This window comes from Emys orbicularis, chromosome 20 (genome assembly GCF_028017835.1).
Source record: "Emys orbicularis isolate rEmyOrb1 chromosome 20, rEmyOrb1.hap1, whole genome shotgun sequence".
NCBI classification, from domain to species: Eukaryota; Metazoa; Chordata; order Testudines; family Emydidae; genus Emys; species Emys orbicularis.
Window position 1 is genome coordinate 14,094,103 of NC_088702.1, and position 67,719 is coordinate 14,161,821.

Genomic DNA, 67,719 nt, shown 5'->3' on the forward strand with positions numbered 1-67,719 from the left:
GCCCCACCCCTGCTCTAACTCACTAGACCCCACTCCCCCTCCTGGAGCCAGTGCCAGACTCCCAACCCGCTCTGTCAGTGGGACCCCTGCCCCTTTGTGCAGTTTGGGATGCTGGCTGGGGCAGTGTGAGGGAAGTGCTCAGTATCAGACCCCGGAGCCCTGGTTTTCATAGAATCAGTGTGACGGGTTGGATCAAACCCCACCCCCCCTTGGGAGCTGCCACCTGATGTTCCAAGACTACTTCTGCCCCTGCCCTGCCTTTTTTTGAGCCAGACTTGCCAGCCTGCTGCAAACCCAGACCCAGGTCTGAATCTCATCCCCTAACAGCTTGACTGAAAGCAGCTAACAGAGGTGTTCTTGTCTTTAACACTCAGATGCCCAACTCCCAATGGGGTTTAACCCCAAATAAATCTGTTTTTTTTTTTTTTTTTTTTTTTTTATATACAGGGTAAACTCATAAATTGTTCGCCCTCTATAACACTGATAGAGAGATATACACAGCTGTTTGCCTACCCAGGTATTAACACATACTCTGGGTTAATAAGTAAAAAGTGATTTTATTAAATACAGAAAGTAGGATTTAAGTGGTTCCAAGTAGTGACAGACAGAAGAAAGTGAATTACTAAGTAAAATAAAATAAAACATGCAAATCTGTCTAATACAGTAAGAAACTGAATACAGCTAAGATCCTCACCAGTTCCAGAATACTTTATTTTACAGAAAGAACAGGACTAACAAATTTATTAGAGCATAAGCTTTCGTGGGCTACAGCATATGCATATGCATCCGAAGAAGTGGGCTGTAGCCCACGAAAGCTTATGCTCTAATAAATTTGTTAGTCTTTAAGGTGCCACAAGTACTCCTGTTCTTTTTGCGGATACAGACTAACACGGCTGCTACTCTGAATCCTTTTACAGACTAATCTCCTTTTAGTTTGGGTCCAGCAATCACTCACGCCCCTTGCAGTCACTGTCCTTTGTTCCAGTTGTTTTTAGGTATCTTTGGGGGTGGGGAGGCTCTCTCTTTAGCCAGCTGAAGACAAAATGGAGGGGTCTCCCCTGGGCTTAAATAGACTTTCTCTTGTGGGTGGACACCCCCTCCTCTCTTTTATGCAAAGTCCAGCTACAAAATGGAGTTTTGGAGTCACCTGGGCAAGTCACATGTCCATGCATGACTGAGTTCCTTACCAGCCAAGCCACAAGTTCATTGTTGGCTTAAATGTTTCTTGATGGGGCACTTACTGAAAATAGTTTTTTCTCAGGAAACTGACCAACTGCTTCACTACAGCCTACTTAGAATCAAACAAGTATGCAGCCAATATTCATAACTTCAAATACAAAAATGATAAATGCATACAAATAGGATTAATAGATGTAGTAGATTATGACCTTTACAGAGATATGTTACCTGGTATATGGAGCATATAGTTTTATTTTTATATATATATATATATACACACACACATATACACACAAGCATATTTCCATAAAGCCTTATGCGTGGCACCATCACACATAGAATATCAGGGTTAGAAGGGACCTCAGGAGGTCATCTAGTCCAACCCCCTGCTCAAAGCAGGACCAATTCCCAACTAAATCATCCCAGCCAGGGCTTTGTCAAGCCTGACCTTAAAAACCTCTAAGGAAGGAGATTCCACCACCTCCCTAGGTAACCCATTCCAGTGCTTCACCACCCTCCTGGTGAAAAAGTTTTTCCTAATATCCAACCTAAACCGCCCCCACTGCAACTTGAGACCATTACTCCTTGTTCTGTCATCTGCTACCACTGAGAACAGTCTAGATCCATCCTCTTTGGAACCCCCTTTCAGGTAGTTGAAAGCAGCTATCAAATCCCCCCTCATTCTTCTCTTTTGCAGACTAAACAATCCCAGTTCCCTCAGCCGCTCCTCATAATTCATGTGCTCCAGCCCCCTAATCATTTTTGTTGCCCTCCGCTGGACTCTTTCCAATTTTTCCACATCCTTCTTGTAGTGTGGGGCCCAAAACTGGACACAGTGCTCCAGATGAGGCCACACCAATGTTGTAAAGAGGGGAATGTTCACATCCCTCGAGGGAGGCGGTGGTGGCTGGGGAGTATGGGCCAGCCCCCCACCCCGTGCAGCGGGTGTGTGTGTGCAGGCCTCCTGCCTCAGCAGCGGGAGTGGCATGACATCCAGCCCCAAAGCTCCAAACCCCAGACAAGGCAGGGTTCTGCCTGGTACCCTACTTGTCAAACAGGAGTCACAGCTCTCACCCGCCTGACTCCAGCCCAGCCTTGGCAGGGAGTGGGGTCTAGTGGTTAGAGCACAGGGGTGTGTGCTGGGAACCAGGACTCCTGGGTTCTGTCTTGGCTGAGAGGGGAGTGGAATCTGGTGGATTAGAGCAGGGAGGGGATGGGAGCCAGGACTCCTGGGTTGTGTCTCTGGCTCAGGGAGGGGAGTGGAGTGGAGTCTGGTGGTTAGAGCAGGGGGTGGGGAGGTAGGAAGCCAGGACTCTTGGGCTCTGTAAAGAATGTCTCCTGACAGTGGGTGTCTGACCTGGCCAGGTTCCCCTCTGGCCTCGCTCGCAATAAAAGACCCAGCACCTGGGTGTGGAGCAGGGGGCCCCTCCCTGCCCTGGGACCCACGGAGCCGCCCATCCAGACAAGCTGGTCCAACCGGCTTCACTCCCTGCCCTGCCAGAGCCAGCTGCAGCCAGGGCCCCCGCCCCAGGGCCCCTGCAATGGAGATGGGGGCAGTACTGGGGGGGGGGGGGGGGGGGGGGGCGGAGCTGGGTCTCACAGCTGCTCTTATCACGCTGCCCTCTAGTGGTGAGAGCTGTTCCTTCCCCCCCCCCCCCAGCCCACTGAGGGGATTGTGTGGCCCTGCAGCCTCGGCCCCACCAAGGGCGCTGGGCTCATACCCGGCATTTGCTGCATCCTCGCCCTCTCCCAGCGATGGATGCAGGCTCGCTGCAGCCCCAGGCAACCTTGGGCCCAACTGCTATGGCTAGGAGCTTTTGCAGCCTGTGAATGCTGAGGCTCTGCGGGATGTGGTGGCCCCAATGGAGCCCTGTGGCCCTGACTGCCCCCGTGCCTCAGTTTCCCAAGTTGCAGCATGGGGGTCACACATCCATCACAGGAGGGGGCTAGCACAGCCATGGCCAAGGGGGCCATGTGTACAAGGGCTCCAGGACAGTCACTAGCTAAGCTCCCTGTAAAATTAATGTAAAATGAACGTTTCCAGGCCTCAGGGCGACAGTGCCACAAACAGCTGCTTGGGATCAGTCTCAGCAACGCTGCCGGAGTCTGTCGAGAGCCTGCGCCCAGTGCTGGGCGAGGGCGAGTGTGACGTTGCACCCTACAAGGCTTGATGGAAATATGCTTATGAATGTAAATATGACATAACTGGAATATGTTTATGCTACATATGCCATGTAACATATCTCTGCAAAGGTTATGATCTACTGAATCTATTCCTCCTATTTGTAGGCATGTATCATTTTTGTGTTCGAAGTTATGAATATTGGCTGGGTACTTGCTTGATTTCTAAGTAGCCTTAGTAAAGCATTTGGTCAGCTTCTTGAGAAAGGAGTATGCAAATGAAGTGCCCAATCAAGAAACACTTAACGAACAATGGATCTTGGAAGGCTCCAATCCGCATAAGTCTAGTTGAGGACGTTCAAAGTAGCATGTGAACCAGGGCTCCCACCTTGTTCCACCACCTAGCTAGCAATGCAGCATGTGGGGAAACTGATGCACGCACGGGCTTCATACCAAATATTAGAGCAAATGCCCCTGCTCTCAGAGCAGCCTCTTTGAGCCCGACCTGAGCAAAGGTCACTTCAGCCAGTGGCAGGGGGACGATCAGCTGTGCCCCCTCCCGCCCCCCCGTGACAAGGCAGCTGCTATAACTGTCCCATGCCCATTAAGGTGACTCCGTTTTGTATCCTGGAGGGCTGGGCTGGCAGCGCAGGAACCTGGCATCAGCCCCGTTCAGCTGCTGCAGCTGCGGCAGAGGAGAGTGGCTGGCAGCACCATCCCCGGTCTGCTGCAGCTCTCAGAGCCCCCGGCAGCACGGCTCTGCTCCTGGGGAAGCCGGTTCTTGCTCTGGTTCACACTCTGGAGTCTGCACCACGCCCAGCCCCGAGGCGGCTGTGAACACCAGGACGGGCGTAGCAGAGTCAGGGGGTGTCAGAACGGGGCCTGGCTTGAGCCCCTGGCACTGCTCGGGCCAGAGCGCCCTGTCCTGCTCCCATGGGCACACACCTCCAGGAGCGCCCCGCCAGCCCAAGAGAGGCCAGGCTCTGATAATCTCCACCTTGGCTGGCTCTGCTGCCCATCTTGTGATCCAGGTCTGACACCTTGGCCATCCCACGTTACACATCTCTGCCCAGCCCCCTCTTCAGCCAGGACAGTTCCTCCCAGGCTGGCTAAGGTACAGCTAGGGTCAGTGTATGCCCAGGCCAAGTCCTCCCTCCCCCTCAGTGACCAGCCCGCCTGGCACTGGCAGGTGCCCCCAGAAGGCCAAAAGGGAGAGCCAGGAACTCACTGAGCCCAACTGGGGTGGTGAAGGCAGATTTCAGCCAGGTGGCTGGAGCCAAGGGCACCGGCCAGTGGCCCGTGGTGAGGTCCAGGTTGGTAAGGAAACAGGGCCCCCAGCTTGTCTGGAATCTCGTCCGTCCCAGGCATGGGGCAGGTGTCGGACACGGTGATGGCCCTGAGCTGCCGCTAGTCCACACCGGATCTGACTGACCCTTCTTTGGGGACCAGCACCACGGGAGAGGCCCAGGGGCTAGTAGACGCTGGATCACCCCTAGGACCAGCATGTCCCTGACCTCTCTCTCCAGGGCCTGGGCTGTGTTCCCAGTGACTCTGAATGGGGAACACCTGATGGGAGGGTTGGCTCCTGTGTCCACCCTCTGGACAGCCAGGTTAGTGAGCCCAGGCCAGCTGGAGAACAGCGGCTGGTAGGAACGCAGCACCTCTCTGATCTCTGCCAGCCAGGCAGGGGTTAGCTGGGCAGAGAGGGGAATTGATTCCAGCGGGCAGCTGGCTCCTGGCGCAGCCCTGAGACCCACCAGGGTGTCTTCCCCCTTCTCCCACTGCCCACACACAACCAGCACCAACCTCTCCCTGTCCCAGTACAGCTTCATCATGTGGACATGGCACACTCGGAGGCTGTAGGCCCGTTTGGACAGCGCCACCAGGTAGTTCACCTCATTCAGTTCTGTGATGACCTTAAAGGGCCCATCTCAGGCAGCTTGTAGCTTATTCTGCCGCACTGGGCTGAGAACCATCCCCTGGTCCCTGGTGCCATAGGAGCGAACACACGCTGTGTGGTCATACCAGATGGGCTGCCTCCCTTGGGCCCGGGCTAGGTTCTCCCTGGCCCAGCCCATGACCTCAGTGAGCCTTTCCTGAAAGGTCAGTACATACTCCACCACTGATTCTCCACCCTCCCATTCGTCCCTCACCAAGCCCAGGGGTCCCCTCACTCTCCCCCAGTAGAGCAACTCAACAGGAACTCTGTGGATTCCTCAGGAACTTCCTGGTGTGCAAACAGCAGGTGGGGCAGGTATCTGTCCCAGTCCTGCAGATGCTGGGCCATAAAAGTCCTCAGGATCAGCTTCAGGGTCTCATTAAACCTCTCCACCAGCCCGTTGGCCTGAGGGGGATGTGCCAGACCCCACATTTCCCCCACAGCCCCAGAGCAGGGTTGGCAGGAAATTGGACCCCTAGTCTGTAAGGACCTCCCGGGGGAAACCCACTCTGCTGAAGATGGTCAGCAGCGCATCTGTCACGTGTCTGCTTCGCTGGAGGACAGAGCCACCGCCGATGGGTGGTGAAATCTACTGCCACCAGAATGTATTTCTTCCTGGCCCGAGTCGGCATGCTGAGGGGCCCCACTATGTCCACAGCCACCTTCTGAACAGGTCCCTCTGTGATGGGCAGGGGTCTCCAGGCTGCTTTACCTTATCCTGGCCCTTCCCCACCCTTTGGCAGGGGTCATAGGCCCTGCAGTGCTGCCTGGCTGTGTCACGTTCTGCAGCAGCCTCTGCCGGGTGTGCTGGATTCCGGATGTCCTGTCAAAGGCCCTGTACAATAGCCAGTGGTGGCACTTCTGGGGGACTCCCAGCTGCCTCCTGATCCCCCCCAGTTCAGTTTTTCCCAGGGAACCTGCTCCAGGAATCCCTTCTCCCCCAGGAATCCGGCCCTGCTGGCCTCCTTCAGGGGTCCTGCCGCACTGCAGCCAGCCAGGGCCCTCAGCTCCTCCAAGCGGGGATCCTGCTGCAGCTCCGGCTGAAATTCGGCTGCTGGGGTAGCGTGTGGGAGTCCCTCCTCGCTGGGCTGGGGTCAGGGCCCTCACTGGCTGTGTCTTGGTTTCCCCACCTTAGGACAAAGCCTTGAGCTCAGCCTTGTTAAGCCCGGTAGATCCCTTCCTCTGGCCCCAAGGCGGGGTGGCCGTCTCTGGCTCTAGCTCCAGGAAGGACCAGGGTGCTCTGGACATCACCCGGCCAGGCCATCAGATCAGTCCCCATCAGCCCCGCCTGCACCCCAACCTCTTTGGGCCCCTCCTTGGCCCCACCATCTCAGACCCTCACTACAGGCACCATAACCAGGGGCCACACACCCCCCCCCCGCCCCCAGAGTGAGGTATCATTGGGTACTAACTGGGCCAAGTCCACCACCTGGGGCCAGGCCAGCATCCCCTCAGCGCCCGTGGCCTGGTACCCCAGGACCGTCCTCCCTTCCAACTCAAGGGGGGGGGGTGTAGTGATTGCTCCCTGTGCCCACCCTGTAAATTGAGTGCTCCCGGCCGCCCCCAGTGCGCAGCCAGCTGCACCCGCCTGGGAAACTGGTGCCCCCACTCTGGCTGGGCTCCCCCCCAGTTAACCCTTCTGCTTGGCCACTAGTTCTTTACCCTTTGGGCACCGTGCCCACTTGGGCCCTGTTTGCCCGTAGTAATTACGGCTCAGGTCTTGGCGGTCTGCCCCCAGTGGCCATCACCCCTGATTTGGATTTGCCTGACTCCCACTTCTGGGGTGCCCCTGGGTGAGCCCCCCCGCCCTAGGCCAGTCCCCTTCAGGTGTCTTTTCATACCCAGCCCTACTGTCCGCAAACGCAGCTGCCCGCCTGCCTGCCCTATGCAGATCCTTGGGCTTCAGGCTCCCTAACCCCATTGTCAGGGCCCGAGGCCAGATCTCACCCAGCTGCACCAACCCAGCCAGGTGCACACCTCCTCCGGCCTAGCAAGACCTGCACCCTTGCCCCATTTGCAGCCTGGGTCATATCACAGGCCTGCCCCACAGCAAAGAGCTAGGTGTCTATAGTCCTCCCCCCCCGGTATCTAGGTTCCCTACGGAAGTGGCCTTTCCCAACTTTCCCCTCGGTGGGTCCCCCTGCCTCTCCGCGTCTCCATTTCCAGTTTATGCTTCCAGATTCTCCCGCGCCTCCAGCTCCGCTCTCAACTCCAGTGCAGGACAGCCAGGGCGTGAAGCACTGAACGGGGTCAGGGGATGTCCAACTGCTGCCTCTGCTGTTCCTGGAGCCTTGTGACCCCCCACTTGGGCCTGGAATCTGCTTCTCGGAGCGATCACCCTTCTCGTGCAATCGGCTGCACTTTGCTGAGCCTCCCCCTTACTCCAGCCAGCTGGGGGCGCTGGCTACAGGCCATTTCCTGCTGCCAGTCCCTTCAGCATCCATCCAGCCACTGCTGCCTGCGACCGCCTGTCACAGCTCCGCAGGCCTGGTGCCCTGGGGGTGGGCATCCGCACGCCAGCCCCCCTTATGGTCTCACTCTGCCACCAGGGGAAGCCACTTGGCGTCTCCGTCCCCTGGGACTGAACCTTGGGGCCTCCAGCTGCCTGCTCCCCACCAGGGGCTCCTTCCAGCGAGTCCGTCTGTGGGACCCCAAGGGAGATGTGTACCCAGCCGAGTGTCCATCACACTGGGGCTGTGCAGCGAGGCACCCACCTTGTCCCACCACCTAGTTAGCAATGCAGCATATGGGGAAACTGAATGCCCACTCCATCACACTCAGCCCCACTCTAACCCTGTAGACCCCACTCCTCTCCCGGAGCTGGGGATAGAACTCAGGAGTCCTGGCTTACAGCCCCCACCCCCAAATTGAAGAACATAAGAACGGCCAGACTGAAGGTCCATCCAGCCCAGTAGCCTGTCTTCCGACAGTGGCCAATGCCAGGTGCCCCAGAGGGAATGACCAGAACAGGTAATCAAGTGATCCATTCCCTGTCGCCCATTCCCAGCTTCTGGCAAACAGAGGCTAGGGACACCATCCCTGCCCATCCTAATAGCCATTGATGGACCTAGCCTCCATGGACTTATCTAGTTCTTTTCTGAACCCTGTTGTGGTCTTGGCCTTCACACCATCCTCTGGCAAGGAGTGCCACAGGTTGACTAGGTGTTGTGTGAAGACGTCCTTCCTTTGGTTTGCTTTAAACCTGCTGCCTATTAATTGCATTGGGTGACTCCTAGTTCTTGTGTTCTGAGAAGGAAGAACTACATGGGCAACTTGGGTTTTTTTTGTCTTTATTAGTTAATGGGGTTGGTTTAAACCATTTAGTACAGAATGGGGGGAGGGCAGGATCTTCAACAAATACACTCACCAGGGGAACAGTCACAGCAGCACCCCAGGGCCCTGCAGTGGGGATGGGGCTGAATTAGGTGAACCAGGATTAGCCCTTCCCCCCCCCCCAATCTGTGGGTCTTTGGCTGGGGATGGGTTATAGGATTAGGGTATTGGGGGAGGTCAGCACTCCCAGGGCAACCCCACCCACACTAGGCCCAGCTGGTCACAGCACCACCCCTTTATCACGGGGGTGGGGGTACAGGGTATGGGGGGGTCAAAGGTCATAACTCCCAGGGGACCCCCAAAGTCACAATGGGAGTTAGTGCAATCAAGTCAGTCAGATGCTGCCCACCACCAGCAATTGCCGCTCTCAGCCACTGGGTCAGCAGGGGGTGCCCCCGACACCTTCAGCTACCCCATAACATACCCCACACACACTGCGGTACTGCCACAACCAGACTACTACAGCCACAGCCACACAACACAACCAAGCACCCACCATCACACCCCCCCAAGCAGGGCTCAGCTCCTCCAGCAGGGGGCAGCAGGCACACCCCCACACCCCTAGTCTAGCCAGATATGTACACGCCCCCCCAGCTCATGCTGACCAGGGAGGCCAGACAGGCAGGCTGGGGAGGGATTTTTTTCCTTAAGCCTCCCTCCACTACCCTTGGTGCCCCCCCCCCCCCTCGCTGGGGGATCCCATCTCAGGGTGGGGGTGTTTTAATTGGGTTAATGAAGGGTTAAAACGTTAGAAATCTTTCTCAGCTTTAAAAGCTTTATAGAACAGCCCCCCTGCCCCCCCACAGGGGGGCAGGGAGGGTCCCCCATTACCAGGGCTGGCAGTGGGGCAAGACCCCAATAGTTTTATGCCCCACACTGGCCCCCTGGGGGGGGTGGAGTCAGTTAGTGATGCCATTCATGGTTCTGCTGACATCACCCGTGCCCCCTCCCTATGTCACACTGAGGCGGTCGCTGAGCATCAGCAGGTGGAGGCCTAGCCAAGGTGGGCAATGATGTCATACTGGGTGTGATGGTGATTGCAGCCCAGTGATAGCATATGGGATGTGATGTCTCTGAGGGGCCCCGAGGTCATTGGAGAGCAGCTGTTACATCATTGGGGAGCAGCAATGCAATTGGGCTGCCGTCACATCGGGTGTTCATCCCACCATTGATGGCCCTGTAGCGATGTCACTGTACCAGTCCTGTTGCCATTGGTGGCCTCATTGTGATGTCACTGTGCCCATCCTCCTGCCATTCATGATCCCACTGTGATATCACTCCAGCCCTGCAGCAGCTCAGGCGTGTCATACAGACCTTGGATGACGTTATTGGGGCCTCACATGATGTCACAGCCCGACTGTCTCAGCAATGGTCCCCAGCCAATGCTCAGATCCTGCACCCAGGGGTGTGTGTCAGCACTTGGGGAGCTCAACACAGGTCCTCCAGCCCCCCACCCAGGGTCCCTCGTGGTCCAGCCCGGGCCCCCCCTCAGCAGTAGCTCCGGGTCTGCCCCTCAGAGTGCACCGTCCAGTTGGGAGCCAGGCACGCAGGCGGTGGGGGCGGCCCCTCCTTCCTCTCCACGTTGCCATACTGGGGGGGCAGGCGCTTGGCATAGGGGGAGTAGGGCCCCAGCCGGTAACCGTCCAGCAGGCCAGGGCTGAGGAGGGCAGGAGGCCGGGGCTTGGGCTCAGCGTAGGTGGTGAAGGGGGGAGTGCAGCCGGTGGCTGGCTCCCAGCCAGGTGGCGCTGGGCGGTAGAACCGCAGCATGGTGCCGCCACAGGGCAGCACGTCTAGTAGCTGGCGGTAAAGTCCGGGCACTGATGGCGGTCCGTAGGCCCAGCCTGGTGCTGCCTGCAGGCCCTGCCTCTGTTTCTGCGGCAGGGCCGGCACCGGGGGGCGGCGCAGGGCGGCGCAGGTAGCGCCAGGGTCAGAGCGGCTGCGCAGGTGCCCGCCCTCCGGCGGAGGGGAGGCCGAGGCGGAGGACGAGGATGAGGGGGGGGTGGCCCTGCCGCGGCGGTGCCCCCCGGCCTCTGGCCCTGCGGCAGGGCCAGCAAAGGGGACGTTGACATAGATGGGCTCCGGTGGCTCGTAGCGGACGCGCCCGTCCTCGAAGATGGCCCAGAGGGGTGGTGTTGGGGCCGAGGGGTTGGGCCTGGGCTGCTGGAAGACGCCGTAGGAGGCATTGAGGGCGGCCATGTACTCGCGGGGTGCCGGGAGGCGCGGGGGGCCCAGGGGCCAGGGCCGGTAGACGGGCGGCTCTGGGACGATCTCGTAGTACAGGTTCTCGGCTGCGGGCTCCAGCAGCGGGCGCTGGGGGGGTGTGGCAGCGCCGGGGGGGCGGGGAGCTAGGAAGTGGTGGCGCTGGTGCAGCTGTGACTCCGGAGGATATGGAGGGGCAGCGCAGGGGGGGCCCAGCCACTGGGGGGTGGCGTTGAGACAGGCTGCAGGTGGGGGGTGGAAGTGCAGGGGGGTTGGGGGCTTGGGTGGGGCCTGCGGGTGGCGGGGGGCAGGGTCCAGTGCTCGGGGGAAGGGCAGCGGCTGGGTCTGGCAGGGCGGGTGGGGTTCGGGGCCCCAGTGGTGGGTGTCAGGGAGGGCTTTGCTGTAGTGGGAAGGGGCTGCCAAGCTGGCCCTGCCCCCCTCCCTACCTGGGGCAGGAGCCTTGGCCAATGTGACCTGTAGGAGAGAGAAGGGGGGTCAGTGAGGGGGAGGTTCACACACACACACACACACAGTCCCCCCTCTAGTTGACCCCCAGCCTTCCATCACAGCCCCAACCTCAGCAGCCCACTGTACCCCCAAACCCCACACTGCACCCCAATCCCCCAGTTCCTCCCACTGAACCCCCAATCCCACCCAGTCCACCCACCCGACCACAACCCTTCAAACTGCCCCTGCTGCAGCCCCCCGCAATCTCCCCATCCATCAACAATCGTCTAAATTCCCTCACTGTAACCCCCTATTCCCCCATCCAGCCGCAACCCCATTGAATCCCCCCAGCCACCAAACCTCACCCCAACCTGACTGCCTATCGCCCCCCAACCCCCCTTACTGCCCCCAGTCCAACCCACTGCTCCCCACTGTCTCCACAACCCCCCAAACTCTCCTTTCTTGCCCCACTGCCCCCCAAACCCCATCACCTACCTGCCCTCCTCCCAGGCCCCCCAAATCCCCCTTGTTCAAACTGGGAAACCCCCCTGCCCCAACCCAGCCACCAATTCCCCCCCCCCCACCCTAAGGGTCCAATGCCCCTAACTCCCTCCCACCCAACCCCTGTCAGCGATCCCTCCCCCTCCACCCCCACACACCTGGGGGCCCCCTGCACGCTCCTGACGCTGGCCCCGGGGTTCCCCCTCACTCTGCTGGCGCTGCAGAGAGGGGTCAGGGAGCTGGGCAGCAGGGCCAGGGCGCACCACAGAGTACAGGGTGCCCGGCCCCATTGCTGCACCCTCCCCCCCACCTTCCAGGGACAGGGAGCGCCGGAACTGGGCACGCTGCTCCCTGCGTGGCGCCCCTTGCTGCTGCCGGGCGGCCCGGTGTGCGCTCTCTGCCAGTGCCAGCGCCATCAGCCGGGCTGGGTTCTTTGGGGGCGGCGGGGGCGGCACGTGCCGAAACAGGCACAGCGCCCCGGGCAGTGGGGGGGAAGCCTCCGACTCAGGACCTGAAGGGGGAGAGGAGAAAAGAGGGTAGTCAGTGCCAGCAGCACCCAGCAGGGGGCGCTGTAGGGGGGTGCGGCTGGGTGCTGGCTGTGCGGGGAGCTCCCGGCTACTCCAGCCCTGGCCTTACCCAGCAGGAGGTGCTGTAGGAGGCTGGGGCGTTGTTGCGTGCTCCCCAACTCCCCCAGCAGGGGACACGGGGGGGGGTGTCTGTTTGTGGGGGGGGGGGTTGGCTGGGGGAGGGGATGGTTCTGGCTGGGCAGTTCTGACTGAGGGTTCTGGCAAGGTGGTTCCAGCTGTGGGGGTTCCGGCTGGGCAATTCCGGCTGGAGGGGTTCTGGCTGGGGGTGGGGTCTGGCCATGGGGTTCTGGCTGGGGCCTTCAGGCCTGGGTGAGTTCTGGCTGGTGGGGGATTCTGGCTGGGGCTGGGAGGTTCCGGCCAGGGGGGTGTTTCAGCTGGATGGTTCTGCCCTGGGGGTTCCAGCGGGGAGGTGGGGGGGGAAGGGGGGAGGGGAGCTTCTGGCTGGCGGGGAGTTCTGGGGGGGGCTGGGAGGTTCTGGCTGGGGGGGGGGCTTCCAGCTGGTGGGGAGTTCTGGAGGGGGCTGGGAGGTTTTGGCGGGGGGCGGGTTCTGGCTGGCGGGGAGTTCTGGAGGGGGCTGGGAGGTTCGGGGGGGGGTTCTGCCTGGCAGGGAGTTCTGGAGGGGGCTGGGAGGTTTTGGCGGGGGGGGGGGGAGGATTCTGGCTGACGGGGAGTTCTGGAGGGGGCTGTGAGGCTCCGGCGGTGGGGGGGGGGGGGGTTCTGGCTGACGGGGAGTTCTGGAGGGAGCTGGGAGGTTTGGGGCGGGTTCTGGCTGGCTGGGAGTTCTGGAGGGGGCTGGGAGGTTTTGGCGGGGGGGTTCTGGCTGGCGGGGAGTTCTGGAGGGGGCTGGGAGGTTCGGGGGGGTTCTGGCTGGTGGGCAGTTCTGGAGGGGGCTGGGAGGTTTTGGCGGGGGGCGGTTCTGGCTGGCGGGGAGTTCTGGAGGGGGCTGGGAGGTTCGGGGGGATTCTGGCTGGCGGGGAGTTCTGGAGGGGGCTGGGAGCTTTTGGCGCACTCACTCTGGGCCAGGCTTCCGCTCTCGGCTTGGGTCAGTTTGTGCTGCACCTCACGCTGGCAGCTGTCAGTCAGCATCCCGTCGCCGGCCTGCAGCAGCCGGGAGATCATGTGGGGGGGGCTGCACGTTCCCCAGCGCCGTCCGGGCCTCAGCACACCCCCAGCCTCACCCCCCCCAAGCATCTCCAGCACCTTGGCAGGCAGTGAGATGGCCACGGGCTCCGAGATCTCCAGGGCAGCTGTGGGAGGCTCCGGGCCGCGGGGTGAAAGCGCCCGGGTCACCTTGCAGGCGAAGGGAAGGCGGGCGGGGCTGGGGGCCGAGTCAGAGGCCTCAGAGAGCGAGGGGCGCCAGGGGGGGCTGTGCCGGAAGGGGAGCAGGTCCAAGTCCAGGAAGCCGGGGGGGCTGAGCTCTGGGTCCGAGTCCAGCTCGCCCTCATCGTCCAGCCAGAGGGAGGTGCGGCGATGGGGTGCCAGGCTCTCGCTGTAGCCGCCGGAGGCCGAGGAGCTCAGCGACTCGCAGGAGCGGCAGGGCTTGAGGGGGGCTGGCGGGGACCCGGGGAGGGCTCCAGGCAGGGCCGGGAAGGCGTCGCTGCTGGAGCGCGGGCGCCGCAGGCGGTTCAGTTTGTGCAGGCCTTGGGGACAGATGGACAAACAGCAGCGTAAACAACCCTGAGACGGCAGGCAGCTGGGGAACAGCCACACATAATGCCGCATGGGAACAGCTCACTTGGCACTGAGATGCAGCCATCTCTGGGGCGGGGCAGCTGGGGAACAGCCACACATAATGCCGCATGGGAACAGCTCACCTGGCACTGAGATGCAGCCATCTCTGGGGCGGGGCAGCTGGGGAACAGCCACACACAACATCATACAGGGACTGCTCACCCAGCACTGGGACACAGTCACCTCTGGGGTGGGGCAGCTGGGGAACAGCTGTACATAACGCTGCATGGGGACAGCTCGCCCGGCACCGAGACACAGCCACCTCTGAGGTTGGCTTCCCCCTGAACGTCCCCTCCCCGCCCCTCGTGCTGCCCCTCATACCCGCGGTGCTGGACTGAGACGTGAGTGACTCCTCACTCTTGGCGGATCGCAGCGTGACAGTGTCGGCCCGGAGCCCTGCAGGGAGAGGGGAGGGGTGAGAATATCAGCCCCCCTAGTCCTCCCGCAGCCCCCCACCCCCGTATCCATCCCCTGCCTGGACCCCACTGACATCCTCTACTCCCACCTCTCCTGCCCCCAGCACTGCCCTGTCCCCACCTCCGCTCCCGGGAACACCCCAGACAGGCCCCCCAACACTCCTTCCTTCTCCCAGAAAAAACGGTTCCCTACCTTCTCTAACTGTTGCTCCTTGAGATGTGTTGCTCGTGTCCATTCCCTGCTATGTGTGCGCGCGCCCACGGGCCCGGCTGCCGGAGATTTTTCCCTTAGCAGTATCTGTAGGGCCGGCTCTGGCGCCCCCTGGAGTCCTGCGCCCATGCGCCGGTATATGGGGCGCCACCGGTCCCTTCTTGCTAACAACTCCGGCAGCGGGGCAGGAGGGCAGGTCGTGGGATGGGCATGAGCAATGCATCCTGAAGAACAGCAGCTACGAGAGGGAGGTACTGTTTTTCCTTCTTTGAGTGCTTGCTTGTGTCGATTCCAAATTAGGTGACTCCCTGGACGTGGTTCATGGACGTGCTGCTTGCAACACTGCTCTGCCAAGCTGGCCTCGTCCTGGGCCTGCTGGCTGATGGCATATGGACCGAGGACCAGGTGGCGGCTCTGCAGATACCCCGGATACCTGTGCGAGGAAGGCCGCTGACAAAGCGTGCGCTCTGGTGGAATGGGCAGGCAGGATGGCCGGCAGTGACACCTCTGCTTGCTCATAGCAGAGCCTGATGCAGGCGGTTATCCACAAGGAGCTTCTCTGAGCGGACACAGGCAAACCTTTCATCCTGTCCGCCCTGCGACGAGGAGCTGCGCTGATTTACGGAAGGGTTTGGTCCCCTCAATGCAGAAGGCTAAGGCCTGCCTAACATCCATAGAGTGTAACCGATGCTCCTTGTTCGCCTTGTGAGGCTTCAGGAAGAAACCCGGTAGGAAGAGGTCCTGATTATTGCGAACTGTGACACCACCTTAGGTAAGAAGGCTGGGTGGGGGCTCAGCTGGACCTCATCCTTGTAAAACACCATGTAAGGGAGTGCTGACGTCAACGCTCTAATCTCGGAGACCCTGTGGGCCGACGTGATCACCGCCAGGAAGGAGACCTCCCATAAGAGGAGCAGCAGAGAACACGAAGTCAGCAGCTCGAAAGGGGGACCTGTGAGCCTCGCTAGCACCAGGTTTAGGTCACAAGGAGGGATGGGATCCCAAACCTGTGGATATAGCTTCTCCAGACCCTTCAGGAACCTGATCGTCACGTCATGAACAAAGATTGACCTGCCCTGGAGGAGCGGGTGAAAGGCTGAGATGGGCGACAAGTGAACCCTGATTGCCAGGCCCTGGTGCTTGAGGGGGAGCAGGTAGTCCAAGATGGATTGTAGCAATGACCGGGAGGAAGAAAGACCTCGATCCGCGGCCCTTAATAGATGAAGCGTTTCCACTTGACCAGGTAGGTCGCCCTGATGGAGGGCTTCCTTCTACTCAACAGGATGTGTTAGACTTGCTCCGAGCAGGCCTGTTCCTCCACGTTCAGCCATGCAAAGCCATGCCATAAGATGCAGCGACGCTAGGTTCGGATGGAGCAGACAGCCTTGGTGCTGTGAGAGCAAGTCTGGGCGAAGCGGGACCGCTAGTGAGGTTGCCATCGAGAGATCCAAAAACCTGCCGAACCACGCCGGAGCTACCAGGATGCCCTTCGCTTTGTCTCTAGGACCTTGTGAACTGGGGGTATCAGTGGGAAGGCGTAAAGCGGCCCCCATCCAAGGGCGCAGGAAAACCGGGAAGGCGTACAGCGGCCCCCATCCAAGGGCGCAGGAAAGCCGGGAAGGCATACAGCGGCCCCCATCCAAGGGCGCAGGAAAGCCGGGAAGGCGTACAGCGGCCCCCATCCAAGGGCGCAGGAAAGCCGGGAAGGCGTACAGCGGCCCCCATCCAAGGGCGCAGGAAAGGCGGGAAGGCGTACAGCAGGCCCCATCCAAGGGCGCAGGAAAGCCGGGAAGGCGTACAGCGGCCCCCATCCAAGGGCGCAGGAAAGCCGGGAAGGCGTACAGCGGCCCCCATCCAAGGGCACAGGAAAGCCGGGAAGGCGTACAAAGGGCCCCATCCAAGGACGCAGGAAAGCCGGGAGGCATACAAAGGGCCCCATCCAAGGGCGCAGGAAAGCCGGGAAGGCGTACAGCGGGCCCCATCCAAGGGCGCAGGAAAGCCGGGAAGGCATACAGCAGGGCCCATCCAAGGGCACAGGAAAGCCGGGAAGGCGTACAGCGGCTCCCATCCAAGGGCGCAGGAAAGCCGGGAAGGCGTACAGCGGCCCCCATCCAAGGGCGCAGGAAAGCCGGGAAGGTGTACAGCAGGGCCCATCCAAGGGCACAGGAAAGCCGGGAAGGCGTACAGCGGCTCCCATCCAAGGGCGCAGGAAAGCCGGGAAGGCGTACAGCGGCCCCCATCCAAGGGCGCAGGAAAGCCGGGAAGGCGTACAGCAGGGCCCATCCAAGGGTGCAGGAAAGCCGGGAGGCGTACAGCAGGGCCCATCCAAGGGCGCAGGAAAGCCGGGAAGGCGTACAGCGGCCCCCATCCAAGGGCGCAGGAAAACCGGGAAGGCGTACAGCGGCCCCCATCCAAGGGCGCAGGAAAGCCGGGAAGGCGTACAGCGGCCCCCATCCAAGGGCGCAGGAAAGCCGGGAAGGCGTACAGCGGCCCCCATCCAAGGGCGCAGGAAAGCCGGGAGGCGTACAGCAGGGCCCCCATCCAAGGGTGCAGGAAAACGTCGGACAGGGAGTTACTGGCTAGCCCGTAAAATGAGCACAACTGCTGACACGTCCTGTTCTGAGTGGCCACGAATAGGTGCACCTGGGGAGTCCCCCACCTGGGGGAGATCGTGCTGACAACCTTTGGGTGGAGTGACCACTCTTGGCGAGAGGAGAAGTAGCTGCTGAGGAGATCTGCCCGCGCGTTCTGGGCGCCCGGGAGGTGCGAAGCCTTGAGATGACCAGCCTGCTGCACACAGAAGTCCCACAGGCGAAGAGCCTCTCGACACAGGGCAGACGAGTGGGCCCCGTCTTGCTTGTTGAAGAACATTGCTGCTGTATTGTCCGTCAAGATCTGCACCACTCTGCCCCTTAGATAGGGAGGAATGTATGGCAAGCCGAGCGTATCGCCCTGAGCTCTCTGGCCTTTCTGTGAAGAGAACCAGAGACCTTGGGTACTGCAGCTGCCAAGCTGGGCTCCCCACCCCCGATCCGACCAATGTTACCGATGAGAGTGAAGCTATGAAGGGGCTGGGCACCGAGCCAGAGATGACAGGACATTCGACAGAACTGTAACCATTAGCTCCAGGTCGTGAGAAGACCAACTCCAGCCACATCTGGAGACTGAGCTGCAGCCATACATGTTGCACCACGTCGGTACACGCCGCCATGTGACCCAGCTGCTGGTGGCATACCTGGGTGGCTGTGAGCGACTGGGCTCTGACATGCCCGGAACCGGGACTCCGGCAGGTAGGCTCTGGCATGGGTGGAGTCAAACACTGCTCGTATAAACTCTATTCTCTGAACGGGGGACAGAGTCAACTTCTGGTCTTTGAGATGCAGGCCTAGATCCCGACATGTGCTGCACGTGAGCCTGGGACCTGCCTCTGACCAGCCAGTCCTCAGGGATGGGTAGATTTGAATGCCGCGACACCTCAGGGAAGCGGCCAGCACCACCATGCACTTCATGAAGCCCCTTGGAGCAGAGGAGAGGCTGAAGGGCAGTGCCGTGAACTAGTAGAGGCACTGCCCCACCACCAAACGGGGGAATCTCCTGTGGCCATGGAAGACAGAAATATGGAAGTAGGCGCACGTTAAGTCGAGAGCAGCGTACCAGCCTCCCGGATCCAGAGAGACCAGGCAGAACTTTGACATCTTCAGATACCTGTTGAGGCGACACAGGCCTAGGATGGGTCTGAGGCCCCCCTTGGCCTTTGGGATTAGGAAATACCGGGAGTAAAACCCTTTCCCCCTAATGTCTAGGGGAACCTCCTCCCCGGCCCCCAGACGTAGGAGGGAATTCCCCTCCTGGATGAGGAGCTGCTTGTGAGAAGGGTCCCTGAAGAGGGCCAGGGAAATGGGGTGTGAGGGGGAGATGGAGGAAAACTCCAGGGTATAGCCAACTGTTGTGGTGTTGAGCACCCAGCGGCCTGAGGTGACCTTGGCCCATGCAGGAGAAAGGGAGACAGGCGGTCCCGAAACAAACGGGGGGATAGATCCTGGGATGAGACTGTAACTCCGGCCTCAGGCACGCCCTCAGAATGCCTGCCGACGGCCGCCTGAGCAATGCGCAGGGCCTCGCTGGGCAGCCGAGGGGGCTGGGGAGGGGCAGCAGCATTTAAAGCCCCTGGCTCTGCCGCTGAGGGCCGGAGAATCTATGCGGCTGGAGTCCCAGGTGTTAGCACCGTGTCCCCCCAGCAACACCTGTCGTCCGGAGTCCCAGGTGTTAGCCCCGTGTCTCCCCCGCAACGCCTGTCGTCCGGAGTCCCAGGTGTTAGCACCGTGTCTCCCCAGCAACACCTGCCGGCCCGAGTCCCAGGTGTTAGCCCCGTATCCCCCCAGCAACGCCTGCCGTCCGGAGTCCCAGGTGTTAGCACCGTGTCTCCCCAGCAACACCTGCCGGCCCGAGTCCCAGGTGTTAGCCCCGTGTCTCCCCAGCAATGCCTGCCGGCCGGAGGCCCAGATGTTAGCACCGTGTCTCCCCAGCAACGCTTGCCGTCCGGAGTCCCAGGTGTTAGCACCGTGTCTCCCCAGCAACGCTTGCTGGCTGGTTTTATCGCTGTGGTGGCCCCGGCAATGGTGAGCAGTGCCGGGAGGCAGTAGCGTAGCTAGGGGGGCAGCAGGGGGAGCGGCCACTCCCCCACTGAGCACAAGTGGCGCCGTGTCAATTTCTTGGTGCCTTTGTACTCACCCAGGGGAGCGATAAAAAAAAAAAAAGCGCCACCCGCTGTGGCGCTTTTATTTTACTCACCCGGTGGCGCTCCGGGTCTTCGGCGGCAGGCCCTTCACTCGCTCCAGGTCTTCGGTGGCGGGACCTTCAGTGCTGCCGAAGACACCCGGAGCGAGTGAAGGTCCCGCCGTCGAAGACCCGGAGCGCCGCCAGGTGAGTAAAAGCGCCGCAGCGGATGGCACCTATTTTTTTTATTGCTCAGTGGTTTGAGCATTGGCCTACTAAACCCAGGGTTGTGAGTTCAATCCTTGAGGGGGCCTCTTAGGGTTCTGGGGCAAAATCAGTACTTGGTCCTGCTAGTGAAGGCAGGGGGCTGGACTCGATGACCTTTCGGGGTCCCTTCCAGCTCTATGAGATAGGTATATCTCCCTGTTCCCTCCACCTGGCTACACCACTGCCGGGAGGAACCCGGTGCTGGTGGGGCTCGCCGTAGGCAGAGGGACTCAGCGCTGAGTCGGAGTGGGAGGGTTCTGAGGCCCGTCTGAGAGTTGCCTCCAGGAGAAGGGCTTGGAGATGAACGGCCCTGTTCTTCCGAGTGCGCCGTGAAGCCCTGACAGATCTGGCACTTCTCTTTGATGTGCGATTCCTCCAGAGACCTCAGACAGCTGGTGCAGGGCTCACTGACCGGCATAGGTCTATGGCAGACGGCTGGGATCCCTGGGAATGGGGCAAGCCCCGTGCTGGGGACAAAGTCCCTAAAGGGACTAACTGTCCCCTTACTAAAACTTAGTGGGATTTTTGGTTGACCAGTACCAAAAGAAAGGGGAAGGGTCAATGGGAAATCAGGACCCTGAGACTGACAGTCCCCAGGGGCAATGGGGAGAGGCCAATGCTCCAGGTCAGCCTGATTGACAGGGTGGGCAGGCTAATCAGGGACTCAGGAGGCCAGGACGGTCCTGTCCTCCGTGTGAGCTGGAATTGCCTGGGTCAGACAGACTGGGGCCAAGCTAAGGCCCAGTGGCCTAATGGATAAGGCAATAGCTTCCTAAGCCAGAGATTGTGGGTTCATGTCCCAGCTGGGGTGAAAAACTACTTTCTTAGGGAGAGGGATAGCTCAGTGGTTTGAGCATTGGCCTGCTAAACCCAGGGTTGTGAGTTCAATCCTTGAGGGGGCCATTTAGGGATCTGGAGCAAAAAGCTGTCTGGGGATTAGTCCCCCTTTGAGCAGGGGGTTGGACTAGATACCTCCTGAGGTCTCTTCCAACCCTGATATTCTATGATTCTAAGGAGAGATCAGGGGCCCACGTTGTGCTGGGAGCAGAGCTGGTGCAACCAGGGCCAGAGAAGCAGCCCACGGAGCTGGAGGAAGAGCGAGGGGGACCCTGGACAGCGGACCCAGCGCAGGGAGATGCCCCCAATCAAGAGGCCTTGCAGGTCAGACTCGGAGGGGAGGGGGATCGTCACCCTGACGGGGCGGGGGTGATGCTGGGAAGAAGGGTCCTGCCACCTAAAGCCTGAGGGCGTGTGGCCACCACCAGAGCAAGTGTCCGACCCGCAGCATCCCTGCAGCACAGCCAGGGCCTGGGCAGGGGCCTGGGACATGTGAGGAACAGACTGAACTTCCCCGGCATCCCAGAGATGCTGGTTGTGATGTCCCCATGCCACAGAGCGGGGTGACGGGTTTTCCTTTAACCTTTCCCGTTTTTTCCTTATTTTTTTAAATTGGATGCAGTTTAATAAATTGTATTTGCTTTGAACTGTATGTAACGATCAGCGGGTCAGGGAAGCATCCAGTGCAGAGAGAGCACCCCAGAGTGGGCACACCCTAGACCCTGCCCTATGTGACCACAACAAGGTTGGGGTTCAAGCCCCCCAGGAATCCTGGGCCCAGACTTGTTGGGGTTCTGAGGACTCTGCCACACAGGAGATGGAAGGGGAGGCCCTGAGGTCAGGCAGGCCTCTGGGTAAAGGGAGTGGAAGCGAGGACTCAAATCCTTTCACTAGCCCATTTCACCGGTGTAGTGTATAAGCCAGGAAAGTTCCCCACAATAGTGGGAACCATTCCCCTGCTTACATAACTATCTAACCCAGGTTTCAGAGTAGCAGCCGTGTTAGTCTGTATCCGCAAAAAGAACAGGAGTACTTGTGGCACCTTAGAGACTAACAAATTTATTAGAGCATAAGCTTTCGTGGGCTACAGCCCACTTCTTCGGATGCATATATATGCATATATATGCTCTATATGCATCCGAAGAAGTGCGCTGTAGCCCACGAAAGCTTATGCTCTAATAAATTTGTTAGTCTCTAAGGTGCCACAAGTACTCCTGTTCTTTTATCTAACCCAGGGGTCGGCAACCTACGGCACGCGTGCCAAACACGGCATGCGAGCCGATTTTGAGTGGCACGCAGCTCCCTGCCGCGGTCCCGGCCCCCAGCCCCACTCAGCCCCCCCGCCCACCGCTCTCCCCTGCGGGGGCAGGAGGCAGAAGCTTGGTTCTGCAGCAGCCAAGCTTCCCCCCTCCCCCGCTTCTTCCCCCAGCGTGGTGCTTTCCTGCCCCTCCTCCTCTCCGTCCCTGCGCCAATCAGCTGATGGCCCTAGCGAGGGGGAGGGGGAAGTGCGGCAGCGTGCACACAGCTCCGTAGAGGACGCAGAGAGAGGTGGGGACGGAGCCTGGGGGAAGGGGGTGGAACAGGGCATATCCCTTCCAGCCCCCTGCCATGAGCCGCTCAGGGCTGGGGGCTGGGAGCACCCCCACGAGCCGAGCACCCCAGCCTTCTGCCCTGTACCCCCCACGCCCCCCAGCCCGCTGCCCTGACCCCTGAAACACACACACACACACCCCAGGTCTGGGGTCCCGGCCGCAGGCCCTGATCAGCCCGCTGCCGGCCTAGGTGAACAGAACCCCAGGCTGGCAGCGAGCTGAGCAGGCTGGTGGCGTAAGATCAGCATTTTAATTTAATTTTAAATGACGCTTCTTAAACATTTTGAAAACCTTGTTTACTTTACATACAATAGTTTAGTTATATATTATAGACTTATAGAAAGAGACCTTCTAAAAACGTTAAAATGTATTACCGGCACGCGAAACCTTAAATTACAGTGAGTAAATGAAGAAAGGTTGCCGACCCCTGATCTAACCTAATTACTCACCTAACTAACTACTTCATGATCTAGATCCAACTATATCCAACAACTATAAAGTTACACCGCTCAGAGCACTTTGGAATCACAAAGGGAGACAAGGAACTGAGGGGTGCGGCGCCCCATATACCGGCGTGTGGGTGCAGGGCTACATGGGGTGCCAGAGGTGGCCCTACAGATACTGCTAAGGGAAAAATCTCCGGCAGCTGGGCCCGTGGGCATGCGCACACCTAGCATGGAATGGACATGAGCAAGCACTCGAACATACACCCCCCCATCCCCACTCCATGGGGCAGGGGGAGAGACAGAGAGAACAGGAGGAAGACAGATGTGGGGCTGGGAGGTCGGTGTGGAACTGGGGGGAGGTTTGTGGGGCAGGGCTGGAAATGGGGGGTACGTGGGGCAGGGGGAAGCTGGGAGGCTGTGGGAAGCTGGGGGGCTGCATAGGGCGGCGTGGGGCAGGAATCAGGGGGGTTGCGTGGGGCAGGGTTCACTCACCCGTCTGCCCGCCCGGGTGCTGCACTCTCTTGTGGCTGATGGCAGGTGCCCTGCCCAAGGCGAAGAAGGTTTTCCAGCTCCCGCCCCGCGCCTGGCGCCTGTGGAGAGACAGCGTCAGCCCAACCCATGGCCCTGCCAGCCCCATTCCACACACCCCTGAGCCCACCACCTTCTGGGGCCAGGTCGGGGCTGGCACCCCCTGGGGGGGGGGGGAAGGCCCCCATGCCCCATCCCCCCTGAGTTCACCAGCCCCCACCCCGGAGCCGGCAACCCCTGTGGGAGAAGGCCCCATTACCTGTCATGGGGGGAGTCCAGCGTGAGGGGCAGCCTCCCCGGGGGCCCCCATCCGGTCTCGGCCTCAGGTCTCTTGGCCTGGCCAGGGGCCGTGTGCTGGGCCTGGGCCTGCGTCCGGGCCTGAGCCTCCTCCAGAGAGAGCAGGCGGGTCGAGGGGCAGCTGCCCAGCAGAGACTTGGGACGCGGGAGGTAGGAGCGCCCTGGGAGACAGGGAGACAGACAGAGGGGGGGTCAGCTGGGCCTGCCCCACAGGAATCTCAGTCCCTCCCTGCAGCACAGCGCCCCCTACTGAGCCCCTAAGCCCCTCTCTGCAGCTCCCCACAGCACGGTGCCCCCCACCCTGTTTCCTGCAGCACAGCGCCCCCTGCTGAGCCCCCCACCCCGCTCCCCGCAGCACAGCGCACCCTGCTGAGCCCCCACCCCACTCCCTACAGCACAGCACCCCCTGCTGAGCTCTGCCCCGCTCCCTACAGCACAGCACCCCCTGCTGAGCCCCCACTCCCCGCAGCACAGCGCCCCTTTCTGAGCCCCCGCCCCGCTCCCCACAGCACAGCGCCCCCTGCTCCTCTCCCTGCAGCACAGCACCCCCTGCTGAGCCCCCCACCCCGCTCCCCGCAGCACAGCGCACCCTGCTGAGCCCCCACCCCACTCCCTACAGCACAGCACCCCCTGCTGAGCTCTGCCCCGCTCCCTACAGCACAGCACCCCCTGCTGAGCCCCCACTCCCCGCAGCACAGCGCCCCTTTCTGAGCCCCCGCCCCGCTCCCCACAGCACAGCGCCCCCTGCTCCTCTCCCTGCAGCACAGCACCCCCTGCTGAGCCCCCCGCACCCTGCTCCCCACAGCACAGCGCCCCCTGCTGAGCCCCCACCCTGCTCCCCGCAGCATAGCGTCCCCTGTTGAGCCCCCACCCCGCTCCCCGCAGCACAGCGTCCCCTGCTGAGCCCCCCGCACCCTGCTCCCCACAGCACAGCGCCCCCTGCTGAGCCCCCCGCACCCTGCTCCCCGCAGCACAGCGCCCCCTGCTGAGCCCCCACCCTGCTCCCCACAGCACAGCGTCCCCTGCTGAGCCCCCCGCACCCTGCTCCCCACAGCACAGCGCCCCCTGCTGAGCCCCCACCCCGCTCCCCACAGCACAGCGCCCCCTGCTCCTCTCCCTGCAATATAGTGCCCCCTACTCAGCCCCAAGCACTATGGTGCCCCCTAGTGCCAGCAGCAGGACAGGATTTAACACGCTGGCAGGCTGCGGGGTCTCACCGTGGAAACCAGCGATGGCCCTGTGAGCCCAGGGGAGAGGCTCGACCCCGCAGAGAAGCAGCAGCGCAGCTGGGCACTGGGCGTTGTTACCTGGGTGAGGGGCGGGCAGCCAGATACCAGTGCAGGGCCCAGCCCCCTCAGCATGGCCGGGCGCTGGGCTCAGGGCTCCGCAGGTCCCAGCTGGTCAGGCACAGAAGGCAGCTTCCCCGGGGTGTGTGTGGGGGGGAGGGGGGGTTCCCCCCCCACTGCAGCTCACGTTGGCCTTGGCCTCAGCCCCCCAGCATCCAGGCCCAGCCACTCTATGCCCCCCCCCAAGTTCCACACCCCACTGCATTCGGTTGCAGGATTGTCCACCCCTCCCTCCCACCACAGGGCTAGCCTGTTTCGGCGCCTCCCAGCCTGCCTGGGCATCCCCAGAACCCCCCTCCCCAGCCTGTCTCAGCACCTCCCCACCTCAGCACCCCCTTTCCTAGCCTGCCTTGGCACCCCCTAGCCTTCCGCGGTGCCCCCCAGCACCCCCCACCTCAGGCCCTCACCTGCCTCAGCACCCTCCTCCCCAGCCTGTCTGGGCACCCCCCCACCTCAGCACCCCGCTCCCCAGCACCTCCAGCACCCCCCTCCCCAGCCTGTCCGGGCACCCCCCCCAGTTCAGCACCCCCATCCCCAGCCTGCCTCAATGCCCCCAAGCACCTGCCTCCCCAGCCTGTCTTGGTGCCCCCCCACTTCAGCATCCCATTTCCCTAGCCTACCTCGCTGCACCCCAGCATGCCTTGGCACCCACTCATCTCAGCACCCCCCTCCCCAGCCTGTCTCAATGCCCCCTAGCACCTGCCTCCCCAGTCTGCCTTGGCAGCCCCCCACTTCAGCAACCCCCCACCCCCACCCCTGCTGGGCTCAGTGTCCCCCCACCACCAGGCCCAGTCAATGTCAGCCCCCCATCCCCGCCCCCAGCCAGTTGTCTCCCCGGGGCGAGCCGCTGGGCGCCAGGCACCATGAATCACCAATGCGGGGAGTTGCCAGCTGGACATTTAATGTTCTCTTGTTCTCAACAGGAGCTGGTTAAACCCAGGGCCTGAGCCTCCCTACCCTGGTGGGCACTAACCCTGTCCCAGCCCTGAGAGCCCACAGGGAGAGCCGTGCCACCCTGCTCCTGCTCCACAGCCAGCAACCTGGGCCGCCAGAACCCCCTGCCATGGGCACCTCCCCACCGCAGTGTCTGGGATCAATGCTTATCTGGGGGTGCAGCTGACTGCACCAGAGCGGGGGGGGTGTCACGGAGCCATGGTACCCCACAGCCCATGTAGAGGGGCCCGCGGGTGGCAGGGAGGGGTCGGGATACCGGGGTAGAGGGGCCCACGGGCAGCAGGGAGGGGGTGGGATACCGGGGCAGCGGGTCCCATGGGCGGCAGGGAGGGGGCGGGATACCGGTGTAGAGGGGCCCGTGGGCGGCAGGGAGGGGGCGGGATACCGGTGTAGAGGGGCCCGTGGGCGGCAGGGAGGGGGCGGGATACCGGGACCCACGGGTGGCAGGGAGGGGGCGGGATACGGGGGCTCGTGGACAGCAGGGAGGGGGTGGGATACCGGGCTAAAGGGGCCCATGAGTGGCAGGGAGGGGGCGTGATAGAGGGTGTGCATGGGTCCATGAATCTGATCGGGGGGGGGGGTGGATGACCCCCCTGCCCCCTCAGTCCCCCTGCGCCTCCGGGGCACCCCCCACCCCGTCTTGCTGCGTCTCCGGCTCCCTCTGGGCCTTGCTCAGGGCTTCGGGCAGGGTGAGCAGCCGGCCGGTCTTGGGGGGCCAGGCCAGCTTCCGGGGCGCCGGCTGGGGGGCTGGAGAGAGAACAGGGTTAGAGGGTGGCCGAGGGGGGCAGCACGCCAGAGCCCAGGGGCACCCCCATGCCCAGAGCAGGGCCCCCTCTCCCTGGGCCTGGGATCCTGACATGCAGCAGGGGAGGGGGGGTCCAGCCCCAGGCCAGAGACTGGGGGGTAGCTGCTGAGAACAGACCAGCTTGCTACACAGGGAGCAAAGCACGGGGTGGGGGGGGGCCCGGCACTGGCTGCCCCACTAGCTCCCCATGCCACACTGCCCCAAACCTTCTCCCAGTGCCCCATTGCCCCCCACCCCTCCAAACCCCACTGCCTCCAGCCTTCCCCAGTGTGACGAAGTGGGAATGTTCTTAATGTTTTCTCTGAAAACTGTGGTGTGTCTCAGTTTCCCCTGTGTTACTCAGGTATCTAGGTGGTGGGATAAGGGGAGGTGATCCTTGCAGAGACCCCTAGAGGGCAGGTGTGACTGCTGGTGGGCTGCAGAGAACGGCCCACACTCATGGCCAGGCCCCCTCCTCTGCAAGAACCAGCCCGAGGTGCTGGTGCAGACCAGAGACCAGGGGACCGGCTGGCCCAGGAAAGAGACAAAGGAAGGAGGAGGGGCAACGGGCAGCTGAAAGGGTCAGTCTCCTGGTTTGGGACTGGGGGGAAGAGGGGGGCCAAGCCGAGGGCTCTGGACCGCCTCCACCCCTCCAGATGGACTCTGTTGAAAGTTCCTGATTTCTGTGCTAACAAGATCTGTCCTACGCTGTTTCCCACGACGAATAAACCTCCTGTGTCACACACTGGCTGAGTCCCTGTGACTGCAGAGTGGGGGTGCAGGGCCCTTTGGGGGGGTGAGGGTCCCCAGGTGGACTCGCTGCGGGGACCTCAAACCCCACTGCCCCCAAACTGTCCCCCCAAACCCACTGCCCCCAAACTTCCCCCAAACTGCCCCCATCCCAATAAACCCCACTGCACCCAGCCTCCCCCAGTGCCCCCCACCCCCCAAACTGCCCCATCACCCCCAAACCCCACTGTCCTCAGCCTTCCCAATGCCCCTCCACCCCTCAAAACCCTACTGTTGCCAACCTTCCCCAGCTCCCCCCACCCCTACCCCTCAGAATCCCTCATGTGTCTCCCTCCATCCCTTGCTGCCCCCATCCCCCCGAGCCCCTCCCTGCCAGACCCCCAAGGACACAAGACAGCAAGAGGGCACGAAGCTGGATCTGGGGGGGGTGGGGTGAGGCAAGGAGACCACCCCCCAAATCCTGCTGCTGGCCATCCCCCCTCACGCACCCTGCCCAATGCCACTCGGGGCAGGTCCCCATCCTCGGAGCAGCAGCCCCCGGCCCCACCCCAACCCCGCTGCTGGGGGACAGGTCCAAGTGGGGGGGTGCCCAGCAGCGCAGCATCACAAACAAGGCAGCAGACAAAGATTCCAACCACCTCTAGGGCAGAGCCTGCCCCCACCCCCCCCAGCTCAGCAGCCAGCCAGTCTCTGTATGCCCCCCACCACTGAGCACCTTGCTCCCCCCCTCCATGCCCTCCACCTCCCCAATGCCCGTGCTGCCCCCTTGGGCTGAACCTCCCCCCAGGCTGTGCTGTGCTACCTCCAGCACCACCCCATGCTGTCTCCCAGCACTGCCCCCCCAGCCTGTACTGTGCAGTCCCCTCCCCCATGCTGCCCCCCCCCCGGCTGTCCTCTCCACGTTGTCCACCCCACACTGCCTCTCCATGCTGCCCCCCGCACTGCCCCACACGGCCCCCTGTACCCCCCATGGCCCCCCCACACGCCCACCTGCGCTGTCCTTGCCGATGGAGGTGAACTTGTCGCTGAACAGCACCTGGACGTGGTTGAGCAGGAACTCGACCACCACGGACTGGACCCGCACCTCGTGGAAGGCCTCCGCCCCGCTCAGCCCCACGGCCTCCAGCTCCAGCGACCTGGGGGGCAGAGGGGCGCTCAGCGGAGCAGGCTGGGGGATTGGAGCCGGTGCGGGGGGCCTGGGAGGGGTGCACTCACCGGAGCAGGCTGGAGGGATTGGAGCCAGCATGGGGGGGGGGCTGGTGGGAGGAACTAAGTGGAGCAGGTTGGGGGGATTGTAGGTGGGGGACTGGCGGGGGGGCAGAGGGGAGCAAGAGGGGAGCCAGAGGCAGGTCGGAGGCACTACCGGAGCAGGTTGGGGGGTGGTAGCCGGTGCGGGGGACTCGCAGGGGGGGCGGAGGAGGGTCAGAGGCACTTACCGGAGTAGGTTGGGGGGATGGTAGTCGGTGTGGGGGGATGGCAGGGGGGCCGGAGGCGAGCCAGAGGGGGCTGGGTGGCACTTACCGGAGCAGGTTGGGGGCCCATACGATGGCCAGGTTCTTGACGTGCATGCTGGTGTCTGGGCTGTGTGTGGCCACCCGCGCCAGGTGCCGCAGTAGGAACTCCAGGGTCCTGAGGGGGGCGGCAGCTGGTGAGGGGGACCCAGACCCAGCCTGCCCTCCAATTACCCACAATCCCACAGGGCCCTGACCCCTCCACTGTTATCCACACCCCTTGGGGTCCCCCAGCCCTCAACCACCACCCAGTCGTCACCCATGGAGCCCTGACCTCCCCCCCAGCTTTCACCCATGGCCCCGTGGGGCCCTGACCCCGCCGGGCGTCACCCACCACCCCAACCCCTCAGCTGTCACCCATGGCCCCGTGGGGCCCTGACCCCGCCGGGCGTCACCCACCAGCCCAACCCCCCCACTGTCACCCATGGCTCTGCGGGACACCAACCCCCGCTCTGGCCCTGGGAGGCAGGTACCTGTAGTGGGGCGGTGGCAGCTGCTGGATGACGTCATGCACCCGCACCAGGCGCTCCTCCTCGCCGGGCACCGCCACAGCTTCCTGCAGGGCAAACGGGCTGTCACCAGGGGGCTCGGGTGTGAACGTGGGGGCGGGGGGGTGCGGAGGCAGGAGGTTGGGGGGTAGGCGGGGGCTCACCGGGAACTTGTGGTAGAGCTGGTAGGTGAGCAGCGGGTTGGGGGGTCGGGCGTTAACGCGGGGGGGGACGTGGGGGGATGCGGGCACGGGAGGGAACGCGGGAGTTGGGGGGCAGGTGGGGGCAGCCCCGGGCTCACCGGGAACTTGTGGTAGAGCTGGTAGGTGAGCAGCGGGTTGGGGGGGTCGGGCGTTAACGCGGGGGGGAACATGGGGGGATGCGGGCGCGGGAGGGAACGCGGGAGTTGGGGGGCAGGTGGGGGCAGCCCCGGGCTCACCGCAAACTTGTGGTAGACCTGGTAGGTGAGCAGCAGGTTGGGGGGTTGGGCGTTAACGCGGGGGGATGCGGGGCTGGGAGAACGCGGGAGTTGGGGGGCAGGCGGGGGCAGTCCCGGGCTCACCGGGAACTTGTGGTAGAGCTAGTAGGTGAGCAGCGGGTTGGGGGGTCGGGCGTTAACATGGGAGGGATGCGGAGGCAGGAGTAGGGGAGTTGGGGGGCAGCCCCGGGCTCACCGCGAACTTGTGGTAGAGCTGGTAGGTGAGCAGCGGGTTGGGGGGTCGGGCGTTAACGCGGGGGGGAACGTGGGGGGATGCGGGGGTGGGAGAACGCGGGAGTTGGGGGGCAGGTGGGGGCAGCCCCGGGCTCACCGCGAACTTGTGGTAGAGCTGGTAGGTGAGCAGCGGGTTGGGCAGCTCGCGGAAGTAGAGCTTGCACAGGGAGCTCACGCAGTGGATGTCCTGCAGGTAGGTCGCCCGGCCCAGCTCCGGCACCCGCTCGCTGTCGAACTCGTGCCTGGGGAAAGGGGAGAGCGGGTATGGCCGGGCCAGCCCTGCCCCCCTGCCCCCTAACCCAGCCACCCAACCCTGCTCCCTACACTCTGCCCCCCTGCCCCCTAACCCAGGCAACCAACCCTGCCCTCTAACCCTGCTCTCCTGTGCCGTGCCCCCTGCGCCCTGCACTCTGCCCCCAACCCTACCCCCGTGTCCTACACTCTGCCCCCCAACCCTGCCCCCACCCCTGCGCCCTTCTTCCCTTGCCCTCTAACCCTGGGGGCCAGTCTGGTACCACCCCACACAGTGCCCTGCACCCCCCCACCCTTCCCTGCCTATCGCCACACCCTGCGCCTCTCCTGTGCCCAAATCCCCCCGCTGCCTGCCACTTCCCTGTGCCCACCCCGCTATGCACCCCCAGCTCCCCATCCCCGGGCCTCACCGCAGCTTCTGGATGTTGGAGGCGACGCCCGAGAGGCGATAGATCCCATCCACCATGCCGTGCTTCTCAATGAACTCTGAGCAGCAGCGCAGGACCTGGGGAACTGGGCAAGGCACGGGATAAGCGGGGGGCACGGGAACAGATGGCAGCATCAAGACCTCCAACGCCAGGCTGGTGGGAGCACGGCTGGGGGGATGGGAGGCAGTGTCCCATAGCGGCAGGCTGGGAGATGGACGCAGCCAGGGTACGGGGTGCAGCCAGGGGGATGGGAGGCAGCGCCAGGCTGGGGGACGGGGCGTGGCCAGGAGCAGGGGAGGCAGTGCCCCATAGCGCCAGGCTGGGAGACAGGGCAAGGGCAGGGTTGGGGAATGGCCAGGGGGAGGGGAGGCAGTTCCCCATAGCGCTAGAATGGGAGATGGGGTGTGGTGGGGGGGATGGCAGGCAGTGACCCATAGCGCCAGGCTGGGGGATGGGATGCAGCTGAGGGAGGATGGGAGGCAGTGCCCTATAGCACTGGGTTGGGAGAGGGGGCACGGCCAGAGGACGGAGCGCGGACGGGGGGGATCAGAGGCAGTGCCCCATAGCACCAAAATGGGAGCTGGGAGAAGAAGCAAGGCCAGGGGACGGGGCATGGCCAGGGGGAAAAGAGGCAGTGCCCCATAGCGCCAGGCTGGGAGATGGGGCACGAGCAGGGAAATGGGAGGCAGTGCCCCATAGCGCCAGGATGGGAGAAGAGGCGTGGCCAGGGGACAGGGCACAGCCGGGGGAATGGGAGGCAGTGCCCCATAATGCCAGGCTGGGACAGGGGGCGCGGCTGGAGGGGATAGGAGGCAGTGCCCCATAGTGCCAGGATGGGAGCAGAGGCGAGGCCAGGGGACGGGGCATGGCCAGGGGGAAAGGAGGCAGTGACCCATAGCGCCAGGCCAGGAGATGGGGCATGGATGGAGGACAGGGTGCAGCCAGGGGGGATGGGAGGCAGAGCCCAATAGTGCTAGGCTGGGAGACAGGGTGTGGCTGGGGTGGATGGGAGGCAGTGCCCTATAGCGCCAGGCTGGGGGATGGGACACGACCAGGGGGGATGGGAGGAAGTGCCCCATAGCGCCAGGCTGGGGGATGGGGTCCAGACAGGAGGACAGGAGGCAGTGTCACATAGCGCCAGGCTGGAGGATGGGGCACAGCCGGCGGGATGGGAGGCAGTGCCCCATAGCGCCAGGCTGGGAGATGGGGTCCGGCCGGGGGGATGGGATGCAGCGCTCCATTGTGCCAGGCAGGGAGATGAGATCTGGCCAGGGGGATGGGAGGCAGCGCCCCATAGCGTCAGGTTGGGAGACAGGGCGTGGCCGGGGGGATTGGAGGCAGTGCCTCAAAGCGCAAGCCCGGGGGATGGGAGACAATGCCCTATAGACCAGGGGTCTCACCGTCGTGCCCCGAGTTCAGGAGGTGCTCCCCCAGGTCGCAGCCGAAGACGCGCTCACGCAGGATCCCGCGCTGCTTCAGTCGCTGCTTGCTGGGCCGTGACTTCATGAAGGTGCGAAGAAAACCGAGGAGCTTCCCGTGCTTCTTACACACTGCGGGACAGAGACCGTCACGAACCAGGAACAGCTGCACATAACACTGCATGGGGACAGCTCGCCCGGCACTGGGACACAGCCACCTCTGGGGTAGGGCGGACAGGAACAGCCACACATAACACCACATGGGGACGGCTCACTCCATACTGAGATACAGCCATCTCTGGGGCGGGGCAGGTGGGAACAGCCGCATATAATGATGCATGGGGACAGCTCACCCGGCGCTGGGACGAAGCCGCCTCAGGGGTGGGAAAGCTGGGTTATAGCCACAGATAACACTGCACGGGGACATATCGCTCATTGCTGGGACACAGCCACCCCTGGGGCGGGCCAGCTGGGTACAGCCACACATAACACCACATGGGGACAGCTCGCCCGGCGCTGGGACGCAGCCACCTCTGGGGTGGAGCAGCTGGGGACAACCGCACATAACACCAAATTGGTACTGCTCGCCCGGCAATGGGACACAGCCACCTCTGGATCGGGGCAGACGGAAACGGGAGCACATAATGCCACATATGGACAGCTCGCCTGGCGCTGGGACCCAGACACCTCTGGATCAGGGCAGACGGGAACAGGAGCACATAATGCCACATAGGGACAGCTCACTTGGTACTGAGACATAGCCATCTCTGGGGTGGGGCAGGTGGGAACAGCTGCATATAACACTGCATGGGGACATATTGCTCGGCGCTGGGATGGAGCCACCTCTGTAGTGGGGCAGCTGGGAACAGCGACACATAAACCAACACGGGGAGGGTTTGCCTGGCACTGGGTCGCAGCCACTTCTGCAGTAGGGTGGAGAGGAAGAGCCACACATAACTCTACATGGAGATGGCTCACTCGGTGCTGGAGCACAGCCACCTCTAGGGTGGGGAAGGGGGAAACAGTTGCACATAACTCCACAGGCGGACAGCTCTCCCGGAGCTTGGATGCAGCCATCTCTGGGGCAGAGCAGCTGGTAACTGCCACATGTAACACCTCACAGGGACAGTTCACCTGGTGCTGGGACACAGTCACCTCTGGGGCAGGGCAGCCAGGAACAGCCGCACATAACACCACAAAGGGACAGCTTGTGCGGTGCCGGGACACAGTCACCTCCGGGGCAGGGCAGCCAGGAACAGCCGCACATAACCCTGCAGGGGAAGAGCTCGTGCAGCACTGGGACTCAGCCATGTCTGGGGCGGGGCAGCTGGGAAGATCCGCACATAAAACCACACCGGGAGAGCTCGCTTAGCTCCAGTACGCAGCCACCTCTAGGGTGGCACAGCCGTGAACAGCCGCACATAACACCACATGGGGACAGCTTGCGCGGTGCCGGGACACAGTCACCTCCAGGGCAGGGCAGCCAGGAACAGCCGCACATAACTCCTCACGGGGACGGTTCGCCTGGCACTGGGACGCAGCCATCTCTGGGGTAGGGCGGACAGAAACAGACACACACACCACCACATGGGGACGGCTCACTCCATACTGAGATACAGCCATCTCTGGGGCGGGGCAGGTGGGAACAGCCACATATCATACCGCATGGGGACAGCTCACCCGGCGCTGGGATGAAGCCACCTCAGGGGCGGGGCAGCCGGGTTATAGCCGCAGATAACACTGCACGGGGACATATCGCTCATTGCTGGGACACAGCCAGCTCTGGAGTGGGAGAGCTGGGAACAACCGCACATAACACCACACAGGGACAGCTAGCTTGGCACTGGGACGCAGCCATGTCTGGGGCGGGGCAGCGGGGAAGAGACGCACCTAACGTTACAAGGGCACAGCTCGCTCGGGGGTGGGTCACAGCCACCTCTGGGGTGGAGCAGCTGGGAACAGGTGCACATACCACTGTGACAAAGTGAGGGATTTTCATGGTTTTTTCAATGGTTTGCATGCAGAGGGGTTGGGACTCAGTTTCCCTGGGTGTTGCTGGTTTAACGAGGTTGTGGGAGAGGGTTTGTTGTTACACGGGACCAGTGAGGGAACTTGGGACCCCGGCCAATGGCCTGGAGAATGGATACGCCAGCGACTGGTGACCTGGTGACTGGGAGGCCCAGCTCAGGAGTCACAGCCAGTTCTGGCCAGAGGGAGGACAGTGGGCTGTGAAGAGAGGACCCTGGTCAGCTGACCAGCCAGTTCCAGCCAGAGGGGTACAAAGGACGGCTGAGAGGAGAGGAGGCCCAAGCGACCCTGTTTACCTGGACAGAGGCAGGTCTAAGGGAAGGTGCTATCAGATGCCCAGCTGGAAAGTGCAGGGTCTCTGGGCTGGGAGAAGAGAGCAGGCAGAGCCCACCAGGATGCAGGGGAGTCTTAGGGTACGTCTATACTTACCCGCTGGTTCGGCGGCAAGCAATCGAACTTCTGGGTTCGATTTATCGCGTCTTGTCTGGACGTGATAAATCGAACCCAGAAGTGCTCGCCGTCGACTCCGGTACTCCTGCTCGATGAGAGGAGTACGCGGAGTCGACGGGGGAGCCTGCTTGCCGCGTCTGGACCGCGGTAAGTTCGAACTAAGGTACGTCGACTTCAGCTACGTTATTCACGTAGCTGAAGTTGCGTATCTTAGTTCGAATTGGGGGGTTAGTGTAGACCAGCCCTTAGCTATACGGTGCTGAGGGAGGCTAGGCCTGAGGGCCCTGAGAGTTTCCTGTGCTGTGTTCAGACGCTCAATAAACCCTGGCTGAGAGTCGCGCCGGTCTAGAGAACAGGGTGGCATTGTTCCCTCTGGGAGTGGAGGCTCCGGGGGTCCAGAGCGAGTGGACTCCCTGAGGGGGCCCACAGCGAGAGACAGGCGTGCTAAGGCTCAGAGAGGTGTGGTTCCAGGAGGCGGAGGGGCTTAACCCCCAAGAGAGAGTGGACCCCCGAGAAGGGCTGTCACACTGAAGGGGGGTTCCCCGAGGGACCGTACGGGGCCAAGAGTGGGTACGACCTGTGAGTCTGTGACAATGTAGTAGCAGAGGATGGTTTGTGGATGCACCCTGTAGACGTTTGGCTGTGAGCACAGTCGCTTTGCAGTGAGTGGCTGCCAGCGATAAAAGGATGGAATTGAAGGAACCAGCGAGGAAATGGTCTATAACCAGCTCCGTAAGAGGGACCTGGCATGTCTGTGCAGGGAGAGAGGGCTGAGTGTGGGGAGACTCACTAAGAAGCAGCTGATGGCTCAGCTTGTAGAGAATGACCAGTCTGAGGAACAGGCTCCAGACCCCGGGGGGCTCCCGGGATGCCCAGAGAGCCGGGGAGTAGCTGTGGGGGGAAGTCCATGTAGCAGCTGGGAGTCTATCAGACCTGACTCCCTGGAGGAGCTACGGAAGCTGGAGTTGGAGCTGAAAGTGAAGGAGCTGGAGCTGGAGGAGCAGCACGAGTTGGAGGAGAGGCGGGTTGTGACGAAGTGGGAATGTTCTTAATGTTTTCTCTAAATACTGTGTGGGTGCCTCAGTTTCCCCTATGCATTTCTTAAGTATCTAGGTGGTGGGTGTGCAATTGTTTCAGAGCCCTAGAGGGCAGGGGTGTGCAAGCGTCTGCGCAGAGAATGGCCAACACCCTGTCTCCCAGCAACTGATAGCCTGGACCCCTCCCCTGCAAAGGTGCCAACTGAAGGTGTTGGAGAACAGAGAGACAAAGGGAGAGGAGGGGCTGGAGAGTTTCCGTTTGGAGCTGGTTGGGAAAATGGAGGAGAGGCCAGTCAGACCTCCTGGCCTCCCCTGGCCTCCCAAGATGGACCTGAGTGAGGGGGTCCCGTTGTCTGTACCTGCAAGACTGTCTTGGACTGTGTTCCTGTCGTCTAAATAAACCTTCTGTTTTACTGGCTGGCTGAGAGTCACGGTGAATCGCAGGAAGCCGGGGGTGCAGGGCCTTGTCTCCCCCAATTCCGTGACATGGGCCAAGAGGGCCTGCCCGGGGGTAAGTGGGAAACGGCCCCAAGATGCCAGTTTTGTGGGGAATCTAGATACCAAACTGCTACCTCAGTTTAAGGAGGCGGGGGATATTGATGCCTACCTCACAGCCTTTGAGAAGGCTTGGGATCTGAACCAGATTGACCCCGCAGACAGGCTCCACTGTCTAACCCCCCCTGCTGGATCCCAAGGCCATAGAGGCATTCAGCTAAATGGATGGTATTGAGATGGGGGACTATGACCTGTTCAAACAGGCTTTGCTGCTGAAGTTTGAACTGACCCCCGAGGCGTACAGGAAACAATTCCGGGGTGTACGCAAGATCTCAGGCATCACCTACAAGGAGGTGACCAACCTGCTGAGGGAATATCTCAGTAAGTGGGGGAAGGGCACAGGGGCCACTACCACAGAGGATGTGTATAACCTGGTGGGGTTGGAGCAGCTGTATGACATCTGCTCTCCAGACCTTAAGGTGTGGTTAGTGGACCGGAAGCCCAAAGATCTGCGCAGTGTGGGTGCACTGGCGGATGAGTTTGTGGACAGCAGATGGGGGATAAGGAGGGACCCAAAGAGGCTGGGGTGCATGATCACCTAAAAGGCAGTCAGCTGTGAACCAGCTGAGCGGCGAACAGCTGAGCGGCTAACAGAGGGAGTTTGACTGGGAGTTCGCCTGGGGAGAGCCCCACTGAGGCTTTCATCTTGCAGGCTCCTCTGAGTAGTTGCTGCAACAGCTGAAGAAGCTCTTAGAAGGAAGGTGCTATGGATGGTGAGTGATCAGCTGTTGTGACCTGCACAGGTTGTGCCATGTTTGTCTTTCTTCCACAGGACAGAAGCGACTTTGTCTGTACAAAGTGCAAGCTGGTCTCCATATTGGAAGAGAAGATTCAAGGTCTGGAGAAACAAGTATCAACCCTGCGTTGCGTAAGAGAAAATGAAGATTTCCTGGACAGACGTCAGGATATGCTTCTATGGGCACAACATTCTAAAGAATCAGAGCAGGCTGTGCAGCGGGGACAGAAGGACGGTGAAGAAAATTGGCAGCATGTGACCTCCAGAAGAAGAAAGAGAAGCATCCATGTACCAGCAATGCAGATACAGGTGAGCAACCGTTTTCATGTTCTTTCCACAGGTACTAATGTGGAGAGTGGATGAGATGATACATCTGAGGGAAGGGAGCAGGAGACTCCGCCGATTGGAAGGCATGAGATGCACTGTCCTAGGGATGGGGGTTCCACGACCACCGCTCATTAGGAGGGTGGTGAAGCACTGGAATGGGTTACCTAGGGAGGTGGTGGAATCTCCTTCCTTAGAGGTTTTTAAGGTCAGGCTTGACAAAGCCCTGGCTGGGATGATTTAGTTGGGAATTGGTCCTGCTTTGAGCAGGGGGTTGGACTAGATGTCCTCCTGAGGTCCCTTCCAACCCTGATATTCTATGATTCTATGATTCCGAGGTGCTACTGGGTAATGACTTGGAGAATTGGCCGGGTGCCCTGGTCCTTACCTGGAGCCAGAGCCAGCGAGGGACGCAGGACTTCCTGAAGGCGGGGACAGAAGCACCGAGGGTAGGGCTCGACAGGGCTGGGCCGGAGCCTCCGTTCCAAGGTGGGGAAACTGCGGCATTGCCAACCAGGGCTGTACCTTCAAATCCTGCAGCTGAATTCCAGAGCTGCAGGAGGATCCCTCCTTAGAGAAGCTGAGGACCCTGGCTGGCCACAGCAGTGGAGGATCCCAGGGGGAGGACCGCCAGGAGATATTCCTCTGGGAGAAGGGATTCCTGTACCGGGAATGGGCTGGTTTGGGGCAAACTGAACCTTGGAAAGCCAGGAGGCAGTTGGTGGTTCCCCAGAGGTACCGCCGCAGACTGTTGTACTTGGCCCATGATATTCCTTAGAGGTTTTTAAGGTCAGACTTGACAAAGCCTTGGCTGGGATGAGTTAGTTGGAGATTGGTCCTGCTTTGAGCAGGGGATTGGACTAGATGACCTCCTGAGATCCCTTCCAACCCTGATATTCTATGATTCCCCTTTCAGGGCATCAGGGAGTACAGCACACCAGGCAGAGGCTGCTGCAGAACTTTTACTGGCCTGGCGTTTTTGACGCAGTCCAACAGGATTGTAGGTCCTGTGACTCCTGCCAGAGGGCGGGGAAAGCACCTCTGAGACCTTTGCCCATCATAGAGGAGCCTTTTCAGAAGGTGGCCATGGACATAGTGGGGCCCCTCAGCAGGGTGACCCGGTCGGGGAAGAAATACATTCTGGTGGTGTTGGATTTCGCTTTGCGCTACCCCGAGGCGGTGGCCTTGTCCTCTATCTAGGCAGACACCGTGGCAGATGCACTGCTGACCATTTTCAGCAGAGTGGGGTTCCCCAAGGAGTTCCTTACAGACCAGGGGTCTAACTTCATGTCGGGCCTGCTCCAGTGCTTGTGGGAGAAGTGTGGGGTCTGGCACACCTGGGCCTCGGTGTACCACCCTCAGTCCAACAGGCTGGTGGAGAGGTTCAATGGGACCCTAAAAATGATGCTGAAAACATTAATGGACCATCACCCACGGGACTGGGACAAGTATTTACCCCACCTGCTGTTCGCATACAGGGAAGTGCCCCAGGAATCCAAAGAGTTTTCCCTGTTTGAGTTGCTGTATGTGAGGAGAGTGAGGGGACCCCTGGACTTAATGAGGGACGAGAGGGGAAGGCTTCCCTCAGTGGAGAATCAGTGATGGAGTATGTACTGACCTTCCGGGAAACGCTTGATTTAAGGTTTCCCGTGCCAGTAATTCATTTTAATATTTTTAGAAGGTTTCTTTCTATAAGTCTATAATATATAACTAAACTATTTTTGTATGTAAAGTAAATAAGGTTTTTAAAATATTTAAGAAGCTTCATTTAAAATTAAATTAAAATGCAGCGCCCCCCTGGACCAGTGGCCAGGACCCGGGCACTGTGAGTGCCACTGAAAATCAGCTCGCGTGCCGCCTTCGGCACGCGTGCCATAGGTTACCTAACTCTGCTCTAGCGTATATTGACGGCATCTGTGTCTTTAGTCAGACCTGGGAAGAACATGTGTCCCAAGTGAAGAGGCCTCCAGGATGCCAGACTGACCATAAAAGCTGGAAAGTGCAAGGTGGGGATGGCAGGGGTGTCATATCTAGGCCACAAGGTGGGGAGCGGCCACCTGAAGCCGGAGCCGGCCAAAGTGGAGGCAATCCAGGATTGGCCCACTCCCCAGACTAAGAAGCAGGTCCAGGTTTTCATTGGAATGATGGGGTACTACCGGAGGTTTGTGCCCCACTTTAGCTCCCTGGCAGCTCCCCTCACAGAGCTTTGTAGGAAGGCAAAGCCAGACAGGGTGGTCTGGACTGAGCAGTGCCAGAGGGCTCTCTATGCGCTAAAGGGGGCATTCATCCAAAGCCCAGTGCTGGTATAACTGGATTTTAACAAACTCTTCCTGGTGTTCACCAATGCCTCAGACACGGGGCTGGGTGCGGTGCTGATGCAAACTGATACTAAGGGGAGAGACACCCCTTAGTGCCTCTCACTCTACTTGAGTGAGAAGTTGCTGCCCTGGGAGCAGCACTATGTGGCCATAGAGAAGAAATGCCTGGCCATGGTGTGGGCACTTAAAAAACTGCAGCCATATCTATTTGGGCAGCGCTTCACTGTGTACACTGACCATTCGCCCCTAAGAACATAATAAGAACATAAGAAAGGCCGTACTGGGTCAGACCAAAGGTCCATCTAGCCCAGTATCCTGTCTACCGACAGTGGCCAATGCCAGGTGCCCCAGAGGGAGTGAACCTAACAGGCAATGATCAAGTGATCTCTCTCCTGCCATCCATCTCCATCCTCTGACGAACAGAGGCTAGGGACACCATTCCTTACCCATCCTGGCTAATAGCCATTTATGGACTTAGCCACCATGAATTTATCCAGTCCCCTTTTAAACATTGTTATAGTCCTAGCCTTCACAACCTCCTCAGGTAAGGAGTTCCACAAGTTGACTGTGCGCTGCGTGAAGAAGAACTTCCTTTTATTTGTTTTAAACCTGCTGCCTATTAATTTCATTTGGTGACCCCTAGTTCTTGTATTATGGGAATAAGTAAATAACTTTTCCTTATCCACTTTCTCAACATCACTCATGATTTTATATACCTCTATCATGTCCCCCCTTAGTCTTCTCTTTTCCAAACTGAAGAGTCCTAGCCTCTTTAATCTTTCCTCATATGGGACCCTCTCTAAACCCTTAATCATTTTAGTTGCTCTTTTCTGAACCTTTTCTAGTGCTAGAATATCTTTTCTGAGGTGAGGAGACCACATCTGTACACAGTATTCGAGATGTGGGCGTACCATGGATTTATATAAGGGCAATAATATATTCTCAGTCTTATTCTCTATCCCCTTTTTAATGATTCCTAACATCCTGTTTGCTTTTTTGACCGCCTCTGCACACTGCGTGGACATCTTTAGAGAACTATCCACGATGACGCCAAGATCTTTTTCCTGACTCGTTGTAGCTATATTAGCCCCCATCATGTTGTATGTATAGTTGGGGTTATTTTTTCCAATGTGCATTACTTTACATTTATCCACATTAAATTTCATTTGCCATTTTGCTGCCCAATCACTTAGTTTTGTGAGATCTTTTTGAAGTTCTTCACAATCTGCTTTGGTCTTAACTATCTTGAGTAGTTTAGTATCATCTGCAAACTTTGCCACCTCACTGTTTACCCCTTTCTCCAGATCATTTATGAATAAATTGAATAGGATTGGTCCTAGGACTGACCCTTGGGGAACACCACTAGTTACCCCTCTCCATTCTGAGAATTTACCATTAATTCCTACCCTTTGTTCCCTGTCCTTTAACCAGTTCTCAATCCATGAAAGGACCTTCCCTTTTATCCCATGACAGCTTAATTTACGTAAGAGCCTTTGGTGAGGGACCTTGTCAAAGGCTTTCTGGAAATCTAAGTACACTATGTCCACCGGATCCCCCTTGTCCACATGTTTGTTGACCCCTTCAAAGAACTCTAATAGATTAGTAAGACACGATTTCCCTTTACAGAAACCATGTTGACTATTGCTCAAGAGTTTATGTTTTTCTATGTGTCTGACAATTTTGTTCTTTACTATTGTTTCAACTAATTTGCCCGGTACCGACGTTAGACTTACCGGTCTGTAATTGCCGGGATCACCTCTAGAGCCCTTTTTAAATATTGGCGTTACATTAGCTAACTTCCAGTCATTGGGTACCGAAGCCGATTTAAAGGACAGGTTACAAACCTTAGTTAATAGTTCCGCAACTTCACATTTGAGTTCTTTCAGAACTCTTGGGTGAATGCCATCTGGTCCCGGTGACTTGTTAATGTTGAGTTTATCAATTAATTTCAAAACCTCCTCTAGTGATACTTCAATCTGTGACAGTTCCTCAGATTTGTCACCTACAAAAGCCAGCTCAGGTTTGGGAATCTCCCTAACATCCTCAGCCGTGAAGACTGAAGCAAAGAATCCATTTAGTTTCTCCGCAATGACTTTATCATCTTTAAGCGCTCCTTTTGTATTTTCATCGTCAAGGGGCCCCACTGGTTGTTTAGCAGGCTTCCTGCTTCTGAGGTACTTAAAAAACATTTTGTTATTACCTTTGGAGTTTTTGGCTAGCCGTTCTTCAAACTCCTCTTTGGCTTTTCTTATTACACTCTTGCACTTAAGTTGGCAGTGTTTGTGCTCCTTTCTATTTGCCTCACTAGGATTTGACTTCCACTTTTTAAAGGAAGTCTTTTTATCTCTCACTGCTTCTTTTACATGGTTGTTAAGCCACGGTGGCTCTTTTTTAGTTCTTTTACTGTTTTTCTTAATTTGGGGTATACATTGAAGTTGAGCCTCTATTATGGTGTCTTTAAAAAGGGCCCACGCAACTTGCAGGGATTTCACTTTAGTCACTGTACCTTTTAACTTTTGTCTAACTAACCCCCTCATTTTTGTATAGTTCCCCCTTTTGAAATTAAAGGCCACAGTGTTGGCCCTGACGTGGCTGCACCAAATGAAAGGGGCTAATGCCAAGCTGCTGAGATGGAGCCTGCTCCTCCAGGGTTATGACATGGAGCTGGTCCATGTGAGGGGGAGTGCCAATGTTATAGCCGATGCTTTATCACGGGGTGGGGGCCCTGACCTTCCCCAGATCACTGGCTAAGTGACCCCGCTCAGTTCAGACTCGAAGGGGGGAGAGATGTGAAAATCCCCCACTTTGTCACGTTTTTTTCAATGGTTTGCATGCAGAGGGGGTGGGACTCAGTTTCCCTGGGTGTTACTGGTTTAATGAGGTGATGGGAGAGGGAGTTTGATGTTACAGAGGACCAGCGATGGAACTTGGGACCCCGGCCAATGACCAGGAGAATGGATATGCCAGCGACTGGTGACCTGGTGACCAGGAGGCCTAGCTCAGATGCCATAGCTGGTTCTGGCCAGTGGGAGGACAATGGCCTGCAGAGATAGAACCCTGGTCAGCTGACCAGCCGGTTCCAGCCAGAGGGGTACAACGGAGGGCTGAGAGGAGACGCTGAGAGGAGAGGAGGCCCAGGCGACCCTGTTTACCTGGACAAAAGACAAAGGACAGAGGCGGGGCTTGGGGGCAGGTGATATCAGATGCCCAGCTGGAAGCAGGGGGTCTCTGGGCTGGGAGGAGAGAGCAGGCAGAGCCCACCTGGATGCAGGGGAGACTTAGGGTATGTCCAGACTACCCGCCGTATCGGCGGGTAGCGATCGATTTATTGGGGATCAATATATCGCGTCTCACTAAGACGCGATATATCGATCCCCGAATGCGCTCCCCGTCGACTCCGGAACTCCACTGGAGCGAGCAGCGGTAGTGGAGTCGACGGGGGAGATGCAGCCGTCAATCCCACGCCATGAGGACAGGAGGTAAGTCGGAATAAGATATGTCGATTTCAGCTGAAGTTGCGTATCATACATCGACACCCCCCCCAGTGTAGACCAGGCCTTAGATGTACTGTGCTGAGGGAGGCCAGGCCTAAGGGCCCTGAGAGTTTCCTGTGCTGTGTTCAGACGCTCAATAAACCCTCCTGTTTTACACTGGCTGAGAGTCGCTCTGGTCTAGCGAGCAGGGTGGCATTATTCCCTCTGGGAGTGGAGGCGCCGGGGGTCCAGAGCAAGTGGACTCCCTGAGGGGGCCCACGGCGAGGGACAAATGTGCTAAGGCTCAGAGAGGTGCGATTCCAGGCGGCGGAGGGGCTTAACCCTGACAGAGAGTGCACCCCCGAGAAGGGCTGTCATATTGAAGGGGGTTCCCCCCAGAGACCGTACAGGGCCAAGAATGGGCACGACCTGTGAGTCTGTGACAGCCACCACATGGGGACAGCTCGTCCAGCATTGATATGCAGACATCTCTGGGATGGGCCAGCCGGGAACAGCATCACATGGCACCACTTGGGGACAGCTCGTCTGGCCACCTCTGGGGCGTGGCAGCAAGGATAGCTGCACACAACACCACACGGGGACAGCTCGTCTGGCACTGGGACGCAGCCACCTACAGGGTGGGGCAGCTGGGAAGATCTGCACATAACACCACAAGGGGAGAGCTCGCCCGGCACAGTGACGGAGCCACCCCTGGGGCGGGGCAGCCGGGAACAGCCACACATAACGCCTTACAGGGATAGTTCTCCAGGCCCTAGGACACAGCCACCTCTTGGGTGGGGCAGCTGGGAACAGCCACACATAACACTGCAAGGGGAGAGCTCACCCGCTGCTGGGATGCAGCCACCTCTGGGGTGGGGCTGCCGGGAACAGCCGCACATTACGCCTTACAGGGACAGTTCTCCTGGCCCTGGAACACAGCCACCTCTCGGGTGGGGCAGCCGGGAACAGCCACACATAATACTACATGGGGACAGCTGTCCTGGTGGTGGGACGCAGCCAACACTGGGGCAGGGCAGAGTGGAACTGATGCATGTAACAACACACGGGGACAGCTTGCCAAGCGCCGGGACGCAGACACCTGTGGGGTGGGGCAGCCAGGAACAGCCGCACATTACACAGCACGGGGATGATTCGCCTGGCACTGGGACACAGCCACGTCTCGGGTAGGGTGGACAGGAACAGTCACACATAACACCACATGGGGATGGCTCACTCAGTACTGGGACACAGCCACCTTTGGGGCGGGCAGGTGAGAACAGCCGCACATAACACCACATGGGGACGACTCACTTGGTACTGGGACACAGCCACCTCTGGAGTGGGGCAGCCGGGAACAGCCACACATAAAACCACATGGAGACAGCTTGCTTGGTGCCGGGACACAGCCACCTCTGGGTTGGGGCATCTCTAGACTGATTCTTGCCTGCATATTTATACCTGCCTCTGGAAATTTCCACCACATGCGTCTGGTGAAGTGGGTATTCACCCACGAAAGCTTATGCTCCAATACTTCTGTTAGTCTATAAGGTGCCACAGGACTCTTTGTCGCTTTTTACAGATGCAGACTGACATGGCTACCCCTCGGATACTGGGCATCCAGACTAACATGGCTACCCCTCGGATACTGGGCATCCGGAAACAGGCGCACATAACACCTCAGGGGGACCGTTCTCCTGGTCCTCGGGTGGCGCAGCTAGCAAAAGCCGCACACAACACTACACAGGTACAGCTCGCCCAGTGTTGGGACACAGCCACCTCTGGGGCAGAGCAGTCGGGAACAGCCGCACATAAATCCACACGGGGACGATTCGCCTAGCACTGGGATGCAACCACCTCTGGGGTAGGTGAACAGGAACAGCCACACATAACACCACATGGGGACGGCTCACTCTGTGCTGGGACACAGCCATCTCTGGGGCGGGGCAGGTGGGAACAGCTGTATATAACGCCGCATGGGGACAGCTCGCCCAGCGCTGGGATGCAGCCAGCTCTGAGGTCAGAATGATATTGTAGTGTTTCCCCCTGCCTCCCTTATTTAGGCCCCCTGTGCCAGCTGTACTGTACTTACCCAACGTGGGGGAGAGGGGCCCCTGAGGCGTGAGGACCCCAGGGATGCTGGCGCCTGTCCCGTCTGTGTCTGTTGGGGGTAACAGAGGGGAAGAAATGGGGTTGGGATGGTGGAGACAGAGCTCCCCCTCCCCCGCACAGGGTCACCCTGGGTCACCTCTCCATGGAGCAGACATGGGCTGGCCCTGCTGAGCACCAGAGCCCAAGACGTGCTGCACGGTGCCAGAGAGACCCCGGAGTCCCAGGGGAGACCCCAGCTGGGGGGAAAGGATGCCCCCACATCCCAACACCCCCTTACCCAACCCCTGCACCCCATCCGCTCCATACCCTGACACCCGTGTCCCCTGCCCTGCCCCTATATCCCATCCCCTCCATAACACCACACCCTGTCCCCTCCGTACCCCAACACCCCCTTACCGCATCCCTGCACCCCATCCCCTCCATACCCCCACACCCCAGCGCCCCTGCCATACCCCTACTGTCCCCTCCGTACCCCCACACTCCCTGCCCTACCCCTACACCCCACCCCCTCTTTACCCCACAACCCAGCACCTCTTACCCCACCCTCCCTTACCCCAACACCCCATCTCCTCCCAAGTCCCTGCCCCCACCACACCTTCCCCATATCCCCCATACTCCTGTGCCCCTCACCCTGTCTTCCCCTAAACACCCTGATTCCTACCCGCCCCCAAGTCCCCAGGGCCACCTCTTTGTGGGGGAGCAGCACCCCAGCTGTGGGGCCCAGGCATCACCTGCTTTGAGCTCTGGCGCCAGGCGGTCCGGGAAGAGCTCAACACACTCGCTGGGGAAGAAACCGACCTGGCGAGATAGACAGATGGGGTCAGGATCCACTGCCCCACCCCCAATAGCTGAACATGGGGGTGTGACCTTCTTGACATGAACTGTGACCGTATAGATCATTGTTGCAACCAAGGGCCTATAGTGCTACCAAATCTTGTACGGAGGTCAAGTAAGATGTCTATGGAATGGTTATGATGTGCTGGATATGATTATGCTATCAGTATGCAGGTATCATTTTTGTATTTAAAGTTATAAGTATTGGCTCTATACTGTCTGTATTTCAAACTTGTGCTATGCTTCTGGGTGACACCCCAGACAGTTTGGCATCAGCACTGCCTAGCCTGCTTGATGGCCCATTAAGGACCATCAGCTACACAACTGACCCATTGAAAGAAGGCAGATACGCCTTGCAACTCAGCAAGGCAGGCAGGGACATGCCTATGGAGAGAACTCGAAGGCTTCCAAGCCATGTGCTGGGCAGCTTGTGTTTAAAACAAAGGAAGCACAGGCCACATGGCAAGAGACTATAAAAGGCAGCTGCATCGTCTCCATTTTGTCTTCAATCCTGCTTCTTACCTCTGGAGGAACTTTGCTACAAACTGAAGCTCTGAACAAAGGACTGAATGACCCATCCAAGCTGTGGCTGTACTCCAGAGACTTAACTTAAGCCAGCAGTTTATTCCATCACTGCTACAAGCCTGAACCAAGAACTTTGCCATCACTGTATGTAATCGATTCCATTTAACCAGTTTTAACTCTCATCTATATTTCTTTCTTTTTATGAATAAACCTTTAGATTTTAGATTCTAAAGGATTGGCAACAGCGTGATTTGTGGGTAAGATCTAACTGGTACATTGACCAGGGTCTGGGGCCTGGGCCTTTGGGATTGGGAGAACCTTTTTTCTTTTACTGGGGTGTTGGTTTTCATAACCATTCATCCCCATAAGGAGCTGCCCTGGTGGTGATCCTGGGAAACCGGAGTGTCTGAGGGAATTGCTTGTATGACTTCTGGTTAGCCAGTGGGGTGAAACCGAAATCCTCGCTGTTGGGCTGGTTTGCTGTGCCTTAGTAGTGAAGGAAACCCAGCCTTGGGCTGCAACTGCCCTGCTCTAAGCAGTTTGTTCTGAATTGATACTCTCAGTAGTGTCCCACCAAAGGCCGCTTTGTTACAGGGGGATCCCCCTAGGCTACCCTGAGAGAGACATCCCCCCTGTCCTGTGTGGTGAATTCCTGCCCCGCCCCCTGGATGGCCTGGGGATCTGTCCATGTGACACGATGGACCCCAGGGCTGAATCCGGAGCAGCCAAAGGTGTGAACTCAAGGTGCGTTCTTTAAACTGAATTAAGCCCCTGGGTGGATGCTTAGCTTCCCAACGGCAGCGGTCTTCCTAATCCACTTCCAAAGGGAGTGACACTCACCCAGATGCTGCCCACTCCCATTCGGAAGAACACTGTGACTAAATGGGGTTTTCCTCCTTGTTATGTTGTACATGAGCCTATGTGAGTCTTACTGTTTTGCATGAATAGTGTGTGTGCCTCAGTTTCCCTGTGTATTGCACCAATGCCTAGGTGGTGGAAATAAGGGTGTGTGACTTTTACTGAGACCCTCGGAGCAGGTGAGGTGGCTCCAGCTGCCTGCACATATGCTATGGCCGGTGCCCTTCGTAACTTTAGACCCAGGAGGGGGATGCGACCAGGTGATACTTTGCCCGGGAAGCGAGATAAAGACCAGGAGGTGTGTCGGAGCTCGGGTCGCTGGTAGCTGGGCAGTCGGCTGTGGGGGACTCGGAAAGGAGGGAGTCCAGGAAATCCGGCCCAGGGTCCCCCCAAAATAGACTTTGCTGACAGTCACTGATTTCTGTGCTAACAAGCTCTGTTCTACACTGTGTTCCTGTCGACTAATAAACCTTCTGTGTTACCCGCTGGCTGCAGAGTGGGGGTGCAGGGCCCTCTGGTTTCCTCAGGGGTCCCGTCCAGCTGGACCCGCCAAGGGGAAGTGTATGGTGTGAACAGGGATGCTGGATGCTCTGAGGTCAGACCAGGAAGGCCACAGCTCCTTGCCCTGGACAGCGTGCCCTGAGGGGAGTCACGCCACCCCAGAGTCCTGGCTGGCTGCATACAGAGCAGGTCCGGTGCATCAGGCCTGTGACTCTGTCACAACGTCCACACCGCCATTTAACTAATCCACTTTAACAATGAATCTGTATTAACCCATCACCAGTGAATCCAGATTTCCTTTCCTAAACCACTTTAACTGCGAATCCGGATTAACCCAACAGCAGCAAATCCAAATTAACCCATCAACACTGAATCCAAATTAACCCACCACCCGCAAATCTGGATGCCCGTTCCTGTGTGTCAATGGCTATGACAGACCCTCTGCCAGCAGAGCTCCCGGTGTAGATGCAGCCTACGCCAACAGAGGCTCTTCTGCAAGTGCGCGCATACATACACACCCAGCAGCACGGCACGCCGATGGGAGCCTTCTGTCGACACAGCTGTGTCTACACTGCTCTGGCCCTGGGGTGGGGAGATCTGACACCCCAGACTGAGGTAGCTGTGCCGGGATCAGTTTTCAGTGTAGAACAAGCCCTAGTTAAACCGCATTCAGTTCCTCCTCCCAAACTGAAGCAGCCTGAATTCGGTTTAGCTTCATTCCCTTGCTAAGTGGGTTCGCCTCCTTGGGGCCAGGCACCTGCAGTGCAGATGGCAAGTGTCCACCCGGGCAGTTGTGAGCAATGGTTAATCCCACGTGACGTGTTATTCCTTGACTTTAGCAAAGCTTTTGATACAGTCTCCCACAGTATTCTTGCCGGCAAGTTAAAGAAGTATGGGCTGGATGAATGGACTATAAGGTGGATAGATAGCTGGCTAGATCGTCGGGCTCAACGGGTAGTGATCAATGGCTCCATGTCTAGTTGGCAGCCGGTATCAAGCGGAGTGCTCCAAGGGTCGGTCCTGGGGCCGGTTTTGTTCAATATCTTCATTAATGATCTGGCGGATGGCGTGGACTGCACTCTCAGCAAGTTTGTAGATGACACTAAACTAGGAGGAGTGGTAGATATGCTGGAGGGTAGGGCTAGGGTACAGAGGGACCTAGACAAATTAGAGGATTGGGCCAAAAGAAATCTGATGAGGTTCAACAAGGACAAGTGCAGAGTCCTGCACTTAGGATGGAAGAATCCCATTCACTGTTACAGACTAGGGACCGAATGGCTAGGAAGCAGTTCTGCAGAAAAGGACCTAGGGGTTAAAGTGGACGAGAAGCTGGATATGAGTCAACAGTGTGCCCTTGTTGCCAAGAAGGCTAACGGCATTTTGGGCTGTGTAAGTAGGGGCATTGCCAGCAGATCGAGGGACATGATCATTCTCCTCTATACGAGGCCTCATCTGGAGTACTGTGTCCAGTTTTGGGCCCCACACTACAAGAAGGATGTGGAAAAATTGGAAAGAGTCCGGCGGAGGGCAACAAAAATGCTTAGGGGGCTGGAGCACATGATTTATGAGGAGAGGCTGAGGGAACTGGGATTGTTTAGTCTGCAGAAGAGAAGAATGAGAGGGGATTTGATAGCTGCTTTCAACTACCTGAAAGGGGGTTCCAAAGAGGATGGATCTAGACAGTTTTCAGTGGTAGCAGATGACAGAACAAGGAATAACAGTCTCAAGTTGCAGTGGGGGAGGTTTACATTGGATATTAGGAAAAACTTTTTCACCAGGAGGGTGGTGAAGCACTGGAATGGGTTACCTAGGGAGGTGGTGGAATCGCCTTCCTTAGAGGTTTTTAAGGTCAGGCTTGATGAAGCCTTGGCTGGGATGATTTAGTTGGAGATTGATCCTGCTTTGAGCAGGGGGTTGGACTAGATGACCTCCTGAGGTCCCTTCCAACCCTGATATTCTATGATTCTGTGACTCCCCAGGCAGGCCTGCCCCTGTTCCAGGACAGCTGGTGCCAGGCAGCTGGGCCATGGGGGCTCACTGCCGTGGTGGGGGAAGTCATCCATGGGGTATGTGCTGGGGAGACCCAGTGCCAGGACCAGGGACTGGACACTGCCCAGACCCCAGGGCGCAGGGGGGCAGCTCAGCCGGAGCTGTGACTCCCCACACCCCGAGCTGCCCCCCACCCTGCATTCCCACCCCCCATGCGCCCCCATGCCTCCGGCTCTCCCATGGAGCCCCCCCAGTGACCCGAGCGTGGGGGTGCAATGCCCAGCGGGGAGCCCCCCCTGCAGACCCTCCCCAACCCCCACACTCACCTGGAAGCCGTGCTTTCCTCGCCACCAGCTGACCTCCTCCTTGGGGGGCATGTCGATTACCGACACAATGTCCCCGACCTGCGCTGAGCAGAGAGACAGTCAGGGGGCCCCCAGCCCCACAGAGCAGTGCCCCAGAGGGGGCTCTGGGGCTGTGAGATTCCCCAGGGCAGTGCCACAGCTGGGCAGGAGGGGGCTTCGGGGATGTGAGCTTCCCCAGGGCAGTGCCCCAGCTGGGGTGGGGGCTTCCCCAGGACAGTGTCCCATCTGGGGAGAGGGGGCTCTGGGACTGAGCTTCCCCAGGACAGTGCCCCATCTGGGGAGAGGGGGCTCTGGGACTGTGAGCTTCCCCAGGACAGTGCCCCAGCTGGAGGGGGCTCCAAGGCTGTGAGCGTCCCCAGGACAGTGCCCCAGCCGGAGGTGAAGGGGGCTCTGGGGCCCCCCCACACCCCACCTCGAAGGACAGCTCGTCAGGGGCCTGGGCCGCGTAGCGCTTGATGACGTGGGCAGCCGCAATGGCCGGGACGTTGATCGAGGCCTCCTCGTTCACCAGCAGCCGGTTGCCATGATTATCGATCTGCAACAGAGGAGGTGCAAGAGTGAGCACGTGGCAAGGGGCAGCCTGGATGGGGCGTGGGTCTGATCTGGGGGAGGGGGCTGTAGGTGATCAGGGATGGGGTGGATACTGGGCTGGATGGGCTATAGGTCTGATGGGAGGGATACAGGGCTGGGGGACTGTAAGTATGATTGGCAGGGGGGAGGGTGGGAGGGGCTGTGGGTCTGATGGGGGGGCAGATGCAGGGCTGGACGGGCTCATGGGTCTGATTGGTGGGGGGGGGAATGCCAGGGGGGATGGGCCATGGGTCGGATGGGGGTCTGTGGGGTTACCGGCCTGAACAGGGCCGGGGCTGGTGTGGGGGCGGATGTTGGGCGGGATGGGCCCATGGGTCTGACGGGGGGTGGGGGGAAGGGGCCCGTGCTGAACAGCCCCTACCGTTTCTGCCCCCTCTCCCCAACACCCCATCTCACCTCCATCCAGGTGAGGACAGGCCCGCAGTTAATGTTGCTGTCCACAATGGCTGAGAGCTTCTCCAGGTACTGCCGCAGGACAGGGGCCAGCATCTGGTAGGCAGGAGCAGAATCAGGGCCTAGCAACCACCCCCCTCATGTCCGCCCCACAGTGATGGCTTGCCTGGTGCTGAGATTCAGCCATCTCTGGGGTGGGGCAGCTGGGGAACAGCTGCACATAATGCTGTCCGGGGACGGCTTGCCTGGCACTGAAATGCAGCCATCTCTGGGGTGGGGCAGCCCGGGAACAGCCGCACAGCATCTCCCACAAGCTCTGCCCAGCGCCCCCCATGACTCACCTCAGCCTGTCCCCGGGCCTGGCAGGGCGGTGGCAGCTCGGGCAGCTGGGAGAAGCGGCGGTCGAAGATGCAGCAGTGCAGGTGCCCGTCCAGCCTGCAGAACTCCTCGTAGCTGCGGTGAACAGGCCATGTCTTCCCCTGGGGGCCAGGAGGCAAAGCGGGATGTCAGCAGGGGAGGGGTGTCGGTGCTCGAGAGCGGGGGGGGGGGGGGGGGACGGGGACACTGGTGAGGTGGGGCTGGGAGGTGCTGGGGCAGCTGAGGACGGAGAGGGGGGTGGATCTGGGGGGTCTAAAGAAGGAAAGTGGGGAGCAGTGGCACAGTGTGGGGGTGCCACTGTGGGGCACAAGAGGATGGACCAAGGGAGGACTGCAGGGGAAAGGGGAGGGGGCAGGTCTGGGGGTTCAGGGGTCCCCTCTCCTCCACAGTAGTTGGCATGGCAGAGGGGACCCCAGCTGGAGAGGAGGGACCTGGGTCAGGAATGGGGGGGCCAGGAAGGGGGGCCCTGGGGAAGATTGGGAATGGGAGGGTTGGGGGGGGGCCCACTCACCCGGCAGGTGACCTGGACGATGAAGAGCAGCTCCCTGTCCCCCAGGGTACCGGGCAGCCCCTCCCCTTGCTCGGAGGCCAGCAGGAGCTGTGGGCACACAGCGGGTGAGAGGTGCCCCTGTGGGACCCAGGCATCACTTGGTGCAGGCTCAGCCCAGATCCCCTGAATGTCGTCTCTCACCCCAGGAGAGAACCCAAGTGTCCGGGAGTTCAAGTCCCCAAACCCGCAGCTGATCCCCATTGGGACCCAATGTCTGGCCAGCCCTCCCCAGTTCCTGATCCAGCAGGAGCCCCGCGGCCACGAGACGCGCCCACCTCCCCAAGGGCCCAGCTGTCTGGGAGATGACCCCCACCTGTCCCTGTGCATGGGACCCAGGCAATCAGAAAAGCCCCCCAAATTGGACCCAGGCATCCGGGTGATCAGCCATCCTCACCCAGAAAGCACCTGGGAAGAGGATTTCCCAGATGGGACCCGGGAGTCTAGGAAGAGGGCTCTACGGGTGGCAAGGGGTACAGGAGGGGGGATCCCTGGGGGGGGATCCAGGCATCTGGGACTGGGGCTCCCCGGGCGAGGCACGGCGGTCGCTCACCTGGATGTGTCCAAAGTCCACGGCCTCGTAGTGGAAGTGGGCGCATTCAGCCAGCTTGGGGAAATGGGCTCGGGTGATGGACAGCCTGGGGGGAAAGGACACCCCACTGAACCCCAGTGTGCCCCACACAGCACCCTATTGTACCCCACCCCTGCTGCAACCCACACAGCACCCCACTGTGCCTCACACAGGACCCCACTGTACCCCACCCCTGCTGTATCCCACAGCACCCATCCCCGTCCCACTGTCCCCCAGTGAGCCCCACACAGCACTCCACTGCACGCCACCCCTGCTGCACCCCACACAGCACCCCACCCCTGCTGTACCCCACAAAGCACCGCACTCCTGGTGCACCCCAAACAACACCCCACTGTAACTCACCCCACTGTCCCCCAGTGTGCCCACCACAGTACCCCACACAGCACCCCACCCCTGCTGTATCCCACAAAGCACCACACCCCTGCTGTCCCCACTGTCCCCCAGTGTGTCCCAGAGAGCACCCCACTGTATCCCACCCCTGCTGTGCCCCACACAGCACCCCACCCCCGCTGCACCCCACAGCACCCCACTGTACCCCATCCCCACTGTACCCCACACAGCACCCCACCCCGCTGTCCCCACTGTACCCCAGTGTGCCTCACACAGCACCCCACTGTACCCCAGCCCCACTGTCCCCACTGTACCCCACACAGCACCCCACTGTTCCCCACCCCCGCTGCACCCCATACTGCACCCCACTGCATCCCACCTCTGCTGTACCCCACACAACACTCCACCCCCACTGTCCTCACTGTACCCCAGTGTGCCTCACTCAGCAACCCACTGTACCCCACCCCTGCTGTACCCCACACAGCACTGGGTACCCCAAGCCCCTCATGGTACCCCTCAAAGCACAGATTACCCCAACATGCTGTGGTATCCAACTCTAAATAATCCCATTTGATTGAGCAAGAGCCAGGCATCCGCATGGGCCATTCTCTGCTACATCCCCGCACCGCGCAGTGGCAGGTGAAAACGCCTCAGGCGAAAACTAGGAGCCCTTGGGACAGGGACAGATCATCTGAGAGAAAATCTTGTAACGCCGGTGCTGTATGAACCCCGGGTGCACCTGGCCCGGACACCGCCCGGGGACATCGTCTCCATGTGGGAATTTTCCCTTGTTATGTTCTATGTGAGCCAATGTGAGTTTTACTGTTTTGCATGAATACTGTGTATGCCTCCGTTTCCTTGTGTGCTGCACCAATACCTCGGTGGTGGGAATAGGGGTGTATGACTTTGGCTGAGAACCTCTGGGCAGGTGAAGCTGCTCCAGCTGCCTACTATGACCGGTGCCCTTCCTAACCTGAGACCAGGAGGGGGATGCAACCAGGTGACTCTTTTGCCCGGAAGCGAGACAAAGACAAGGAGGAGCAACGGGGGTGTCTGAGGTCGGGTCGCTGGAAGCTGGGAGTGTACTTGGGGGGCTGGAAGAGGGGGAATCCAGGGCATCTGGCCCAAGACTCCCAAAATGGATTTGGCTGAAAGTCACTGATTTCTGTGCTAACAAGTTCTGTTCTACGCGAATAATAAACCTGTTTTACTGGCTGGCTGCGAGTCACTGCTGACTGCAAGAGGTGGGGTGCAGGGCCCGCTGGCTTCCCCAGGAGCCCCGCCCAGGCGGACTCACTGCGGGAAGCGCACGGGGTGGAAGGGGATGCTGAATGCTCCGAGAAGGTCGAAGCTTCGTGCCCTGGAGACAGTCTGCTCAGAGAGAGGAGACTCCCCCAGAGTCCTGGCTGGCTTCACAGGGAGTAGTTCCAGAGCATCACCCGGTGACTCCATGACAGACACCACCTGGGGACACTGCCCCGGGGACACTGCCTGCCTGCAGACCCAGACCCAGCGCCGAGCAGAGACCTGGGCGAGGTGCAGGGAAGGGAACAGGGGACAAGGAGAGAGTCAAAGGCCTGGGACTGTTCAGCTTGGAAAAGAGGGATTGAGGGGGTAGGCCAGAGGGCGCTAAAAGCCTGGCTGGGGTGGAGGGAGTGACTGGGGGGTGTTATTTACCCCTTCACCTAACACGGGCCAAGGGCATCCAGGGAAATTACCAGACAGCAGGTTTCAGACAAACAGAAGGATGGACTCAGCGCACAGCCAGCCTGGGGAACTCACCGCCAGAGGATGTGGTGGGGGCCAAAGTGTAACAGGGTTCAAAGAACGAGCTAAGTTCCTGGAGGAGGGGCCAGGCACACACTGTCCCTGAGCCGCTGACTGGCAGCCAGGGGCTGGATGCTCCTGGCCCTGCTCTGTTCCCCTGGCCCAGGCCCCTGCCAGGCACCGGACACTGGGCTGCCCCAGCCTGGCCATTCTTATGTTTGTACTTCGATGGTACCCGACACAGCACAGAATACCCCAACACTGCTGTACCCCACACAGCACCGGGTACCCACCCCCATGGTACCCCACACAGCACGTGATACCCCAATACTGCTGTACCCCACACAGCACCGGGTACCCACCCCCACGGTACCCCACACAGCACGTGATACCCCAATACTGCTGTACCCCACAGAGCATCAGGTACCCACCCCCATGGTACCCCACACAGCATGGGGTACCCCAACACTGCTGTACCCCACAGAGCATCAGGTACCCACCCCATGGTACCCCACACAGCATGGGGCACCCCAACACTGCTGTACCCCACACAGCACCGGGTACCCACCCCCATGGTACCCCACACAGCACGGGGTACCCCAACACTGCTGTACCCCACACAGCACGGGGTACCCACCCCATGGTACCCCACACAGCACGGGGTACCCCAACACTGCTGTACCCCACACAGCACGGGGTACCCCAACACTGCTGTACTCCAGAAAGCATGGGGTACCCACCCCCATGGTACCCCACACAGCACGGGGTACCCCAACACTGCTGTACCCCAGACAGCACGGGGTACCCAGCCCCATGGTACCCAACACAGCAGAGGGCACCCCAGCACCGCTGTACCCCAGACAGCACGAGGTACCCACCCGCAGGGTACCCCAACACCGCTGTACCCAGATAACATGGGGTACCAACACCCCACCGTATCCTACTCACCATGAGGTACCCAACCCCACATGGTAAGCCAGGTAGCACAGAGTAACCTGACACCCTGATACTCACACAGCACTGGGTACCCCAACCCTCTGCTATACACAACCAGGGACCCCCAACCCCCCACAGAACCCATCCCCCCTTGGCTGTACCCCAAACCCCCAGAACCTATTTCCCTTCTGCTGTACCCCAGCCAGGGACCCCCAACCCCCCAGAACCCATCCCCCCCTGCAGTTCCCCAACCGGGGACCCCGACCGCAGACAAAACACTATTCTGTTGCTATATCCCAAACTCCAACCACCCAGCATACAGCACCCCCAGAATACCCCAAGCACCCTAATCAGGTAACAGCCATCTACCAAACAGCGAGACAGAGCCCAGTGTCTCCCCTGCCCCCTTCTATATCCCAGCCCTGGGACCCCCAGCACCTAGACATGCCCCCCATCTATATCCCAGCCCTGGGACCCCCAGCACCTAGACACCCCCCATCTATATCCCAGCCCTGGGACCCCCAGCACCTAGACACGCGCCCCTCTATATCCCAGCCCCGGGACCCCCAGCACCTAGACACGCCTCCCCCCCCCAATATCCCAGCTCTAATGGCACCGAGACATCCCCGTCCCCTCACTATACCCCAGCGCCCTGGACTCCCTCGCACCCAGACACAGCCCATCCTCCCGCCAGGCTATATCCCAGCCCTGGGACCCCTTGCATCGAGACATACCCTCCCTCCCGCTATATCCCAGACCCCCAGGCCTTCCAGCACCCAGACACGGACACGGCCCCTCGCTATACCTGAGCCCCTCGGACTCCCTGGCTCCCAGACACAGCCCCATCCTTCCCCTGGAGCTATATCTCAGCCCAGGTATTAGAGGATGCTGTCATTTCTATTGTTCCTTTAATTGTCTGTTTCTCTAGCTGGACTCCTATGGGACACGTGCCCCCGAGGGGGGAGCCTGAGATCTGAGCCCTGCCCTCCCATCAGCGACCGTCCAGCTCACGGGGACCCCAGCAGAGAACCCACTTGCTCCCCAATTGCATGGACGGGCCAGGCACGCATCATGCCACACTCACCACTAGGAACGCCTCTCCCGGAACAGGGCTCCCCTTGCTTACCTCTTGGGGGCTTTCCCCTTGACACTGGCGGCTGTGTTCCCCAGAGGGCGGAGCGGCCCATCCCCTGTCCTGTCCAGACTGTCTGTGCTGCGGGCCTGCAAGGGCAAATCAAACAGACCTCAGCACCAATTTACCATCCCCCAAAAGGAGCCCAAAGCCGAATTGCAGCCACCTCAGGGGGGAGAAAGCTGGGGAGCAGCTGCACATAACACTGCACGGGGACAGATTGTCTGGTGCAGAGATGCAGCCAGCTCTGGGGCAGGGCAGCTGGGGAACAGCTGCACATAACACCACATGGGGATGACTTGTCCGGTGCGGAGATGCAGCTAGCTCTGGGTTGGGGCAGCTGGGGAACAGCTGCACATAATGCTGCATGGGGACAACTCACCCAGCACTGAGATGCTGCCCCACCCCAGAGGTGGCTGCATCCCTGCTATATGACAACTGTCCCAGTTCTCCCCCCTGCACCATGTAATCCCATCCCCTTTGGCTTTAGCAGCCCACGGAGCAACAATCTCCATGGATCCGGTTTCCCGTCAATAATTCACACCCGAGCTGCCTGCTTAGATATTCTTTGCCATGACCCCCACCTCTTCCTGCAGCTCCCCGTTTTATCCTTTGAGACAGCCCCCCATCACCCCCAAATCCCTGGCACTGCCCAGAGAGGTTGGAGGATTGCTGGGAAAGGGACATCTCCCCTCCTATCCCCACCAGACAGATTTGGGGGCAGGACCTTGTTGAGGGGTGCCGAGGGAGGAGTACAGGCACGGGAGGAGGCAGCTCATGAGGAGTAGAAGTCACCGCACCTGACAGCCCCAAATGCATACGGAACCCCAAACGGCACCCCAAAATCCAACCCAACCTGGGGCTGCATCAGAGCTGGTGTCCCCCTAGAGGGGATAGACCCCGTGCCCCGTTCCCTGCCCTGGGGCTGGATCGGAGCCCACGTCCTCTCTGTCAGTTGCATGGAGGCTCCGGTTATTGATCGGGGGGGCCTCAGAACCGGGTCAGGCCCAGAACCCAGAACCCTGGCCTGGTCCTTCTCTCCGAGTGGGATGGATGTAAGGGGGGGGAGTGGGGAATGCCATGGGGGGAAGGGGGTGCCTGGGCTTGGGGGGGAGGGCAGAGCCCAACAGACCAGATCTGGGGGAGGGAGAAAGAAGACAAAGGGTGAGACAGACACAGGAGGGTAACCCCCCCCCATGCACCTTCCCGTCCCATCCCCCCGCCAAGGAACCGACCCCCAGAAACACCTGGCCATATCCCTGCTCCCCCACTGCCTCCCTTCCTCCCACAAGGGATTGCGTAGGAGACACACACACACCGCACTCCCACCGTGGGGGGGGATTAAGACACGTGGTGGGGGTTACATAACAGCTTCTTGCAATGGCCCAGTTCCTCCCACGGGGACCCAGGAAAAGCACACGATGCCCCCCAAAACCCAGTTCCCTCTTCCCCAGCCCGGCTGCCCCCCAGATCACTCCCCCCCCAGCCCAGCTGCCCCCCTTATCTCCCACCCCCTACCTAGCTGCACCTCCAATCCCTGCCCCTCGGTGAGCTGCTCCCCCATAACCCACCCCCAGCCTATCTGGCCCCCTTATAACCCACCCCAATAGTTTGGGGTTGGGGCTCTCTCCCCCCACAACTCTGGTGTGTGTCCCCATTTCCCCCATCTAGCTGCATCATTTGGGGTTAGGGGGCTGAATATCCCCCCACTGGATTAACAGAGACCCCCCCATTTCCTCTGCAAAAGTGGAGAGCACAACCCCTCATGGGGGGGCTAAGATTGGGTGCCAAGTGATTTCAGGCAGAAAGGGGCCAAGACCCCAAAATACAGAGCAAGGCAGCTGGAAAAATTATAGCCCTCCCAAATAAAAACTGATGAGAGAAACCGGGCACCCCCAAAATACCTACAGCGTGGGAGTGGGACTGCCAAATCTCAGAGCATTTATAGGGGTGATTCCCTTGGCCCCCAAAAAGAGGATTTGGGGGTGTGGGGATTTTGGAACTTGGGATTCCCTGCAAAATCTCTCGCCCCCCCCCCACACACAAACACGAAAGTGAGAGAGGTGTGCACGGTGGGGGTGGGGATCCCCCAAAAATCTTTATGGTCAGGGAGGTTTAGGGGGGGGAAGACACCACTAAAACTCCCTAAACCCCCATTTGAGAGATGCCCCGAGGCGGGATTGTAGGGTATGGGGAGGGGACCCTAAATACACATTGGAATAGATCCCCCAATCTGAGAGATGCCCCGAAGGGGGATTAGGGGTGCAGGGGAGGAGACCCTAAATATATATATGGGGTTTGGGATGTGGGTGGGGCTAAGGAACAGGTGCATGTGGGGGGAGCGTTGGCGCCGGGAGCAGCATTTGGGGGTGGGCAGAGGGTTAAACAAACATGGGGGCACAATCCAATGGGGACCCCTCCCCATCAGCCCAGACAATAACCCCCCCCACTTACCACCATTGTGTCTCCGGTCCGCTAGGAGAAGCCGGGGGTGGGGGCCGGAGCCATGCGGAGGGGGGCGGCATCTAGGGGGGCAGGACCCCCATCCGCAGCCCCCCCCCCGGAAGGGAGCGTGGGTGGGGGCGGTCAGCTCCCAATGGCCATGGGTCGAGAGAGGCACAATGGGGCGTGAGGGTGAAGGAGCTGGAGAGAGCGGGAAGGCGGCAGACGGGGAGGGGAGGGGAGGAGACACACACGGGGGGGGGGGAGGTACGGACGGACAGAGGGACGGACGGACGGGCAGGCGGGCGCAAGGTCAGCGCCTATGCCCAGAACAGAGCCTAGCCGGGCTCCGAGCCGGGAACGAGCGGGGGGGGGCGGAAGGAGGGAGGGAAGGAAGGAGCCAGGCAGACGATGGACGGAGGGGAGGGGCGTGGAGGGGGAGGCGGACGGAGACAGACAGACGGGGGAGCAGGGGAAGGGGGGGCGCTCGCTCTCTCAGCCCCCCCCCTCCGCGCGGGGAAGGAGAGAACGGGAAAGCCCCTGGGAGAGCAGGGTGGGGGGCAGGATCCAAGGGTGCCCCCCACGTCCAGCCCCACCGGGAGGGGGTCCCAGGGAGCGCCCCCGGGGGTGGGGGGCTGGGAGGGCGGAGGCCCCCCCGCGCCCGCTGGTACGTTCCCATTGAGATGCAAAGGGGCAGAGGCACAATGGGCCGGGCGCCAGCAGCTGGGCAACCCGCACAAAGGGGCTTCTGTTAGCCCGGCCGCACGGACACCCCCGCCAGGGAGAGAACCCAGGAGTCCCCGCTCCCAGCCCCCGCTCTAACCACCAGGCCCCACTCCCCTCCCCGAGCCAGGGAGAGAACCCAGGAGTCCCAGCCCCCACTCTAGCCACTAGACCCCACTCCCCTCCCTGAGCCAGGGAGAGAACCCAGGAGTCCCAGCCCCCCACCCCGCTCTAACCACCAGACCCCACTCCCCTCCCAGAGCTAGGGAGAGAACCCAGGAGTCCCAGTCCTCACCCCACCCCCAACCACTCCCCTCCCGGAGCCAGGACTGGCTCCCAGCTCCGCCCCGAGACCCAGGCCCTTGGTGGCAGTGTCAGGGCTGGGAATCCGGGGGGCGGGGGATGCTCCTATGTCACTCAGCACAGGATACAGCACGAACCCCTCCCAGCCTACCCCCACAGACTGACCTCAGCCCCTTCCCCCACAGACTGACCCCCAGTGCTCCACAGATTGACCCCCCAGCCCCAGTGGTTGGGAGGGGGACGGATAGCTCAGTGGTTTGAGCATTGGCCTGCTAAACCCAGGGTTGTGAGTTCAATCCTTGAGGGGGCCACTTAGGGATCTGGGGCAAAAATCAGTACTTGGTCCTGCTAGTGAAGGCAGGGGGCTGGACTCGATGACCTTTCAAGGTCCCTTCCAGTTCTAGGAGATAGGATATCTCCATTAATTTAAGTGCCTCACAGACTGACTCCCAGCCCCAACACCCCACAGACTGACCCCCTCAGCTCCGCCCCCCCCAGCCCACTCTCTGCCCAGTGCGAGGAACAGGATGGGTTAGGGTGTGGGGGGTGTCAGTGCTGGGGGTATTTGGTGTGGGGAGGGGATTACACCAATGAGGAGGTTGGGAGCTGCATGGGGAGTGTGAGGGTGGGGGGTGTAAGGGGCTGTGGGGTGCAGGAGGGGGCTGTGGGTGGACACTAATCAGGGTGAAGGTGGGGGGAGAGGGAGGGAGGCTATGGAGTGGTCAGGGTATTCCACGCAGGGCTGTGGCTGCAAGTGATGGGGGGGGGCATGAAGTCTGTAACAGGTGGGGGGATGGGAAAGGATTGAGGGTCAGGAGGGATTGGGGGGGCTGTGCAGCGAAGGGGACCTGTGCGAGTCAGTGTGGGAGTCCCTGCTGCCCCCAGCTGGGGGGATGGGCCCACTCTGTGTGTGTGTGGGGGGGGCCCACTCTGTGTGTGGGGGGGGGACTGTCTGGGTTCAGGGGTACCAATCTGGGGGGACTCCTCGGGAGGGGGGCTGCATATCTGTGTCAGGGCAGAGAAGTTGGGGGGCTGTGCTTTGGGGAGAGATCAGGGAGCAGCATTGTGGTGCATCTCCCAGACCCCTCCAGGAATCCCTGCCCTGCCCCCCTGCCCCCCAGCACTCGTGCCCCCCCAGACCCTGCCCCCCTGCCCCATGGTGGGTCGGGGGGATGCCAAGTTCCCTTTCTGCTCCCTACCGTGGAGAGCGAGCGCAGACGGGGCTTCCACTTCTGCTGGCTGTTGTCCACCAAGGAGAATCGGCGCAGCACGCGGGGCTCCATGGTGGGGGGCTGGAGATCCTGAGGCAGGGAGGGGGTCAATGGCAGGGAGGGGGTCAATGATGGGCAGGGAGGGGGTCAATGATGGGGTCCAGCTGTGACCAGGGTCCCTGCCACACAGGGACACTAATGAGAGGTCCCTGTGTGGGACACTAATGAGAGGTCCCTGTGTGGCCTTACATGCGGCTGTTGCCCAGCTGCCCCTGAGGTGACTGCACATCAGTGCTGGGCAAGCATCCCCAGAGGTCTAAGCTGCCTGGATCAGATCTCGCTCCTCCTGCAGATGCTGCTTCTGCTTCCTGCCCGCATTTGGGAACCGCAGCAGGAAGCGGCTGGGGGTCACCAGATCCCGTCGGCGCTAAATCTGTGGGCTGAATTCTGAGCTAAGGGTGAGCTGGGTGCAGGCTGGCATGGCTGTGTTCATGGCACTGAGATCCCCTTGTGCACACTTGCTCACAAGTCTCACGCCAGCGCCTCCCTGCCACACATGCTGGCCCGGGCCCTGTGCACCTACATCAGGGGTGGGCAAACTTTTTGGCCCGAGGGCCACATCTGGGAATAGAAATTGTACGGCAGGCCATGAATGCTGACAAAATTGGAGTTGGTGTGCAGGAGGGGGTGAGGGCTCTGGTTGGGGGTATGAGCCAGAAATGAGGAGTTCAGGGTGCAGGAGGGGGCTCTGGACTGGGGTGGAGGGGTGTGGGGGGGAGTAAGGGCTCCAGCTGGGGGTGCGGGCTCTGGGGTGGGGCTGGGGATGAGGAGTTTGGGGTGTAGGAGGGGGCTCTGGGCTGGGGCAGGGGGTTGGGGCATGGGGGGAGGCTCAGGGGTGCAGGCTCTGGGTGTCGTTTACCTCAAGCAGCTCCCAGAAGCAGTGGCATGTCCCTTCTCCAGCTCCTACGCAGAGGCACAGCCAGGCGGCTCTGCACGCTGTCCCGTCTGCAGGCACCGCCCCTGCAGCTTCCATTGGCGGCAGTTCCTGGCCAATGCGAGCTGCAGGTGCAGCACGCAGAGCAGAGCCCCCTGACTGCCTCTATGCATAGGAGCCAGAAGGGGGCCATGCCGCTGTTTCCAGGAGTCACGTGGAGTGGCCCCCGACCCTGCTCCCTGGCTGGAGCACTGGAGCAGGGCAAGCCCCAGACCCCGCACCCCAGCGGGAACTCGAGGGCCAGATTAAAACGGCTGGCAGGCCGGATCTGGCCCACAGGCTGTAGTTTGCCCACCCCTGACCTACATCCTCCTGGGCACACTTACCTGTGCCCAGTGCACGAGGCTACTCTGCCCCCACCATGCACATCCCCCCTTGCCTTTGGCACTAGCCACAACTGTCCTCTTTATCAATAGTCCAGCACCACTGCCTACATCGATAGCTCACCGGGCACTGAGATGCAGCCACCTCTGTGGCAGGGCAGCCAGGGAACAGCGACAAATAATTCCACACAGGGATGGCTCGCCCACAGATGAGATGCAGCCACCTCTGGGGTGGGGCAGCTGAGAGGAGCTGCCCAGGGATGCCACACTGGGGCCAGCCTTGACTGCATGGGGAGCGTGCCCCCTGCTAATCCCCCACCCTGCTCCCTGCAGCCCCCCCGCTGTTCCGGAGGTTTCCTACCCGCCTCCCTGCCCAGCCCGAGGCTGCGAGATCACCGCCAGGGCAGCCCTAGCTGGACTGAGACTCGCCAAGCAGGGCAGCGGGTTTCAGAGAGCAGGGCTGGGGTGGTAGCACTGTGGGGCTCTGCCAGGTATGTCCATGGGCCCGGCTGGGTCATGTGCACAGCGCCCCTCCATGCCAAGCTTAGAGATGGAGCAAGGCTCGGGGGTCAGAGAGCAACATCCCCTAGCACAGGCTGGGGCTGGATCGAAGCTGGTGCCCCCTGGAGGGTAAAGGTCCCATGCCCAGTCCCTGCCCCCCAAGCCAGCTGGTTGTCTGATTCTCAGTTGTGAGCTGGCTCTGTCACCTCCAACATGGTCTGTGGCTGTACTGGTGCCATCACGTCCCACAGAGCTTCAGCTTTCATGGGCTGCTAAAGCTTCTGGCCTTAGTGGTTAGGATAGAGGCTGCCTGGGTCTGCTGAGAGCCTGTGCCTGTCGCTGGGAGAAGGGGGGGTTGCCTGCATGTGACCAACCCTGCAACGCTGCCTGGGTCAGCTGAGAGCCTGAGCCTATCACTGGGTGGGGAGGGGGAGCTGGCCTGCCCCTCCATGATCTCCAAAGTCCAGTGTCCCTGACATTCACTGTTTCCCTACTGGTGATCTTGGCAGCAGAGGGCACAAAGGCTGGGTGGAGGGCAGGGAGGGAAATGCAGAAGTAAGAGACAAGCCGAGGGGGAAGTGTAAGTGGGGAGGGTGGGAAAAGAGGGAGCAAAAAAAAGGCTGTGTTGGGAAGTGGGGCGGGGACAAGGGATTTCCCTCCCCACCCCCCACCTGCTGGGAAGGCAGATGGGCTGGGGCTTTCCCAGGAGGCTGGGGGAGAAAGGACCCCCATGCAGGAGTTGGAGAGGGGCTGGGGGTCAGTGAGTGACCGACACACATAGGCAGGGCGACTCAGCCCCTCCAGCAGGGGGACAGCACACACAGAGCTGGGCTCATCCCCTGCAAGGGGGGGCAGTGTTCACACGCACACACACAGGTGCCAGCTGCACAGACGTGGGGCAGAGGGAAACCCCGGTCCCAGGGAGTGGGGCCCCATGTGGCCCGGGGAGGCAAGAAGCTGCGTCAGGAGCCAGAGTGGCTCTGGCAAGCATCTGGGAGCAGGGCCAATGGGGGAGTGTACAAGTGTACATGCAGATGGACAGACAGACGGCTTCATGTGGGCATGGATGGAGAGACAGGCGGATGGAGGGCTGGGTGTGGGGAAGGACGGATGGATGGAGGGGTAGAGGATGTGTGTGGGCAGGGGAAGGGGTGGGTGTGGGGAAGAATGGGGGCTGGAGAGTGCATGTGGGGGGCAGATGGAGGGAGGGGTGGGTGTGGGAAAGATGGATGGGGGTGGGTGGAGGGTGCATGTGGGACAGTGTAGATTGGTGGGAGGATAGCAGATGTGTGGAGGGGGGCAGATGGAGGGACCATAGACCCATAGCAATGTGGGGCTGGAAGGGACCTGGAGAGGGTATCCAGCCCAGCCTGGGCTTTGTCTGACCTGCTTTGAGAAGCCTCCTGCGCCGGGGCCCCCTGCTGAGGTCCCCGTGCCCGCCCCATGGCGCCTGCCAAACTCCCTGCACGCAATGTGCAACCTAAGCCGGCCTCGTGGCACCACCGCCCTTTGCACCTTGTCCTGCCGACAGGCCTGGCTGCCCCTCTGCACAACACGCCAGAGCCGGTGTCTCGGCTCCAGCCTCCCAGCCCCAGGTTTCAGTCTCTCCTCCTTGCCCAGGCGCCCAGACCTTTCCTCCTTGTTGCTTTCCTTGGGGCTTTGCCAGCGGCCGCTTCACCCCCATTGCACAGGGCCCAGAACTGGACCCAGGACGCCAACCGAGGCCTCCTCAGCACGGCCGCAGGGCTGCTCCTGTCTGGCTCCCAGGCCCCTGCTGACCCAGCCAGAACGACGGGCTGGCTTGGCACTAGTATTACTCTGGTGACTCATCTCTAGTTTGTGACACACTCTCCACCCAGCTCCTTCTCTGGCAGACTCTCCTAGACTGGCAGCACCAGCTGGGATCTGGGCAGTGGTTCCCCCCTCAGACCAGGGCTACACTCAAATTGTGCAGTGGTAGAACCACGCTGCTCGGGGTGTGAAAATCCCCCCGAGCGACAGCTGCACAAGCCTAACCCCAGTGCAGACGGCACCCTGGCGACCCGAGGGTGCCTCCCAGGGATGTCGCTACCTCTCTCACGGAGGTGCCGCGTAGCTCTCCGGTCGGTTCAGTGGCACCAGGCAGCATTGCGTCGACCTGCCTTAGCCTTGTATTTTCCACGTGACCTCCGTGAATTTCAGCCAGTGTCTCCCGGGCCATTTCTCCAGATCACTTGGGTTTGGAATCCTATCCCCCAAAGCACTTGTGCCCCGCCTGGCTGGGTACTTTCCGCAAACGCTACAAGCTGTCATTAGCCCAGTCCCTGATGAAGATACTGCCCAGAACTGGAGCCAGCCCTGATCCTGGCGGGCCCCACTCACTGCCAACCACCGACACGACTCCCTGGGAATGGGCACCTGCCCCCTAGCAGGCTCGGCGAGGCTGCATGGCCCTGGTTTGCTCAGCAGGTCACGTGGGACAATATCAACAGCCTCACTGAAGGGGAGATAGCTCATGTCAACCGCCCCCTTGCCCCAAGGCTGGGCCCTATCTGAGGAGAGTGGGTCAGGGACATGATTTGTTCTGGACAAATCCATGTGCGCCGGACGCCCCACCTGCTAAGGGCCAATGGGAGCGTCCATTCTCTCTCCCCGGGTGGTCTAGGAGCTCCTGGGTTGTCCCTATGCACAGACAGATGCGATGTTTCCCTTTTCAGGCCTCTGGGGTCTCTCCCGTCCCCCACCAGTTCGCAAAGGTGGAGTGGGGGGCGTGGCAAGGGGCAGGTGGATGGATGGTGAGGGTGCGTGAGGAGGGGCAGATGGATGGGGCGCATGGGGAGACGCGGGTGGACAGGGGAGGGGGTGGGTGGCAGGGTGGATGGAGGGGCATGTGCAGGAAGGGAGCGAAGGGCTGCATGGGAAGGAGGCCAGCCAGGCACTGCCCCAGTGAGAGTCCCCGGGCAGAAGGCATGTGGGGAGGGGCAGGAGACCAGCCAGGCACTGCCCCGCTGGGCAGCCAGAGTCTCTTGGGCAGACGGTGCAAATGGGTGCAGGTGGCAGCCCAAGCGAGCGGGGAGGCCCACTGAACAAGCGCGCCGGGATCCCTCAGACTCAGGTGGTGTCTCCGCCCCCAGGGGACTCTGCAGTTGGCGCTGTCCAGCCCATGGGACCCAGGCGTCCGGGGCACTAGCGGGATCCCCCCAGGTCCCCCTACCTGTGGGGGCTCAGAGCCCATGTCCGGGGCTGCGGGGGGCTCCAGCGTGGGGCCTGGGGGCTCTGGCAGAGCTGTGACTCTGCACTGCCTCGGGCCGCCCAGCGCAGGAAGCTGGAACCCGCAGGTTAAACCACGTTGTCGTGCTGCTGAAAGGGGAAGTCGAGTTGCTGATCGGTTCCTCCTGGGCTGCCTGCAGGGAGCTGCCCAGGGCAGCACGCACAACGGAGGGCTGGGGGCAACAGGCAGCATCAGCACATGGGACCGAGCTTTCCAGCCCCCACCCTGGGGCCGGATCGGGGCTGGCGTCCCTAGAGGGAAAGCTCCCCTCCTCCCCCAGCAGCCAGCCAGTCCCCCCCAGTTAGAACACCAATGGGTGCTGAGGGTTGGGATTGAGGGGCACCAGCAGGGCTGGGGGGCGGGGAGGCTTGGACGGCAGGGGGCTGTAGGTCCCCCTGTCCTTCTCCCCCCAGTAGCCGTGGGGACAGGAATTGCCCCCACCCCCTCCCCAATGCTGCTGGCTCCCACTTCCTGTTTGCAGGCCGCTGGGGCTGAAGAGCTGGGAGCCCGATTTAGCCTCCAGCTCACATTCACTTCCTGAGCACGGGGCCGAGCTGGGCCCAGCCCCACAGTGCTGGGGGGAAGGGATCACTCTGCTGGACTGGAGGTGGCTGGAGCAGAGGAGAATCCCACTCTGCTGCCAGCGGGACAGGGTGCAGGACACACAGCAATGCAGCTGGTATCCCAACCAGCAGAAGGGAGTGAGGTGTGTGGATGTGTACACACCCCACTCTCCAACAGGGGGCAGTGGGGTACACCCCCAGCCGAGGCAGTGTCTCACAGCCCCCTCAGTTAGCGCCCCACTAACCAGTTCCCCCCAGCGGAGCTGCCCTGGCAGGATGCAGTAGCTTTGCGGTGCCCTGTGGGGTGGGGGCCGTGGGGTGGGCAGCACACACACACTGCTATTGAGGACTGGACACACAAAAGGCTGATTATGAGGGGCCGGGGGAGCCAGGAGCCGGCACTTGCCGGCCTGACACGGGCGCTGGCCCCAGGCCAGGGAGAGGCAGAGTTGGGCACAGGGGGCTGGGAGGCAGTACAGGATGAGGCATGGGGCTTCCCCACTAGGGAGCGCCAGCTCTTTCGGGGGGGGGCAAACTCCCTAGAGAGGAAAGGCCCCCTGCCACATTCCCTACCCCCCTGAGCCACCCAGCCCCCCGCCATGGGCAGATGGGAGCCAGTGCCCTCTAGAGGGGAAAGGCCCTATGCCCCAT

At 60.4% G+C, this 67,719-nt stretch overlaps 1 protein-coding gene across 1 annotated transcript; it reads right to left on the reverse strand.

Moving 5' to 3' along the window:
* Window positions 1–10,060: 10,060 nt before the first annotated feature.
* On the reverse strand, window positions 10,061–51,172 carry ARHGAP33 (Rho GTPase activating protein 33). Its single transcript, XM_065420276.1, has 17 exons — window positions 51,080–51,172; window positions 50,505–50,627; window positions 50,054–50,131; window positions 45,752–45,818; window positions 45,001–45,069; window positions 31,973–32,122; window positions 30,555–30,657; window positions 29,990–30,134; window positions 29,166–29,248; window positions 28,703–28,810; window positions 28,172–28,317; window positions 23,310–23,508; window positions 23,015–23,112; window positions 14,359–14,433; window positions 13,320–13,946; window positions 11,878–12,230; window positions 10,061–11,245 (listed from the first exon to the last, which is right to left on the reverse strand). The coding sequence occupies exons 1-17, from the start codon at window positions 51,170–51,172 to the stop codon at window positions 10,061–10,063; spliced, it is 3,702 nt and encodes a 1,233-aa protein (XP_065276348.1).
* Window positions 51,173–67,719: the final 16,547 nt, after the last annotated feature.

Excerpts from the sequence above, each read along its gene's own strand:
- ARHGAP33 (XM_065420276.1), bottom strand. The coding sequence starts at position 51,172 with ATGCTGGCCCCTGTCCTGCGGCAGTACCTGGAGAAGCTCTCAGCCATT. Across the intron at positions 28,318-28,702 it reads TGGGCCCCCAACCTGCTCCG|GTCGCTGGAGCTGGAGGCCG; the intron begins GTAAGTGCCACC and ends TCTGCCCCCCAG. Across the intron at positions 12,231-13,319 it reads GAGCGGAAGCCTGGCCCAGA|GTCCTGAGTCGGAGGCTTCC; the intron begins GTGAGTGCGCCA and ends CTCCCCCTTCAG.